This window comes from Accipiter gentilis, chromosome 15 (assembly GCF_929443795.1).
Source record: "Accipiter gentilis chromosome 15, bAccGen1.1, whole genome shotgun sequence".
Taxonomy (NCBI): domain Eukaryota; kingdom Metazoa; phylum Chordata; class Aves; order Accipitriformes; family Accipitridae; genus Astur; species Astur gentilis.
In genome coordinates, this window is record NC_064894.1 from 8,440,294 (window position 1) to 8,509,910 (window position 69,617).

The window sequence follows — 69,617 nt, forward strand, 5'->3', positions numbered from 1 at the left end:
TGAAGATGAGTGGGCCAATTATCTCCTAGGCAGATCTTCCAGGCCTCCTGGGTATGTAGCAAGACTTAAACCTATTTATGTCTAATACAGATTTTTAATGTCCTCACGTATAACTTAGCAGCTAAAAAATATGACTTCTCTCATTTTGCTTCAATATACCATCCTGCTTCTTTCTGAATGCATAACAGAAATATTTATCTGTCTTTACCTCTTCTCCCCCGTCTCCTTAGTAGGGAGTTGCTGCAGCTGCTGCCTGCTGTTTTTCAGGGACATCCATCAGGCACATCTCGTTTCTCTCCAAGAGCACAAGCTCAACGCTGGTCTTCTGGAAATTTCATAAAAAATACAGTACTTTTGCCAGCTTAAAAGGCTTCTGGACCTTTCCTGGTGGTATGTTGTAAGATCGCCTCCTTTTTTGACGTCGTCTTTTCTTGTGGAGCTTTTGGCCGTGGCTCCTGAAGCTGGACCTCATGCACCGTTCTTATGCCAAATGTTGGTCACTGTTGAACGTTCAATTTCTGAACCAGCCAGAAGGGTGGAGTTTTGCTTTTTGCTGGGAATTACCATTATTTCCAGCAAGTAGCTGGCTGTCCTTTTGTTGTGATTTAAGAGAAAACCAGACTCTCTCTGAGAGGTAAATGATGGGCCAGTTGAGCCTCGAACCCTCTCTCTAACCTCTTATTTCAGATCCTCCGTAGTCCCCCCTCTCCACTAACAGCTGAGACACCTCCAGCCTCCTTCTGCCCTGTCCCTGGCTTGCTCGAGGTTTCCAAAGGGTGAGTGTTCGTTGAGAACATATTTTCAGTAATGGGCTGGGGTTATCTGAGGAGCTTCTCACTCGTTGGAAGTTGGCCCTGACCTGAGCAGGTGTTTGGACCAGAAGGTCCTCAGAGAGACCTCCTGGGCTAAATTGTTCTATAATTTTATGTAAAAATATGGTATATCGCATAGTAAGATAGGTGAAAGTATTAAAAAGAGGCAAGAGTGGGGTACAGGAGGAGATACAAGATGTAACTCAACTACATTATTGAAAAAACCCTCCAGAATGATTTAAAAATTTTATTTCCTGAAGTAAAAATCTCCAGCAAGTGTGTAAGCATTTTTTAGTTTTATACTCCCTAGTCCAATGATTTTCTAATTGCTTTGAAGCTTTTCCACTGATGCCAGGCTGCAGTGCTACCGCCCAGGGACGTACCCAACAGCCCGATGATGTACATTTTCCTTGTTGGCTCCTCTGTTACGAAAACCCCACACTCTCCGCTGAATGAGGCAGTGATAACACCGCTGTTTTGAAAGCCGTGAGTCACCTCGGTTTACTAATAATACATTCAAAATCTGTATCATTCCTGGCTGTGTTTTAGCCAGGTCTCTGAGACACCTACAAGACAGCGTGGGACTGCAGGAAGAAGTTAACTAGCATCAGCAAACTCTAAAAGTGGTTTTCTAATGAACTGGCCCCCACAACGCACATAGTCTTGGCTTTGCAGACACGCTCTGTGAGTATGCACCCACCACACAGGAGGCTTCAGCAGCCTCTCCAGAGCTTTGGGGTTGGCTTTGAGAGTTTAGGGGTGGATAAGAGAGAATTTTTTTTTTTTTTTTTTTTACCCTTTCACTTAGCAGGCTTCAGAGACTTTGCTATGGCACTGGAAAACAGGGGGTATTGGGTTTGCGTGGCAAGATTTTGGTAGTGGGGGGATTACTGGGGTGGCTTCTGTGAGAAGGTGCTGGAAGCTTCCCCCGTGTCCGACAGAGCCAACGCCAGCCGGCTCCAAGACGGACCCGCCGCTGGCCAAGGCCGAGCCCATCAGTGGCGGTGGTAGTGCCTCTGGGAGAACGGATTTAAGAAGGGGGAAAAAAACCCGCACAATTGCAGCCGGAGAAGAGAGGAGTGAGAAGATGTGAGAGCACCAGCCCTGCAGACCCCCAGGGTCAACCCACCACAATCAGTTTAGCTGTTTGTATGCAAAGCCCTAAAGCCCTTATCAGCGGCACGAGAACAACTCTTCATTAGCTTTGATTATCTCTGAGCCACAAGAGGGAGATTTTTATAATGTCACAGAACTGCTGCATCTTGCCACTCCAGAGCACATAAAGTACAATGCTGGTGATCAGCTGGTTTTATGGAGGTTTTACACACGTATTTTATCACCCTCTAATGAAGACTAACGATGTGACTGTACCACAACCGGCAACAAAAAATGCTACACGTAGAAATGGTCCCAATGTTTGAAACGCCAGCAACAGCTTGCGGATGAGGCTGGCGGCTCCCCCCAAAAGACTCACCCCCTCGCTGGGGTCTGACCCCTTCCCCTGCTCCCAAGGGTGGGCATCCCAGCCGGGGCAGCGGTCCCTCTCGGCTCTACCCGCTCTTTTTGTTCCCCAGTTCCCAGCCTAACCCTCCCTTCATGCCCATCGCTTATGGAAGGGATTGACCAATCCGGCTCCCGCCGCAGAAGTGCTGGCTAAGGTGGGAAAAGATGCCAAAACCTCACAAAGCAACACGGAAAGATGAGCAGGTTCGGTCTTGGTGTCGCCCGGGCTGCCTCTGAAGAGCGTTGGCTGTGCCAGGCAGGCCTGCCCCTCGCCTGCTGACAGCCCTGCGTTATCTCCCCTGCCATCCTTCCCATCGGCTCATTTTGCTTGGCTCTACCGGTGACTCAGTCTATTAAATGGGCGTCATATTTTATTACAAACCTGAGCTGACTAATTACATGCTGTTAGGCAAAAAAATGCAGGGCAGCTGTTAAGGAGGGGGGGGGGTGGGGGTGATGCAATGGAGGTGCAAACAGAAAAGTTGTCACTTCTGGAAAGGAAAAGAAAGGGATTAAGGAGCTAAACGTAACCAGAAGAGCTGCTTTGCCAAGTGGATCAGTCACCGGAGGCATTGGGAAAGCGCGGCCGCACAGCCCTGCCGCCGTGGGAATCGCTGCCCACCCACCACGCCAGCACCCTACGGTTCCCCTGGCAGGGCTGGAGCGCTGCGGAGCTCCTTGTTCCTCTTAAAAAGTAGGCATTGCTATCTGTGCTAATTAAAAAAAAAAATAAAAATGTAATGCTTTTTAGGAAAGATTTTGAAGGCTCTTTGGAATGGTGAGCAGCTGGGCTGGTGTGGCGGGGTTGGAACCAGCAAAAAAAAAAGAAGAGGGAGGGTATGGAAGCGCTGTGATTCCTTCCTCTGCCCAGTAGTAAAGCAAGGGGAGGAGGTGCCCGCACCTCCCAGCTTTCTGTTTGGGTCAGCATCCTAAACTTTGCAGCCTAATCAGAAAAGGGCAAGGCACCCCTTTCCCGGGAGAGTTCCCGGCAGCTTGGTGTCTCTGCTGTCGCCCGTGGGGAAGGAGGACACGGCTCCATCCCTTTGCGGGGAAAAGCAAGAGCGAGGTGAGTAAGGCAGGGGAGGAGGGTGACTGCCCGCTGCCAGCCCCGTCTTTTGGGGCGCAGGCTGGGAACGCCTCTCTTTCAAAAGAAGGCTCTGTGAACGCACACACATATGCAAAAAAAGCCTTTTAAAAACCATGTGAAAATTTTGGGTCCAAGGCAAAGACTAAGCGGTGTGGTTTAAGAAGCCGGGAACCTCGGTAGCCAAGCGCATGAATCATTGGAGCGGCCTTTTGCAAAGGGGAAGGCGGCAGGTATCACACTGAAATTACCACCGGTGGCAGCTCACACCCTTCGAAGCGCTGGCAATGCCAATTTATTTTTTGCTATGCGTGTTTATTGCTTGCGCTCGAAATCACGTGGAAACAAACACTTCTGCTTGCTCTGTAAAACAGGCTGTCTCTTCGGTGCTTGAGCTGGCACATCCCTGTGTGGTGGGTTGACCCTGGCTGGACACCCGGTGCCCACCAAAGCTGCTCTGTCGCTCCCCTCCTCAGCTGGACAGGGGAGAGAAAATATAACGAAAGGTTCTCGTGGGTTGAGATAAGGACAGGGAGAGATCACTCACTAATTACCATCACAGGCAAAACAGACTTGACTTGGGGAAATTAATTTATTGCCCATTAATATGATAATGAGAAATAAAACCAAATCTTAAAAACACCTTCCCCACACCCCTCCCTTCTTCCCAGGCACAGCATCACTCCTGGGTTTCTCTACCTCCTCCCCCCCAGTGGCGCAGGGGGACGGGGAATGGGGGTTGAGGTCGGTTCATCACACGTTGTCTCTGCCGCCCCTTCCTCCTCAGGGGGAGCACCCCTCACTTTTCCCCTGCTCCAGCGTGGGGTCCCTGCCCCCATGGAGGGAGACAGTCCTCCGCAAACTGCTCCAGCGTGGGTCCCTTCCCCGGGCTGCAGTCCTTCAGGCACAGACTGCTCCAGCGTGGGTCCCCCACGGGGTGACAAGTCCTGCCAGAAAACCTGCTCCAGCGTGGGATCCTCTCTCCACGGGGCCACAGGTCCTGCCAGGAGCCTGCTCCAGCACGGGCTTCCCACGGGGTCACAGCCTCCTTCGGGCATCCCCCTGCTCCGGCGTGGGGTCCTCTCTGCCCGGGCTGCAGGTGGAGATCTGCTCCCCCGTGGAGCTCCCTGGGCTGCAGGGGGACAGCCTGCCTCACCAGGGTCTTCATCACCACGGGCTGCAGGGGAATCTCTGCCCCGGCTGGCATTGGCTCTGTCGGACACGGGGGAAGCTTCTAGCAGCTTCTCACAGAAGACACCCCTGTAGCCCCCCCCAGTACCAAAACCCCGCCACGCAAACCCAATACACTGATGTACCTGGGACTGCTCGTGAGTAACACCAGGAAGAGATTGGGGGTTTTACATTCTACTTTGCAAGAGCTGCAGAAAAATACAGCAGCAGCAGATTAGTTTCATTTTAACATTAGAAATAGAGAAAATAGCCTGTATAGACTCAAGATAAGGTAAAATACATGCACCTTCAAAACAAAAGTGAAAAGCGCAACATGATAATTTCAATAACATGGGTGTCTGGGTGTGTGTATCTAGACACACTTAGCAAAAGTAAACACTCTGATTTTATGGTTAACACAACTGCTGCTGCGTTAGAGGCTTTTTAAGCAATTTCAAGCAACTACAAATATTTCTATATGACTGTTTTTCAGCTGTTTGTTAGAAAATGCTTATCTAAAAAACCTTTATGATGTAAGCTAATTACATCCCAAATTAAAAAGATTTTATTATTCGTGAACAAGATACCGGGGATTTGGCATTCGCTTTCAGCATTCAGCGAAATTCCTATTTAATGCTGCGCAAACTCATTTGTTTTTTTATCGCAGCCCAGAAACTGCAAGAGTTGTGAGGGTACAAATCGCGCCTTGCAGGATATCCATTGCACGTGGAGATCCAGGCCGCTCTGGGGACGGGCAGGAGAGCAAAAGTTCTGCCAGTTCTCGGTGTTTCTCCGTACCACTGTGCCCCGGGAGGCAGCAGTGACCTGGGGACCTCATTTCCAGCCCCTCGGCACGGTAAATCCTGCGCAGAGCTTGCAGACGCAGCAGCAGCCGTGTGTTAGCCTGCCACGGCTGCGGAAGGAACAGGATCAAAGGAGAGAGTCATCCTTACCCAAGTTCTTGCAAGTCTTGCTTCTGGTTCTTTACCAAGTATTCCAACCACTTCATAAATGTCTTTTTTTATTAGAAAAAAAAATATTAAGAAAGAGCTAGCACTAACACAAATTACCTACCCCGCTTTTTATTGTTGAATAAATAATCTCCTGACTTTATAGCACTGCCAGGAGGGATAACGCTATTGTTAAGGCATGACAGCACACTGCAGAAAGGGTGTCTGCTCAAAGCTTGTCCAGCCCTCTCTCATCCTTGCCTGTAGCCACTGGAAAACATACAAACCCCCTGCAGTTAAACAGCACGGTAGCCGTTCCAGGTAAAGTCTAGGTCTTCCCTTTTGGTCTCCTTTCCCCGTTAAGGGAAAAAAATACCCCAAAGCTGAACACCCGAGAGTGGTCTTTTACTGATGTTGAGAAGCTCCTGAAAGAGCAGCTTTTGCTTTTGGCGGTAGGTGGACACCAGAAAAGCCACTTTAAGATTGCCCATCAGTTACAGTTTTAAAGCCAAGGAGGTGGAGCTGCAGAAACGCCCTACCTATTGATGCCAGGACATTATTTAGCTCTTCCTTAGAGAACATCAGCAGTTAGGAAAGGCTCCAAGTTTTCCTAAGGAAACACTGTAGTGAAACGCGTCACCCAGCTGGCTCGGCCTCCCCCACCACTCACCTGTACCCGTCCCTGTGTAGTGTAATCTGGTAACAGCTCGCACGTTGTGCGAAACCTGCTAAATCCAAGTGCCAGCTAGAAAATGTTTTGTAAGTGGATGCAGTTGCCAGCTACGGGAATTTTCACCTTCCCCACTAAACTACCTGCAGCAGAAATTCAACACCTGCTATTTTTATTTATTTACTTATTTCAATTGCTGTTTGGTCAGTCCAGTAAGTCCCAAAAGGTAAACCAGTCCCAAGAAATAGGAATTACCAGGGATGAGAAAATTTTAATTTTAAAAGGGGGCCAGGGCCAAATATTCCTATGATTTCTAATTCTTCCACTGTCTACAGGATGCCAGGGCCATCCCACTGGGCATGTATGGAGTCCTCCTCGCCAACATAAAATGCTTCTTCTGCTCCAGAAATTCCAGCTTCAGGAACTGAAATTCTGGCTCAAACATTCAGACTGCATTATAACAGCTGAAAAAAGAAACCAGGAAATACAAGTAGCCCACCCCCCATCTCTGACTGAGTGGATCGTTAATCTCTTTTCTAAAGCATTCTTCATGACTGTAAAGGCTATTTTATCTAAGCAACAAAGAGAAACAGGTTCCAGCTGGGACTTTAAAACCTGATACTGATTTTCTTAAAATAAGTAGCATTAGTAAGCAATAATGAGGGCATTTCTTAATTTGGTTCCTTCTGCTACTAAAATAGGAGAGGGCACAAAAAGAACAGTAAGTAATAACCTCAGTGAGCACAGGGATTTTTTTCTTTACCTTGTCCCTCGATGCTGAAGAAAGAGATGACAAAGTTGTGTTAAACGTAGTGACTTTTAAAAATTATTCCTGGTTCCTAAACATAGCTTTTGCAGCTAACAATGGCACGTATCTCTATGTCCTGGCCTAGCCACAGTGCTAGAAAAAACGCTGTTGACTATATCTACTTTCCGACAGATTATGGAATTTTGTTGAAATTCATAATTCAGATCCAGAATACGCTGCTCACCAGGTCATAACAACGTTGATGGCTAATCTTGGCGTCCAGCATTATGCTTACAAAGGGAGTGTTGCTCAGTGTAGGAGCTACTGTACAGCGTTCTGTGCCTGGTCTAACAAACAAAAAACCCCCCCCGCATTACCTCAAGATGTTATGCTGCCAAAATTGCTACACCAAAATTTAAATTGAGAATAGAACCCAAACCCACTTGTCCGGCTAAAACAACATGTTATCTTCAGCATCCTTGCAATTTAACAGCAAGCAAACCACTAACGCTTCGTGCACGTTTGTAACCCAGCGCATGCTCCTACCCTCCCTGAAAAACATGCACCAGGGCATGATGTGAAGAAAATACCAAGAATATTTGGGTCAGATGAAAATACCCACATAGGCCCTATTCAAGCTGTTAAAACTCCAAACAAAACACACTGCAGACATAGTAAATTAATTCCTTCTACTTAACGCATCCCTTGCTAGACGCTGAGCAGCCATCTTCTAACACTTGCAAGGAACCGCTGAGAGCCCAGCGCTGCTCCCTGGTAGCCAGCAGCAGGACCAGAGGCTCATAAGGTCAAAGACTCAAGGTGCTGAAAGAACGAGAAATTGCCTCAAACTGGTGCTGAATTGAGCCGAACCCTATTTTTGCGAGGCAACATGTGAGTCTTAAGTATGAAAAAAAAATACAGGCTTGCTTAATTTAGAATTCAAGCTGTCGTCCTAAGGGTTCAGTTCAAGGATTTTAGTAAATCAGTACCTCTATAGCTTTCAACAGGCTTTAGACAACACCTTCCAGGTCCAAGAGATTTATAGACCTGTGAGACAACTTATGCCAACTGCTTACCATTACGGTACTGCAGGCGTACTCCGTAGTGCTGGTGCAACCAGAGGCGTTCAGGAGAGTTTGAGCTACAAGCGTTGCACGTACACTCTCATATCTGATCCTTATCAAAAGCAGATTTAATAAAGTGTCAGAAAGCAAGAAAAAAACCTTGCCCATGCACCGGTCTGCAGCACAAAGCAGGTTTTTCTCATAAGGAATCTGCCACAGCCAACACTGTGTATGTTCAAAACACATTGCCACTTCTCCTAGTGTTTTACTGAAGTAGTTATACCTTCACTGTAAAGTCTTTTTAAAAAAAAACTAAATGGAAAATAAAGGTTTTGGTACTCATTTTTCTATTAGTCTCTGAATATCTTAGTGTGCAATGCGAGGTCTACACAGTAAGTGAGCTCTTCTTATAAATTCTGTTAGCACCACAGAGTGTCCTTAGCTAGTGAAGTCCGGATGAGAATTTTTACCCATACAAGAAAATATTTGTACTAGTGACCTGATTTTGAAATAAAAAACAAAAGTCAGATTTATATAAAAATCCATTTTTTTATTAAACTCTGATCACAGAAGAGAATAGCTCAGTATAAAATCTCTAACAAAGTGATTTTATAGCGCAGTAAACTCTCCATCTCTTGCAGCCACAAGCTCTGGTTATGAGTGTACAATACACCTTCGTATCAGAGAATACAAAACTGGACTTTGTCCTTGTAGGCCCGTATTTGTTAAGCAGGAAGACAAAAATTAATAAAAGCTGTTCCTTTTTCTAGCTTATCGTATCCAGAACACCCAGTTTTGTAGCGATGCCTTGAGACCATTATGTGCGAAATACTGTTACTCCTCAACCTGCTCAGGCTGTGCGGCTGCCGTTCGGGATTTCAGACCATAGGAGAAGTCATGTCAAAAGCCCCAGCGACAAATCACAGCAGTAAATTATTTCCTGAACACACATGGCAATCTTCATCCAAGGAGCCACCCCAGCAGAGCAGAAAGGCATGCACAGCAGTTAGAGAGAGCAAAGGGGAAAAAAGGGGAAGTTTTCAGTAAAAAGCTAGCTACTACATAAAGCCTCATTTTCTGAACAAATCCTAAAAGGTGGTAGCGGCTTTTAATTTTTTTTCCTATTTAACTGGAGTATTTCCAGCACATTTGGTTTATGTCACGCAACTAAGAACCAAAAAGCATGCTAGGCTCTCTACAAGTACTGAATCCAGAGCCATATTTTCTTCAAACTCCGTACCTCAAGCTGTCAGCAAACATTCAAGCACCCCCTGCCAAGTTCGTTATTTTGAGAGTAGGCAAAACTGCAAAAGAAATTCCTTTTTGGCCCAAGGACTTCTCCTGCCCCTTCTGCCAAACGTGTGGAAACCAGGTCAGACACCGAATCCCAGGTGAGAATCTGCTGTCCAGTAAGGAAAATTCATAGTGGGCTGGATGGATCCAGATTGCTGTTCCCTGTGCCCACAAGCAGCATTTGAGGCGAAGCCAGCGTACCAAGCGATGCCATGGGCTTGAAACCCTTGACTGCACAACACCCCAGCGTCCATTTTAGCATTTTCCTCACTTGCAACAACTGCAAGATCTTTCTATGAAGTACATCCCACTCTGGAATAATTTAGTAAGCAAGTACCTGACCTGAAGACACATTTACAAAAAAGAAACAAAGCAGCAAGAGGAGCTCTGCAAAGTAAATTTTTAGCAGTTATTAAAATTTTAGCAGTTATATAGTAATGCTCATCTTCACAGAGCTTTGTGTTGTTGCAAGGAGCTCCTCAGAAGGTCTGAAGATCATTAATCAGAAAATACAGAGTAAATATTAATTACTTGTGAGTCCTGCCAATACAGGACTACAATGTTTGTCATTACTTCCGCTACAAGCATTTGTGCTTAGATAAATAGCTCGCTCTACTGTAATTTAAGACAAAGCAATTTTTATGTACTCCAGAATGTACTTATGCACAAGTACGCTACCTGTATACTGTTACAGCATCTATAAATAATAAATACACAGAAGTAACAGTTATAGAGTAGTCATCTAACTCCTACAACATCTAGAGGCAAGGGCAAAACTAGAGAAGCGACTACTCCATGTTCTCCAGCTTTTGGCCCAAGTTATTTCTCATATTTCTCTGGTTTTCTCCCATAAACACATTCCAGAAGATACCAGCATAAAGGTGGTTTTCTCGTGAAATACATTTAAGATGATACCGCTGCAAGATGAACAGTTCTCAATCTAAAGATAAGGACAGACATTTATCTTTGAATCATTTCAAGAATCAAAGATTTCTTCCCATTTAGCAGACTAAAACCTACCCGATATTGATTTGACAGATAGCAGTGAGGCCTTACGAGCTCGTATATATTCCCACACATTGAATCAAAAAGCAAAGAGCTTTTTCTCCTCAAAGCTGTACTGACTGTATGGTGCTCTGGCAGGAACTGCCAGCACCGTTTAATGCTATCAGACCAGCGTGCACTAATCAGGCCCTGGACAACCGGCGCCGCGATGATCAAAAGAGCCATAATCTTGCCCATCAATAAACATCTTTGTAATTAAGTCAAATGTGATGTCACTGCCACATCAGGCAATCAATAGAAAAGTGTGTGTGCATTTGTTAGGCTATCTAGAAGTCCCAAGCATATATAAAGACACTGAAAGGCACTAGTCCATAGAAAGTATTGCCTTCAGAACTGACTTTTGAGTACACGCTTCATTTATTTGCGTCCAAGACTACAGCCTGCGTTCACCCACTCTCTTGTGGGAACTCCAGTGCTTTGAGCCAAGCAAGCAAACAGGTCATAAAACCTCTCCCCCAACCCCAGTTTCCTGGACATTAAGCAGCAAGTGATATAATAAAGAAAACCCAACATGCAAAACGGAGGATCCAGCCTATTCTAGCCAATCATCTGATGAATCTAACTTGATCACGTGTGCTTATTTTTAATTACTGGTGGGGATTAAGTATTATGGAAAAGATGTCCGGACAGAGCGCCTACCACCAGCATAGGTTAATCATCTAAGGGACAAACCCTGCTCTGAACACTTGGTGTATTTTCTGATTCCAGGGAGGGTGTAAGCAATGGATTGAAGCAACAGCTGCAAATTATGCAAGAGATAATTGACCACACCATATTTTGCTATGATGGCAGACTTGATTCTCTACTAGCTGACATCCGCAGTAGCTTTTCGCACTTAGGTGCTAGGAGTGCAACATGGGTGCAACTCGGTATTGTAAGGTTGATTACAGTGACCATACCTGGTGCACTGGCTAGGAAGGAACTTATTGTACACAGCAAGATGTAACCGTGAATTACACCTACTGCCAGAAGTGCTCCAGATTCTCTGGGATGAGACATCACATTAACACAATGCGGTACCCAGCAAAAACTAAACCACGTGGCCAGTTGTATTCCTAACTGTTAATACTTCCAAGTCCAAACAATCTGGAGCCTTGCGTACAGCGTCTCTTACCACCACCTTCTCAAAACAGAAGATTGATTGAGACAGTTTCTTAGCTAGAACCATTATTGGACCAAATCTGATGCTGTTACATGTGCTGTACAGCCAGGAGACTTGTTTTTTAAGTGGACATCCTATTTTCAGTCAACTCCCTAAGGGTGACTTCAAAGCCACTAGACGACCATTTTGAGGCAATATCCAAAATTAGAAAGTCCTCATAACCTTAAAATGGGAGGATGTGCCACAAAAATGTTTTTCTCAAACTTTTGGGCACTATAACAGATTACATCAACACAACCTGTGCAACACAGTAAAATCAGCAAGCATCCTGAAGCAAGACGGGACACAGAAGAATATTCTACGGAACGTATAAAACCAAACTCAAACAGCATGAAAAAAGTAATGTTTATTTTTATTGTTTACAAAAGCATGAACACCTTATGCAAAAGCAGCATTCTGAACCATACATTTCCCTCATCCTCCCGGGGTATTGGCAGAAAGCAAGTATTTTCTCTGTTCTTTAGGGTTAAACGTACTCTTCTCAGGTAAATGGGAGCCACCCTACTGATCTCCACGGAGCTCCGACTGCTTACGTTAGTAAAGAGGCCAACTCATAAAACCATGACACAATGAGATGTCATATGGGTGACTTGCTTTAGGTGCCGAACTGGATTAGTCTGTGCTTCTAACCAAGATAAATACACTATCCAGATACTTAATAAGCTCCCCATTCTCTTCAATTTTAACTGAAACAGATCTAATTTTAAATACCTGTTTAAACATTATGACTCTCGTCCCACACTAACTTCATGCAAGGTTTAACTTTATGCACCATGAACAATTTTACTCAAGTTTTTATGAAATAGCAAGTGTGCTCATAAGCTATTTAAGGAGTGAGACCTTTCAGCACAATAGCTATTTACTCCTTTCTTACCTGCCTCTCCAGCACATGAAGGTCAAGTGCTTACTCTGAAGAAATGTGCCCTAAGGTTAACCTAAAAAAAAAATAAACGTGCAGCATTTTTATTTTGCCTTCATCTTTTTCTCCTGATCTGGAGCTGGAAGTAGTTAATGGTCATATAATCAAATAGGCCACGCTTTTGAACCTACAGAGAAACATTTACTTATTTATTTATTAAAAAAGCATTTTGTTAAACAGAGAATTTGATCATAATGACTTCAAAGACTTACCTGGAGCAAGTTACTCCTATTGTTTCTTAAAATAATCCCTACTATAAAACAGCATAATTCCTCAGCTCCTCTGAGTTGAGGTCCCTCCCCTTAGAATCTACAATTGACGCCTCAAAATATGTATTACACTGGGAGAAATGGCTCTGGCTTGTCTGCCATCCTATGTCTAAAATGACTGACAAATACTATTTATGACTGCAAGACCGATATTGGAGCTATGGATCAATGAAAACTGCTTCATTGTACTGCTCGAGTTGTAAGAACTGTTCTATTAGCTCCAGCCAACTTCACATTAAAGAAATGTCATTTACTTCAGCTATGGAAAGAACCTGCTAAGAACCCATATATATATACACACACATACACTATGCATGTGTACACATACACACACACACATATAGATAATTTGTGTTTATTTTACACTGACAAAGTACTAAAAGAATCCAACAACTGTCACTGCTAGAGATGAGGCTAAACGAAATGGTATTACTTATATGGCATCAAATAATTATGAGACTCTGGTCCAAGAGCTTCAGAACTGTTAGCAAAAAAGTATCTTTCATTGGCAAAAAAGAAAAGTTCCAAATGGTTTCAATTTCACTTTTAAATAAATTGGAAGCATTTAGAAAAAAAACAAAAAACCAAACCAAACCATGCAAAGTAGATATAATTTAAATTTCAGTTCCGCGTACAGCAAACACAAACATTTGTACCTATATTCTATTACTTTTATGGCAAAATTCTAGAGGTGCCTTGGACTCGATGACTTTAATAAATCTGACAGTATCTCACATGTGCATCATTGCCTCAAATTTTGAAAAAGAAAAGCCGTACAAGTTCAGCCCTGTATTCTGTGAGTCTGGCTGCATAGTCAGAACCAGAAGTATTGCACTCAAGACCACGCCTACAAAAATGCACATTTAATAAGGCCATTATACTCAAGATCATAATGGGACTCAAGTCACATGAACAATCAAATATATCATAAATAGACCTAGTAAAGCCATATTGCAGAAGATGGACTCAAAACAGCAGTGTTCCAGCAATTTCATAACTGATTTTTTTTTTTCGCCAGGAAATGCCAATCTCTCAAACTGGTTTTACCCACAGGGCCAGACAACGTGATGCGTATGTATGCATGCATTCTCACAATGCATTGTTTCATTTTTTCTTAAAAGTTACCAAGCGCCCCAGAGTTTGAGGGTAGGATTCTACTCAAGTTCTGCCAATAAGGTTCAAGTGGTTATCAACTTTAAGCAGCTTTCATGCATGACAAGGGGAGAGAAGATTTGACTTTCAGTTATTTAAATATCTGCCAACATGCAAGACATAATTCTTACTTTACAAAGTGTAGCAAAGGCATAATTGAACCTGTACTGGAATACTTCTCAGTATGCCCTTTCAGAGCTAGATCACATTAAGAGTATCAGTTTATCTGATCTGGCTTACTTAAAGAAAGACAGAGCAAACAACCAATATAACACAATACAAGGAATGATACAGATTTGCAAGTTAGCTGCCCGCATCCCATGGCAAATAGAGAGAAGCTACCCTTTAATCAAAGTGGGATAAGCTACCTTGAATTTACAGTAGGGTAAGTGTATTCACACAAGCCATCACCTTGGAGTAGCAGGCGTGCTGTAAATCTGCTAGCTTGCTTTGTAGTTATTTGCTCCTTTAGCCATTCCAAGTTACCCAGTCAGCCAGCATTTTGGCTTGGTTAACAGCAGTGGCATCTCTCCAAGAAAGAAGGGTAGACCACTATCGCTCCTCCCCATGCCACACTACATAAATACAGATTGATGCAAATGCAAAAAGCATCAGTACAAAGGCTGGAAGAATCACAAGACACAGCATATAGGAAACTTAATGGTCACATGCATTACAGTTCAGCAGAGACATTCTTTCACAATCCTATATTCTGCTGTAAAATCCACAGTGGTGGAGATTATGGATGAACTATCTATCTTCCAGCTGAATCAACGCCAGCATTAGGAATTATTTCTTAATATAACAGACTAAATCAACCTTTTCTTCCCTAGGACCTGTTTTTTGGGTTTAGAAAGTTTTTAGTATAGACAAGAGACAAACCTGAGACACAGATGATGTGACCTGTTTGCATATTATAAACAGACAAAGGGATAATCAAGATGCAAAAACTATTAAACGTGTCACATACTTTACACCTACAGCTCCACATACTTTTTTCCTGCAACAATGGTGTCACTTGCCAGATGCAAGTTTGTCACTAACTATGAATATGTTTTTGACAAGAGCTCGGAGGAATGCATTTAGACAGCAACAACGCAGCTCTTGCACTGATGAGCAAGGAACACGGGAGTTTGGGATATGGTTTCTAATTCCACTCCTGTCTTACACTCATTGCATGCCGAGGAGCTCAAAACATCTCTCTTAGCAATCACATTATTTGGAAGGAGAATAACTCTTTCCATATTTTCTTCACAAAAGGAGCAATAAGAAGTCCATTAATCTATCACATAAGATGAAAAGCCATCTAAAAGGCTTCTACTTATTTTAGCAGTTTTGAATAAAAAAAGATTAGCAGAATCACTTTGTCAATTAGGTTGAAAAGTGCTGAGAATATTTCGGGAATAGAGTTCCAGAAGCCCATCTCTGACTTTCACATTAAAATGGTGGCCTGACTACTAGCAATACTTTGGCTGCTAGCGTCTAAATATGAAACCAAAAAAAGCCAAATGTAGTTTTGATGGGTATCAAGCAGTAGCAGCATTTTCAACATTTTGTTTGCTGTATTTAGTACTTTTTAACCAAATTCTCTCTCCCAATAAAGTGACTGTCTTGTGGTTAGCATGACTACCCATACACACAGCATTTCTCAATGGAATTACATATTGTTGTTTTCTCTCCACCATATTACCTTCCCATTTTCAGTTATCAGTCAGTACCACAGGTTTAATGCAGGTCACAGATAACAAGCAGCAGGCCTACTTTTACTGCTTGCTTCAAACAATGCATTGTTTCATATTTATACATTCTTAAAAATGTTTTCTTCACTTAGTTATATTAAAAGTACCACTCCAAAATTTTAAGTTTACAATGAAAAAGGTTATTGATGACTTGACCAAAAAGTACCGCCCCAAAACCCTTTTACTCCCCCAGGAAATCATATTTTCTCCTGAATTAGTGTTAACGGATATTTATATTAGAGGACTCCATGTTTCAGAAACCAGTTATTTAATGCTCAATATTCTTTTCAGCAGATGAAGAGGTAGGTATATTTCCACACAAGAAAAAAACCAAACAAACTGTAACAGACACTCAATTAAATCAAGTAATGTCTGAAAAGTCAAACACTGTTCTGACAGCACATAAGTGTAAAGTGTCTGAAGATACTCTCCAAGGAGGACAAGAAAAGTTGCACATTCTGATTAGATAATACGTCATAATTTGAAATTTAATAATTTTCTGGAAAGAAAACACAAGTATCCAAATGCTACTTCCTTCCCCTCCCTCCCCCAAAGAAATGTGGGTGCCAACAAAACTGCCTGTATCAATGGTAGTATTAACTTTTGGACTGCTAAACATGGAATCACCTGCAATTCTTCCATACATTCACCAACACCAGCAGTCTACAAGTTTACACAGAGACCGTATGCATGATAATTACATAATTACAATAGAAATTCAACTTTAGTGTTGTTCTTAAAACAATCCTCATAAATAACGAAAATATCTGTGTTCTAGCTCTTCAGTAACCTAAGGTTAATTGGTACAGATAGTGGTTTTTTCTTCCTTTTATAAACCAAACTGGAGGTTCCTCACTGCCAACAATGGTTAAGGCCTGGATCAAGTTACTCTCCTTTTGCTTTTCCCTTTTTCTGCTTTTTTCCATTTTCCACCACTGCATTATTTTCTGGTTTGCTTACTCCATTTGCAACAGCACCATTTGCTATTTTGCCATTCTTTATGGATTCCTTGGGCAGCTTATATGTCCGATAGTAGAAGTTACCAAACAGGAAAATGAAGGTGACAGCATAGAAAATGACACCCCAGTGCATCCATTTAGGGAAAGGACAATCAATATAAATAGACAAGGCTGTGTGGCCAATAGTCACATGGAACTGCACCTGAAAGATAGAAAATACAGAATCAAAAAGGTCTGGATATATTCTGTAGGTCTGACTGCACCAATGTATACCGATGCATTAAGTTACGAAAACTGCTAAATTGGGAGGTGGTAGGGAAGCTGTATTTGGCTGTCACATCATGCATGAATACATAGGCTTGACCAGGAACATCAAATCTATTGCAGTACCTGGCACCAGTTTTCAGAAATAGGAAAATGAGAAGACATTAAGAGATCTGGACTTTCTCTATCTTTTGAACAGGTTTTTGCAATTCAGTTGAAACAACCAGTAAAGTAGTATTAGACCTTACTCGCATATCTCTTATCTATGCTGCTTTTATTTTGAGAAATGAAATAAATACTTCCACCTCCAGGAAGCATTCTAACTTGAGCTGTGAGTATCAGACAGTGAAGAACTTTTGTAAGGAGCAGCATCTGTTCCAAAGCTCTGCAAATGCAAATCCACTCAGAGGGAAGACCTTCTGAGATAAAGGGAGAAATTTTACTTACCAATTGCAGTATGGTCAAGTATCGTTTCCACCACAGGTACTTCTGAAATTTAGGGCCACAGGCAGCTAATCCATAATACATGTACATAATGACATGAATAAATGCATTCATCTGAGCTCCGAAAAAAGCTGTGCAGGAACAGAAGGGAAGATTGTAATGTAATTTTGAAAAAGAGAGATAAGTCTTTTCTAGTATTATTCATATGGTAGTAAAAATTATAAAGCACAGGACATGCCAGGATTCCATCTCTGAAATATTCAATAGTACAGTATAGACCTGACCGCCAACATGTGCTGACACAGATAGCTGTTCATGCAAGTAGTATGTCACATCTTTCATGGAACTACTTATGCAAAAACTTTTCCTAAGATTTTTGTTGAACAGACATAAATCACATGGATTCCCCATTAGTTATTGTAGCATAACTGCAATTCTTTTGCTAAAGGATTATTAAAAGCTGTATTTGACAATGTAAAATATAAACTATCAGGTTCTGAACTTAAATCTTCTAAACTGTATTTAAATGTAGAAGGTTCACTTCCCAGCAGAAGTCAAGAAACTCATGTGGAAGTCTGAATAAATAGGCCGAAAAGTCATACAAAACAATTGGGCATTGCCAAGTGAGTTTGTCTAAATTGCTCCACTTTAGTTTCTTTGTTTATGACTTAAAATATCCAGCATTCTTAAATATATAAACACACTGTATAACTTTTTCCAGAATGATCCATGCTGGAAATGAAGATGACAGTTCTCATTTGCATTAAGATCTCTTAGCTCTGTCAAGATTACCAGCCATTTAACAGAAACAAATTATACCCTGTTAAGGTATTCTTACACTGCCAGAGAGGCTCAAAAAGGCTCTAATGTATAAAATTAGGACAATACAGACAATAGCTGCTGACATCAAACAGCTCAGATGCCCATGTGGTCTAGACCCAGTTAGTTATAATAGGGTCTAGTTTATAATAGATCTGTCTATGTAAGCAATGTGCTATCAACTAGAAAACAGAAGAACATAGATCTATCCACATTTATGCAGTAGCACTACATAAATGCAGAAGAGCAACTGTTGCTTTTCCTTTTGCAGGGGCTAGAAACTAAGAGGCAGTGCAAGAACACCAAAACTTGAAATAAATTTGGAAATAGTTGCAACTGTTGTATTGAAAACTGCTGATATTCAGCATGAAAAGTCTGAAAATGCAGAGGGCATTTTGAGATATCCAGGGTATTTCTAAGTAAGACTACAAGTAAGCATCCAGTCTCCAATAAACTCATTTTATGGGTGCAGTAGCCAACAAAGATCATGAAATGTCTGGTTGAGTACCTGCATCCTGCAGATTACTTGGGCAAAATTCAAGGATAGTCACAGATACTAATTTTAAATATTTCTTCTTTTGAATATAGAGTAATCCCTCAGTACAAAATATCTATAGTAAATGAGACCATAAAACGCCCAGGCATTACACTGAAAAAAAACCAACCCCAAAATATTAGTTTGGTGTGGTGTTTACTACATGTTATTTTCAGTGTCTTAAGCCTACAAAGCACATTACAAACAAAACAGGGTGCTCTCCCTGAAGCCCCAGCTCTGTAGAGCTTATAATTTGAGCGGGACAAGGCAAAACAACAGCAACAAGGGTACAATGCAGGCAAAGGAGGATGTGGCAAGTACAATGGAATGACATTCTTTGTTTGGGGCTCTAGAAAGGAAGCCGGGGAAAAAAAAGCCTGATAATGAATTATGGACTTGTGTCATTATGAATAGGTTTATTGGCTCACCTTCAAGGGAAGGTTTCAGAATTTTATACATGCCTCTTAATAAAAAAGAAAGCAAACGCCAAACTCAGATACAATGCCAAAATAATACCTCCATTAACTTCATTACATTTGCACACAGATTATGGCCCATAATTAGATTTTGCAGTTCTCTGTATCTGCAAAAATTAAGTTAGGCAAGACACATTCATCTTTCTATTTCATACAGAACCAGGATAATTTTGAAGACAGAATTTTGGGCTTGCAATTGGTGCCCATGAGGAAAAAAAAAAAAAAAAAAGCTTTGCAATTCATTAGATTATTGCCCTATTATCTTTTCCTCCCCCATGTTTCCCACAGAGGAAGACTGCATGCATTAAAGCTAAGGCACTGCTTCAGTGCCATTTAAACAGTCTTGTATATTATAACTTTAAGTCTACGAAAACTTTTTTCCATTGCTCCCAAACAATAATAATTCCCCCTTGTGTCCAGTCAAAAGGGTATGGGAGGAAAGGAACTCACCTTGTCCACCTGCAACCCATTTAATACCAATCCACCACAAGGTGAACATGGTGAAGTGGTGATAGACATGAAGGAAACTAATTTGGTTAAATTTCTTCCTCAGGATGAAGAATACTGTATCCAAATATTCAATTCCTTTAGAGACATAATACCACCATAAAGCAGCAGCTATCTGCAATAAGAAAAAGACAACACAGAAGTTTTAGTGATTCCAAGGTGAATGGAATAAAGTTCTCTCCACTGATCTGCTGCAAGAGAAAGATACCTCTTCCTTCCCCCAATCCCAGTAAATGTTGAGGTGGAGTCATCAAACAACTGATGGTATATGAACAACAAAAACAATATTCCATTCATCTATTCTGGACATGGAAGTATTATTCTGAGTCTACTGCTCACAAATCACAATTGTAAAAAAAGAGCTAACATAACTAAAAGCTTTGCCATCTCTGAATAGCTTACCAGTTAAACATAGGGAGTCTGTGTTCTCATTCTCCATCCTAAGCTTTGCGGGAGAAGACTACCACAGGGCTTCCCATACTAATGAGGCAACACTTTGATGCGGTCAGAACAATGAGGCAGAAACATTATGATAAAATGAAGTTGCAAAGGTTGAAACCTTATATAAAATTCTTTCAGTACCACAGCCATATCAGTGGGAAGATACCAAATCACTCTTGCAAGCTAGGTGCAGTACAGATTTCACATCCCTTAGAGCAGTATTCCCCTCAGCTTCTTCTGGCCTGCTCAGTAACCCTCTCCGGAAAGCAGCATTCCCCCAGTAGCTCTGTGCCATTCAGGGAACAGAAGAAATGAGACCACAGGAGCTAACCAAGCTGCAGAGATATAACCCATCTACCCAACAGGGCAGTGCTACACACCCAAAATTCTTTTTCTAATCCACCCATCAGAGCGAATCTTGCCCAAGATGCAACATAAACATGGCTTCCTGCTGAAATCAGGATATTGTTGTACCGGGTAAAGCCCAGAAGCTCTGTGTAGCAATTTGCTAATACTATGATATGGGGCTATGGTGATGGTAGGGACTCCCTTCCAGATTCCATAGCATAGCAACAAGTCTAGTTCCTGGCACTGTTAAGTCATCTAGCTTGTTATGCAAGGGTGGGACCAGAACATATCCCAGATGGTGACTCACATAGAGAAGAAAAAAAAAAAAAAAAAGTTGGAAATGGCACCATCAGAAAGGAGAGCAGGCAATGTCACAACACACCTATTTGTAAGAAGTTCACCTGGTCTTTCAGGACTCATCTGATGGCAAATAAGACTTTCTTACCTTAACGTGGTGTGAAATAACACAGCCACCCCCTCAGTCCCCAGAGGAGACAGAAGAGAAAAAATTAAGACAGCAGTAGGTTCCCTTCCCAAATACGTACGTAGTGTTAAGCAAATGAGAGAAAGGGAAATCAGAAGAGCGAGCAATACAGAGCAATGCTACAGCCCTGCAGGGTGTTTTCCTCCACGTCTCCAAACTAGCAGGAAAGGAACACATCTCTCCTCAAAGTAAGTTTGTCACAGCCGTAATTGGACTGGTGACCATTTTAGGAGAGATTACAGCAGAAGCAAAAAAGCAGCACAGGAGCAGAAGAGTGCTGCAGATCTGCATTGCAGACTCTGCCGTTTCCCAAAGGGACTGCACAACTTCCTGTTGCCAAACTGCAGGCTGCTATGTATCCATTAATGAAAACCCTTCTCACTCTCTGGATGTGATTTAGCCTACTTCAGGTCTCAGGAAGAGAAGGCAGATTTTGTCAGTTTTATACGAAAAGATACTAGTATCTGCCAAAGCTGGAGAGAGGCTTAGTGAGAGAAAAGTGACTCCCACTGATCTTGGAGTTCCCAGATACATAGGCAAGCTGCAAGAACCATCAATATATACATGTTGCTCAACATCCAGTACAGTTCTGCCTCTGGGACAGGTAGTCAGGTGTTTATTAAACACCCACGTCAAGGCTTTGTCTCACACCCATGGATTAGCATAACAGTCCAGCATCTTTTACACATCTTTGCTAAAGCTGCATCTCTTAAATAACTTAAGATAAGCATCTTTTCATCTCATGAGTTAACAATAAACACTTCGGACTGTATCCATAAAATGACAAGCCAGCACTACAATACTCAAGCTCTTTGGAGGTCTCTCCTTCCCAGAAACTTTTAAGGAATCAACAGGTCAGTTACGAGCAAACTGCCATAAAATCTGTTACAAAGCCGATGTGCATTTTGTTAAAGAAACGGTGGAACAATAAGCCAAATAGCCAATAAACAAACAGCCAATTTATATTTTGCTCCATGTCATAAGGTAAGTGGAGAAAAATCCAACAAAAAAATCTTATGTTTTACACCCAAGATGCCACAGGTTCACTATATGCTCCTGGACAAGTCATTTAACACACCTCATTCCTCTTTTGAATTCCACCTGCCTTGCACAGAAAGGAATTACAACTTTTGATCAAAATGCTTCCCATCACTTAAGAACAAAAATAGCCTCCACTTCTTTGCAGGGTTATAGCTGCTGATTTTTGTGTTCCTGTAGATTTTTTGCCTGACAGTTCTTTTGCTCTCTTCCTATCATCAAATTTTAGTACCATTTATTCTCAAACCTGATAGGTTTCTTGTACTGATGATCTATTTCAGTGCTCCTAATGACTTATGCAGATGTTTTGATCATTAGCTTATAGATGTAGAAAAAATGAAACAGACGTTAAGTCATTTACCCAAAGACATGCATGCAATCAGTGACAGAGGGCAGAAATAAAGTAGAACAATACACCGATATGCAAGCTATGTCAGGAGCAGACGACTACTATTAAAATTCTTCTGCAAATCATCAGAAGTTAGGACCTATACTGTAGCCTTTCTTTGGACACAGAATGAAATGAAGATTTAGCTTAAAAGAAAATATGCATTAAAAAGGTGTATTCCTGAAATTAATACTACTAGTCACAACCATACCTTTTCTGGCAATTTTCATAGGTGGTAATCTAAGTCTGTTAAAACACCAGATGGCACAGAAAGATTACATTACAGCCTGGGATTAAGGGGGTCAACAAGAGGTTCAATCCCATGACCTCTGCCTGCTGCAGGGTTTTTGAGCAGAGGGCTGTTTCAATATGGGACTCTGTTCCTGCACCTTCCTTCCTTGTTTCAGGTTGGAGAGAGTTATCCACTAAGGGGTTTGAAGGGACAGGTACTTCTTAGAAGGTAACAGTAACATGAAAAATTAAAGTGGCTTTTAAAGAGAACTCTTCTCCCTGCTTCAGTTATAGAATTTTGTTTACAGGACCATGAAGTCTATTTTGTTAAGTCAAGTTCCCTTTTCACAGAAGTTTAAAGATAATTATCATATTTATTTTATAAGAGAAAAGTACTCAAGCTCTAGACCTTATTACAAACACCACAGATTACAATTACAATACAGAAGACAACAATAGCTCAGCTTTATGATTACAATCAGCACACTTAAAACTACAAACTAACCAATCTGCACAGTCCCAGATTCCTAATTCTCAGCTCTTCAGAAATGCTAATAGAATAGATGAACCTTGACCTGGGAAACAAGGACACACAAATTTAAGCAGAAAAAAGTTAGACAGTGTTAGGAAATTGTTCACTCCAAATACTGGAGCTTCCAAAGGAGTACTACTAAGCATGGATTTAACAGCTCAGCCCTTTGCATTTATTATTTTGACTCCTAAGCTATAACCAAAAAAGTTCTTCCAAGATGCAGCTGCAGCTCCTTCAAAATCCCTTCTTGGGGATTTCTTCCCTCTTTTCCTTCTTGTCTACTATGAATATTTTGGTTTTTTATATAACCAGATACAAAACACCCTCCTCAACTTCCTGCCAGCAGCCCGTAAGGTGGCTACCTACTACACCCTGAAGATAAATACTTTAGAAAGGAGTTTATTTCTGCAAATATTTCTCTAACTGTGGAATCTAATTCCCATCCCTGCTTGCTCCAGTCATCCATTCCTTTTGTAAACAACAGCCACAAGAGCCTGGATGAGATTAACAGGTGCGGCTAGGTTCAAAACAGTAAGTAGGAGGATCAACTTCTTCATATTATGTGCCAACTACCTACAGAATTAATTGTCAGTTGAGACCCAGAAGCTTGATAAAGTTGAAGAAAAACGTACAAATTCATGGAAGAATAACCCCTTTAAAACTGGCAAAACAAAGAGGCTGTGTCTAAGAGGCCTATAAGCTACAGATTGCTGGTGTTGCTAGACTATACAGGGGAAGTGCCACCACATGGCCTTACACTGTTGCCTTGAAATCACCATTGGCTTACTGTCTTGACACACAATGGGAGTTAGAAAGGAGAGCAAAGACATTCTCTGGCACCCAGGATAGCCAAACTTTTTTTTTGTGGAACTGTTTACCAGCCCTCTGTGCTCCCTTGAAGAATAAAGGATGGTTTCTTGACCCCTCATTTTGAGCAAGAGCTTTGGACAAAAGGGGCCACTACATGGCAACGTCATAGTGGCACATTCCCAAAAAGATAGGAAGAGGTCATACCAGGGCTTCTATGTTGCCATTTAGACCACCATATGCAATTAGCTTCACATTTCTCAGTATTTGTTCCAGCTTTCTAAGCCCCACAATAAAATCCTATATGAAGCTATTGCTTTCCAGAGCATATTCCACAATGCTTTCTGGGCTCAGTGCTGTTTCCATTTGAGTTACTCCTAGTCTGCCTTATATGACTAATACAGGACTTATTTACTTGTTCTCTTACAAATAAAGGTATTGCATTTGTAATTAATTCTACTGTTGCAGTACAGCATTCCTCTTCAGAGATAACCTGGTGCCAACAGATACTAGACATTTAGTATCTAGATCTATTAAAAGGGTGTGAGAGGTGTGCTACAAGGTTTATCGATTCTAAACTCAAAACTGCAAAGAAGCCCACATTTACTTACATTTAAAAATTGTTTTTATGGGTTTATGTTATGAAAAATGATAGTGAAAGGAATCTTGAGGGCTTTGAGGGTATTTTTTGTCCTACAGTGTCAAAAACCAACAACGTACCTTCTAAATGCAGAGCATGATACACTGTAAAGCAGGCCAGAAATGTATCCCAGACTCTTCAGTTAGTGCACTTGTGGATAGTATAGTTTTCTACTTGCGACTTATTTACCTAAATTGAGAATTCATTCTTCCTCAACTTTCTCAGTTGCAAACTGAACATGTTACAAGTTAAAACTTTAGAAATAAAGTTTGTGCAAATTCACAAGTTTGTCATAATGAATAAAACAGAAGATAATTCTTTTGAGCAGGTCTGACCCCTCCACAGCCTCCCACAAACAAATGCACCTAAAAGTGAGGTTATGAAACACAATTTTTGCATACTAGAAGTTATTATCTCTTGTACTTAGCTAATGTAAAAATTCCTTCAATACATGCCATACCAGTCCTCAATGTCATCCAGCTAAGTACAAGGGCATTCTATTTTGCTTATCTATTGAAAAAAAACCCCTGTCAAGTAATTGTTATATTTGGCTAGATTTTGTTTTTAAACAAAATTATTAACAGAAGTATTCTAGTGACTGAAATACCGAGTGCACAGTATTGGCAAAGGTGAAAGATAGTAGACTACCATAAGGCCAATAAAAATCTACGCACAGGGTTGTTCTGCAATATCAGCTATTGTACATAAGGTGTAAGACTCCAGTCTATCCTTCTCACTACCACCCCTGCCATGGGCACAAACTTTTGAGTAATACTACCCATGAACACCCACCTTGTAGACAGACATTTTTCGAATTGTGTTATAAATATTAAATGTATTTAGATTATAACACACTTTCATTACATTTTCAGGAACATGTTCTAATCTGTAGGTGAAACTTGCAAGAACAGCTGGGAGATTCTCAAGTGTCAGCTCTGCTGGAAGATAAGGTTTAGTACATGAGCTAATCAACAGTGGTACGGAAATTAACAAGCATCTGCACTTTGATTTTAATTTGAATGCTTTCCAAAAACCACACATTTGAAATCTAAGCTTCTACAATGAAATGTACTGATAACACATTTGCCAGAAGCCAGCAAGACCTCATGAAGCCAAACATGTATAAAGGAGACAAAAAGTTGCCTTATCAGTATGAGTGAAATGCAACCACAGTATATGCTGACAAATCTTACTTGCTAGCCAGAACGCTACACCTTTACTGTGGTTACCCTGGTATCATAAACTTCAGCAAGGCCTAGGAACCAAAGTATGCATACAAAGTTTATCCTGGATTGTACAACCGCAGATGAAGCCAAGGATGTTATCTTTAAGACTACCCCTACTTGTAGCAGTCAGATGAAAGTTAATGCAAATACACTCATGCACTTTGGTTAAACCTGCTATGTGCAATGTAGTCAAACCTGAAGTGGTCTGTGAGAATATAACGGGATACAGACATGGCTGACAGCAGAACTTTGGAAACACTATTTTCAGGCAAGACTTAAACCGTCATGTAGTGCTATATATTACACGCATTCATATACAAATACAAAAAAGAAATACTCACCCTAACTTCATAAACATTATCTGAATAATCCACAGTCTGGCAGACATAGCTGTACCCTCGAGCTCTTGATGACAAAAACAGCTGAAAATATTAAAGTCATATATGAGGGGAAAGATGCTACATAAAACACATTCATAACAATTATCAGCAAATTTCTTGCTACTTCAGACTTACCTGAACAGAAATATTTAAAGTATCCATATCAGTCCTGAGAATACCATTGAAGAAAGCCACTATTTAGTTCTAACAACCTGTTGTTACGCAGTACCTAATTTTTTTCTTGTAAACTAAAAAGAAAGCACTCATTTTTCCCTGCATGTATCTGTCCAGATAATTAGAGCCCAGTACAAATTAGTAATAATTCCAGTATGACCTTAAGCTATTCAAACATGAGTATTCTCTCTGATGGCTCTAACTTCAGAGACAGAAAATACCTAACTGCTTTCACTATGAATGACAAAACCGCTGCTCCCATGATGGATTAGAGAGAACTCTCTCCAAGAGACAGGGATTAGATAATTTGGATCTACTATTCTTAAAAACAGTATGCCAATCAAAATCCAGAAAAAAACCAACCCTGAACAGCCAATGCTGAGCACCCATAAAACATATTGAGAGAAACTGGATGAAGAAAAGTTCCCCATTTCATGCCAACAGAAATGGCCTAAAGCACATGAAGTGCTCCTGTAGGGCCACTCCAAATAAAGCATGTTGCAATAACCTGAACAGGAGAAGATAAACTTGACGTTTGAGCAAGTTCCCATTGGAAAGAAGAACACTTGCCTAGAGCTGAATAAGGTTCAAGTAATACTTCTAATCTTGACATTCATAAATGTTATGATCCAAGATTGTTTAAAGCCAGGTAATCCCACCCTGTTAAGGATCAAAAAAAAGACAGCAGTGGATCAAACATAACCTGTAAATTGTGAGCTGTAAAAATAAAGGGTGATACAAAAAGATCTCAAAAATAAGCATGGGTAGGCACTGACTATTCTTACTGCTAACCTGACTTCCATCTTATTTAGACTGAACTCAAGTTTACTTCAGTATCTCATCTTGCACACAGCACTAGGAGCGCAGTCAGATGCAGAGACAGGTGTTATCCAGATAAAACCAACACACAAAACCTTCTGAAGCTCCGGACTTATTTGCTGCATGTTTGGTAAAGTAGGGAAGTGAAAGAACTGTCCACAGAAATGATCCTAACACAGACATTTAACTACTTCTGCATCATCCAAGTCCATTTACAAACTGCTGGAACACCACTACTCTCCAGCGTGGTCCCACACAGGCACAAGCACATCTAATAATATCAGAGAAAAGCAGGTAACAGTTTAGTCCACACTGTTACAGAAACTAACCAATCTCTACTGCAATCTACTGGGTAATTTGACCAAGGTTCACTTGGCAAAAGGCAGTAAACTGTATTCACCAGACTGCCTCACAGTAGAATAAGAAATGCAAGATTTTGTGGTAAAATAGGGGCTATGCATCTGGGACTTCTGCATGTTCTAAGCCAAATTTGCTCCCAATTTGAATCTGAATTTGAGTCCGATGTATGGGAGTCTTGGACTAGACAACCTAGCAGTGCTTTATGGACTTACCATTTTAACATAAGTTATCACAGATGAACAATACAGCTTGCCATCAGGATGATTATTTAAACAATATTTAAAGGCACTTCCCATTCAAGTTCTGTTCTCAGCAACACTTAGAAACTTCACAGTCATTCGCAACATACAAACTGTGTATCATTTTACTTGTAACAATTACATTACTCATGTGAATTACAGCAGTGGCACGCTGGTATTGTAAACTTCACATAGATTGAAGCAGAAGTTGCCTGGTTAAAGTGAACAACTGAAACTTGAACACCTTCCTCCTATCAGTCTCTAAGACCAAGAAAAGACACTTCCTGTTAATGTTGTATCTATAGCCTTAACATCCATTGAATAACAACCTAACATTTGAAAAAGCAGGAAACTAGAATCTCTGTTTGTGTCTAAAATGACGAGCTTTCAGCCTATCAGCAGCAAATGCGTATTTGGAGTCCCATTCATTTTTATTTTAATTCAGTGATTTGGAAATGCCATACAAACACATGCATTATCCTATGAGCAACATAGGTTTGAAAATTAATTGACCATGAATCTCGTGTAATTCAGCTTATGGATAAAACAAACCATTTTAAGAGAGTAAGTGAAAAAGACAGACATGGAGAAAACACTGCAGAATTCATTTCAGAGCAGTTTTGGTTTTAACTTGCCAAGATGACTGGATTTCATCCATTCCCACAACTATCCTTGGGTGTCAGCATTAAATTCTGTTGTATGTAATATTTTACTACTTAGTTGAATAGTGCAAGGAAACAATTTAGACAAAATGACGACTGAGGTGCAATGGCTAAAATTTTACTGAACCATGTCTTAAAAAAAGGCTGAAATCAGTTAAGGGTTTTGTTATAGAAGCTCTGGGGAAGAGTCAATATGCAGATCATCTTCAGATATGCCATGCTTTCCTGGCAAAAGTACAGAACAAACTAGCCAGAAAAAGAATTCTGCAATGCTGTAATTTTAACTGCTCTGTTCATTTGCTTACTTCTGGAAATGGATTTTGCAAATTTATGATCCAAGGTCTTCCAGGAAGAAGACTCTCAATCCATATGAGCCAAGTCACAGCAGCATAAACTGTTCCTTAGCATCAGCTGTATTCTGGACAGCTATCCTTGAATAATGATTACTAAACTGTTAAGTAATCCCACTTAGCCACTGGTAAAGAGCTGATCCACTGCATTGTTACTAGTCATTTCTTCTGTACAGAAAACCTAACAAAAGAGAAATGCAGCAACACTAACATTTCTTAAAATTAACACACTCGGAACGTTGCAAACCAAATATTAGAAGACTGTATCCTTTTATTTTTTTCTAAAGACACAGTTCATTTTTATTCTTATTCTAAGAGATAACTTACAGACAACATACTTTTCCTCACTACAGACAATGGACATGTGAATTTCTAAAAATGATAAACACATTGAAGGCACCAGCAAACAGCTCAATTTCTAACAAGATACATTCTGACACCCTTTAGGATTACTAAAAAGAAAAAAAAAAAATCACTTACAAGTCTTAAATCTCTACAGATTTTAGTTAATCTGTCCAGTATTTACACTAACGTAAATCTAAGAACTTGGAATAGCTAGTACACAAATTCTCTCTGTAGACTCATTTAGTTCATTTATTCTCAAACAGAACATACCTAGCTAAAGAAATACTCACATCAAAGGCAAACTCAGCTTTAAAACTCTGTGCAAAACATTCACCCTCAATAGACACCATGGATATGTAAGATCATTTTAATTTTGCAATCTGTAGACACCCTCAGACTTAAATAGGAATTCCCTCCTGCGAGAGGACATACACACCTCTTTGAAAATGAAGAAGTTGAGTAGAACCATTCCAAAGTTGTAAACAACCAACAGGAAACGTAACTGGAAGGGCTCTCTTGTCTTCATCCATTTGGGGCCCAGCCAGACAGTGAGGAGATAAATAGTGCTTATAGTCAGTGTTGGAAATGGAGACTGCATCAAGGGCCAATCATCAACACGTTTGTCTGGGGGGGTGAAGCAAACAGAAGGAGTCAACAAGGTCTGAACAAAACGTAGCTCATCATCATTTTAAGCATTGCATTTATTAAGTATTTTTTTCTCCTGGAATAGCTGCATCAGATAGTAGAAACATAAAATACTCATTCTTTCTAGGAAGGTTAAAGAAAATCGTTTTTAAAAAAACCCACTATATCACATTACCTCACACAGAGATTCATTATGTCATGCAAGTTCTACTGTCCAGTTCTACAATCCAAAACAATAAAGCAAACAATCATGTGAGCCCAAACCCAACCCACTAATCCCACAAAAAACGATTTTGCTTATGATGATTAAGTGGCAACGTAACCAAATATTCAACACCGCTGCAAATGAAAGATACACAAATTTGGCAAAATACTGATAAAATTAATAGCTTTTATTAGTCTAACATTAGGCACTAAAAAGCCTCCTATTAATTTTATACAGGTTGTATGATGCTAACCAAGTACCCTTGCTATTTGATGTAGGTCAGTCTCGTATGTTTCAGACAGAATACTAACAAAGTTACTGGAAAACAACTAAATGAAAGAGTTTAAAGGGATGGTTCTAGGTAGATTAATCTGTGCTGCCATATGGGAGACAAAGGTTTTATTTATAGTCTCCTTCAGTCACTCACGGGATCCAGAGTTACACATATTCTAGGGCCCAGAATACGCTATATTAAGTTCTGGATCTGTATCAAAAAAGCACCCTTAGTCTGATGAATCAGTGACATGAGGATTAGAAGATGGCCCTGCTACAGAGGAGGGAAGGGAGAGACTACAGTGATACCGCCTTACTCAGTGTTCCTCCCCCTGCCTTCCCCTCCCCCCCCCCCCCCCCCATATGAAGGCTAATCTCTAGTTATAGCAAGAGATAATAGGTAACTATTCGGTAACTACCAATACTTCAGATAACTGCACAAATCTACAATACTAACTGGATTGTCTTCCAGATGCTTAGGCCAGTTGGGAGTTCAGATGGAAAACACACCACAGGGCCACAGGGCTCCTTGGGAAGCTCAGACATCTAAACCACCTGCCTTCAGTCATTTGTGGGCAAACGCAAATAGCAATGTGGCTGCCCACAAACTTACCTAGAGGACAAGTTTCTTTTAGAGAACTTTTTCTTCATGGTCACCCAAAGACAGTGAAAAAACCCCTATACCATATACTAATTCCTGATCCCAGGCATACTAACAGGTAAGTTAGAAAACCCTTTTTATCTACAAAATGAGGAACTCTGATGCAATGAGGAAAGTACAGAACAGCACTGCCATTACTCCTCCTCCACTTCTTTCCTGTTTCCTTGGATGCCCTTAAGATCACAAATTAGAACCTCATTTTAGGAGCAGATTTCATGAGACCCTCTATTTCTAATAAATAACACATATTGTGATCTACCAAAAGACAGTGTGCATGGCGCTGACTCTTCTTGCTTCCAGTTCATTTAGAAATACTTGATCTGCACATTGCAAGTAAGATGTTAGGAGGCCTAAAAAGAAGTGGAAAAGAAGAAAGAGAAACCAGCCTAGCTGCTTCCATTATGGCTGTTAATACCAGAAGAGAGAACTCATCCTAATGCATGGAAACCTCCAACAATGCTGACGCTGCCAGAATGACAGGAGTCAGCCTTGCGACCGCAGCCACCAACAGAAGCCAACAGTGAGATAAGGCAAGGAGTACAGGGAGGAGTAGCAAAAAGTTCAGACAGATTGGCTGTAGAAACACAGGGAGTGAAACAGAACTGAAGAAAGTGAGAGAAGACAGTTAGTTATCTCTTACTTTTCAGCAAGTCCCCGGAACAGACACTTCTATTACAATATAATGTACTCTCTGTAAAACACGAGAATGATTGCTTTATAGTACAGTATAGTGTCTTGGGATGTAAAGGAACTGCCCCATTTTCTAGACCTCACCGAGTGCTACCTATTGAAGCTGAAATCACACTGCCACCTCCCTTACACTTTAGTTCCTGCTTGCTTTTAGCAACTGCTCTACCAATCTGAATTTAAAAATAAAACACTGTTTAAAAGACAAGAGAAATGGAGAACCTCACCATCCACCTGATAAGAAGTAATGGGCAAAGACTTCCCTCCACTAAGCAAGAAGAAAGATGTCACTTCTTAATTAAGAGACAGCTCCGGGAATAGCCAATGTGTGACATGCTTTAATCAAACCTGCATGTCACTTCAGACACTATAGTGTGCAAAGAGTTAAGAGCAGGTGAGACAAGAGACCAAGTTGCTTTTCCAGCCTTCTTTCACTAAGCAATATAAAGAGGCAAGGACATATTAGAAAATAGAAGACAGATTCTCTAATCCAGTGTTTCATGGTATCCTGAACACTGGAGTGACAACACGAAAAACGTGAAAAAGGAAGATGATTTGAATTTTACTCAGGAGTTGAACATTACCACCCCTTGCTGAAAATTGGAAACCATGATGTATTCCAGATTTCTTTTTGTGGCAGGAGACAAAGATTTCTGGAGGGAAGAATGAGGATTCACTAGAGGGTGAAAGGAAAGACAAACGGACAACTTTTACGAAAGCCCAGCTGCAAGTGGGCTTTGCCTCATGCTTCATTAGCACTGTAAAAAATTGTTTCACCTACTTTCCACAAATACTACAAATTGAAGAACTTAACTGGAAAAAAACAAGAGATATATTTACTTAACTCAGATAACAACATAAGAGCTGCCATTACGCTTCCATACCTGCATCATGGTTTCAGCGTGTTACTTTCCTTCTGCACAGGGTTTTCGGACAGTGAGCCACCCCATCTCAGAGACAAGTCTTAAAAGTATTTGCAAGAACAGCATAGCTTACTGATACAGACTGCATAGCACAGTGCCCAGGGAATCTATCTGATTGCGATTTTGGGGGCCTGACCTCTCCTAGGACAATTAATTACAGTTTGAACAAAAAATGCCTGTATGAGAGGGAATACAGTAGGCAATTCAATTCTGGAGTACATCCTGGGCAAAACAGAAGCACATCAATAGCCAAGAAGTTTATTCTAATTCCTACTGTGCTAAGAACACCACCTTGCATTATTTTAAGGGCATTTAGGAGACACTGCATATGATTATTTTTTACTAATACTGTGGCATCAGAAAACATGCTACTATTCATTCCAGAACTTGCTAGATTTAGAAACCTGCTCATCACAAGATCTCGCCTGGATAATGCAGAGTAACTTGTTTCATTTTAAATCAGCTCCACTCCACGCACCATTCTTGTTGCACAGAAGGTATTACAAAACCAATTTCATTTCAGTTTACCAAGCAAGCCTGCTTGTCCATGTTCTACACGGAAAACAAAGTTACATGCAGACCCTTGTTCCAAGCTTCTTTTCAGATACCCTCTTTCAAGCCAAGATAAGCAGATGACTTGAGAGTGAATTTAAACCTCCCAAGCTACTCCAACACCCTCCTCCCTCCCACCCTGTTTTAGCAAAACCAGCATAATTTTGTGTCCTACTTACTAGCTGGTACTGATGACCACAAATGATTTCTGCAAATTAGAGAACTGTGATAGCTTAAGGGGACAGACATATAAGTGTACTAAATCCTGCAGTACCTCACACGCAATAGGTACGTTATTACCTGAAAGATGAAATAAGCTTGAAATAAAAAGGCCAGCTCCCTGAATTAAAACTCCCTCCAACTGCTTTGCAGCAAAATGACCAATGCCTTTACCTGATTAGAATTGACAGAGACTGACTGAATCTTTCAGGGGATTAATGCGTTTGTCTTTCAAATCCTAAGACCCAGATTCTAATTCTATCACAAATAAAATGTCTGTTTTGATGGCACAGCCTGTAGTACAGTGCTTTTTTGTAAGGTGGGAGAAGTTTTAGAAAAAAACATTTGAAGTTGCACTTAGTTGTAAAGGTGAATCCAGAGCAGAATAAGGCATCTGCTAATATGTTCCTGATAGAAAATTACTGTTATGTAAGGGAAGAATAAGAATATTTATATACACAAGGTTCTCCTGTCATTTTGTGTACATACATGCTAAAGTTTCACATTGCAAAGACGAGACAAGAAATAGAAGAACACACATATATTTATTTTTTTTATATATATATATATAAAAAATAATTGAAATTGCCCTGAGGCACCTACCCTTGCAGGATTTAATTCTTTACATGGGGCAATTAACAGGAAATACACACATAACCCCCTCTGATTTCTTCCTCCAAAGCAAGAACAACAGCAGGACCAGTGAAAAGGACTGAATATCCTACCTGGTAATGTCCAAAGAGGATGTAATTAACCTATATTGAAATATGGAATGCAAATGAAGATGAATTTCAGTAAGTAAGGCTGCACTGGTGGTGATCTAGAGTTAAAAATCACAAGAAACTTCTGTGAAACATACTGTAAGTGTTTTAATATGCAAATGCTTCTGTTAAACGTGGTTCAGCATTTCCTTTTCAACAGGGAGGATTTTAGATGGTTAAATTTCCTGCTTATTACTACTGAGCCTATGATCAATATTTTTTTCCTTCCTCAAGGAGTATAAACTATAAAATAAGCAAATGCATAGTACTGTTGCTCCTACATTCATCAGGAGAAATCCTGAAATAGTACAATGGTGACCATCTCTGCATTTAATATTAGTTTTAGAGAAAACATTACATAACTAAAATACATTACTTTTGAAATTCCCTGCATTCATATCAGATTGAAAAATCAACACTTAGTAAGTCTTTATTTTTACTTTAACAACATATGTATTCCTCAGCTATAAGGTCGCTACTCAGTAATTTATCTGGAGAGCCTTTCAAAGTTATTAATAGCTATTGATACTATTCTCAGCGCAAAGACACTTACAGTGCCAATCCAGCACATCCATCTGTCCAATTACATTTCTAAAGACACTGCAGAAATGATGGTGACTGTTTAAAAGTGGTTCTTAACAGTGAGAGCTCTCTGCAGATCATGCTGTTTATTTTAAGAAGTCCTCTCAAGGCCCAATCTCAAGTTTAAGAAAGATTTCCTTAAACGAGTGAAATATTAATTCCACAATATAAGGAAGGCAAACCAGTATTACCTAATTGGAGTATTGTTCTATGAACTACACTGTTTTAATTATCTAAGAATTTCACATGTCTTGTTAGCTCCCCTAGCACTATAACTGAAGGATATTACAAAATAAAAACACACATCATATAAGAAAATGTGAGAAACATAACTTTATACCCCTGAAAATGTTCACAAAGCTTTCACATTGAATTCCTTTGCAGTATTTTAGTGCCCCCCTCTCCCCCTTTTCTTTCTGGTTACAGATTAATATTCTATACAACATACTTCTCCTTCTGCATTTACTGTATTAGAAATACTGGCTCAGTCCTGTAAATATTTACAAGCAAATACAAAGTTCATTGTGGCTATACAACCACTGCAGACTGGCTCAGTTGAGAGTAAACTTGAATAAGCATCTACACGATTAGACCCTAGGCTTTTAAACTAAATGGAGTAATGCATCAGAATCACTTAAAAGTACATTTACTGTTACCATTTTGTAGAGATTCCAAGAAAAAAACTCAGTCTTTGACTAACTAAAACCTCAGAACGTACAAATAGAACAACAGCTGAAGCTATAAACTTAGCCTTTAAAACAGTACATGACTAACTAAATAAGCTGCACAACTTGGGACTGAAGACTGTTAGAGAAGTGCCACTGCAGAGTCAAAATTGAGAGGCCATATATCTTTGGGGTGAACACCTACTGAAGCTAAATTTTTCTATTCACTTATTCATTACAATTTTAATAGAGCTGTTTATAAGGCCCAAACCAAATGATTCTTTTAAAGGTTTCCGGTGCTTGAATTAACTTGTCTGCTTTGATATTGATTACTCATTGCACATATTGCACTCTAATCCTCAATTATCTCAGTTCATCACATTTCTTTATGAGAAATTCTGTGACAGGGGATTAAAGCTAGTGCATGAACTAAAATAACATGCCTATAGCCTCACTCCCATTTCAGTCAGAAAAAGGTGTATGCCCTCCTAGGAGGGACTTGTGCAGACAGATTGCTGCAGGAAAGCAAAAGGATTGGGACACAAGGAATGTCCAGTTTATGCTTCTTTCTCACCTTTATCTCACCTATCATACTTGGCAATGTCTGCAGTCTTCTGGCACTATAAGTATTGCGAAGGAGTCTGACAGGGTCAAAGATACCTCACTTGGGTATTTATAAGCAGCTATAGGGTCACTCACTGGCTGCTTTTAAAATTTTATTTAAAGAAACACCTTATTTCATTCACCTGAAGGTGTATTTTCCAATCCTTTAATCATTTTCATGGCTCTTCTCTGGATACTCTACAAACATTTAAATCAGCCTTGCATCTGTTTCACAGGGAAAATTAATTATACCAATCAAGTCCCTGCTGCTTCCCTCACAGAAGAATTATGTATTATCACAATAACATCATAGCATCAGTGGTAATTATGATTGGCAGGAAAACAAAAAGGTGAGTATGTTACCAGTAAAGCCAAGGATGACATGCACACCATGCTTTATGGACAAAAGTTCACAAAACCTGGCACAAAAAAGCACAACAGCTAGCCTAATTTAAGTAATTTTTTTAAAATACAGAACAGTACAGAGAAAAGATGTTTACTTTGATCTTCAAGAATGAATGAAAATATCTAAGTATTTTGTCTATTCTAAAGCTTTAACTAGCCAAGAACAAACTAATTTGTTTGGGCCGAGAACAAGAGACATCAAAATTTTACAGCAAAGCACTGTCATTTTAACAAGCTATGAAACATCAAGCTAAGATGCAAGAATAAAAATATTCGGTCTCAAGCACAACAAATAATGAAAGCATATACTCTGAAAAACAAAACAACAAACCCCACAGATTTTAAAAGTTTGCAGATGATGACATACAAATCCTGCTGCACTCAGAAATGAGAGCAGCTTTCCCTGAATCCAAAAGGACTACAGATGAGACTAACAGCTACTGCTTATAACCAGCTGTGGCTTTGTCTTAAATTTCAGGGCTTTGTAATTGACTGTTTAGTCTTCTTTAAAGCTATATACAGCAACATAAAATCAAAATACCACACAGCTAAGAACATCTCCTGCAGCTAATGAACATCTGTGTAATATGCATGTTTCATAAACTCCCATTAAAGTAACAGGAATGCTTAATCCCAATTTGTTGTTAAAAGGTCACATGTATTTTAACTAGTATTCCCGTTATTCTAGCTAGCATTCTAGTCTTCTTAGGATTCCCATCATTCAATCACTAATACCATATTGTTTTTGTGTCTGTACACAGCAATTCCAGGATACGCTTGTTTCAAGACAAGGATAATAATGCAATTATTATGAAGTTCATGAGCCATATCAATTCACTATCAAATCTTAGGATTTTCAAGTCTAAGCAATTGCCTTGTTCAGATTATTTTTTATTTACCTCCTCTATTGATTGTGATTGTGAGGACAGCGCAAATACTCTGCTTCAAGGAATAATAAAAATATAATCCTCACTGAAGCTTACACAAGATTTGCAAGATAGTAAGCCCTTGAGGCATGTAGCATTCTTCTGTTTGTCAAATCTTACTTTTCCAAACATCACAAAAACAAGACGCATTCCCAGTGCAGTGATACCTGCATGCCTTTTCTTACAGGTTACAACTTACAGAGTAAACAGATGAAGAAAACAGATTAATAAACCCCCAAACAAACAAAAACCCCAACTGATCCAAGGGATGCAATTTTATGAACTAGTTGCAGAACTCTATGATCCAGCCCATGCCTCTGTATTTTTAAAGAAATAGAAGTGCTGCATAAAACACACTTCAACAAGCTTTCCTTCTACAGTGTTTTCTTTATTGAAACTTTTATTCACACTTCTCTGGTCTTAGCCAAAATTGTATTTCTGAGAGCTCAGACTGGAGATGTCATTACTTCACACACAAGTGGTGGACTTCAGTACTATGAAAACACTTGTAGGGGTATCAGCATGCAGTAATGCAAACACAGGATTTATGCACATTCAATGTTGCAATAACAGATTAGACTATTGGCCCATCTAGTATGATTCAGGGTTTTATAATGCCAAAGGGGATGATCACAGAATAAATCTTCTCCGTAGACAGATTTTTTTTTTATTAGATTGCATCAGTTAGAAACTAACCTCCTTGAAAAATGTGAAGGATTATTAATAACAGTTTAATAACAACTCTGCAAGGCCTTCTCCACTGTAGAGACAGGTGTTACATACTCAGCATACATGGGACAGTAAGTTCAGCACTGATAAATGTCTTGCTAACATGCTAACACAGTGGAAGGATATTGATACTTAACGACACAGCAAATGTAAACAACTTAAATCATTGCTCTCATAACACAGAATGATTTGTGGTTGCAGATGAACATTTAGACTCCTAGATGCAGTGACTGAACATGTATGAAAACCAGCAATGGCAAGTGAAATAGACCTAAAAATAACACCAGAAAGCTACCAAATATTTTTGTGAGAAGCTGCACAGAAATCTCTCTGATAAACTACCAATTTTTTGTTTGCATCAGCACGAGGATGCTGCTCATCAATTTGGTTTTACAGAAGGATGAATGAGGTAGGAATTCTGTTTTGAGTAAAAACTACAGAAGGAGTTACTGAAATATATTAGTTCTTATCTTCAAAGTTCAGGGGCAGAAGTAAAATTTACAGTTGTGAGGTACATTGGGTCATCTGTTAGCCTAACACAAGTACATCAGTCAAAGGCTCCAAAGAAGAGTAACATGCAAAACATTTAGAACTTAATTCCTCAACATGCCTTCAACATCAGCAAAAATGACAAATCCGGGGGGGGGGGGGGGGGGGGTGGGGGCAACACCAAAAAAAGAGACTGATTTTTTAAGTGTTGATTTTCAAAACATGAACTGAATGAGAAAACGTTCTTATACCCAAAGATGACCATAAGAACGATCAGTGCCTGAATCTTTCACTCACAAAGTATAAAGTAGCAAAATCATCAGTTTGGCAGCTAGATAATGCCATGCCCAAATGACTGCCACAGCTAAGTCTCTTCGCATCTACAGTCATGTTACCTTTCATGCTAACATATGGCCCCCAAATCCAAGCTTCTATAATGGTTTCTGCAATACAGTTTCTTACACTTGATCAAAAATTCATGGATCACTGAAACTGAGATTAGAAAGAGTAGAAGAAAATCTGACCTAAATATGAAAGCATTTGGGGGTACTCTATGTGTAAGTATTTCTATTGGGCACATCTGTTTCTGGTAAACCACTAAATATTAAATGCAAACCCAGAAAATATGGTTATGAAGTCTCCTATTTAAAGCCCAGCTATTCAATTTAGTACCCGTATTTCCTATTTTTTTTCCCTTTAGAGTATCTTAAACCATTTAAAAACAAGGTGTTACAATGATGCTCTACAAATAGAAGGACATAAAATCTTGTCCAGAGAGATAAGATTTACTGGCTCAACAGAAAAAGTGAAAGGCATGGGTTATAAACTCCCTTCTTCCAGCAACATTCTGTGACCATTTAGAAAGCAATAAACCACTCTCTCGTATTTGCTATAACTGGGAGAGGGAAACAAGGAGATGGTATCTATAAGCAGATTAAAAAAGAAAAAAAGAAATAGAAAAACACCATGGTCAAGCATGCAAACTGAAGCATAACATATACAAGAATTGGAAGAAGACGCTTTTGAGATACTGCAAAAAGAGAAAACAGGAATAGGAAAACATGATGGAAACAAACCAAATAGCCAAGAGTCCACGACTATGCTGAAACAGAGTAGTACATGTGGCAGGTGAATGGACAGAGTGAAACTAGGCAAGAGTCTCAAGGTACAAGCAGACACAATACCCTGGAGAGAGAGAACACTCCAGGGCAGAAGTGAAGGATCAAACCACTGAAATTATTCAAGTACATAAAGAAAGGAGTTGAGTTGCAGGCACATAAATGAGTTAACCTGACACAACCAGGAGCAGTTAATGCCCACAGGCACATGATTGTCTTGCATCAAATGCAAGCCAAATTGAGGTAGCTTATTCCCCCCTCACCTTCCACGAAAGAAAGGTAAACTAGCTCATGTTTATCTTGAGATCCAAGCACATACAGTGGGAGTTAATACAAAACACATTGCACTCAATTCACCCCTAGGCTTGCCTTGGAGCTACTTATTGCTTTTACCTACAGTCTAAGGTGCAGTCCTGAAAATCCCCACAGAGCTGACACCTTAGTCTCAGCAGGCCTGAATTTCAGAGCTGCCTTCATTTACATCCTTAAAATGTCACAAGACCTTGAAGTCCATATGCTTAGAAGCACTTAAGTGTTGACAAAACTGAGCACCGTTGTACCCACCTGCCACCTAAACAAGATCCAGAATTCTGCATCTACACCTTCCTAAAGGAGATGGCAGTCAGATAGTCCCACACACAGGAGTTCCTTACGAAATACAATGGTAGTTTCAACTTTGTTTTCAAACACAGCCTGAGAAAGCAAAGCCCAGCCATATAACAGTTTACTAGTCAGAGAAGTCTTACATCATGGATCAGATCTGCCCTTAAAAGCACACTGTCCCAGCTTCTGGGCTCCAGGCACACTCCACTCACACCAACACTCTTTAAAAAACAAAGCTCTCATTCTTTTTATGGCCAATTCTTTTCAGCTAAATGAACTCTTTTAGCTCCCGTTTTTCAGGCCATTGATGTTTAGCCCCATTTTCCTTACCTCAGAAAACTCTTCAGTACACACCACAGCCTCTTCCCCGCCCAGTCCTGCATCCTAGCAAATTCTTCCTTCCAAAGTTCTCTCCATGTCCACTTGAAGCCTTTCATTCACTCACCTTTCATCTAAGCAATCCCTTAATCCTTTCCATGTGAATCAAGTAACTCCAAAAACCTGTCTGAACTGGCAGAGGATAAAGTGGAATCTTGCCTCACACACTCCTCATGGCTCCTGATCCACAAGACCTTAAAAGGAACTACATCCTACGCTTCCTACACCTTCTTCTACTAATTGTCCTTATGCAGCCTTTGACAATCTTTCCTGGTTGCACAGGACAGTATAGCACAGCTGCCTTGAATACAACCTCTTCTGGTCTTTCATAGCTATAATGATAGCCCTGCTACATCCCTCTTCACTCCGAGCACAGCATATAAATACAGAATGACTACCATGATCAACTTCTAGTCAAGCTTCTCCAACTAGAGACAGCTACCTATGAACAACAGTCCAACCACTATGCTCAAACAATTTACGGAACCAGCGCAGTCCCCAGGATGACTGCATCTGCTTCATGCCACAGGTATTTCAACTGTTCAAGTATTCTTCACCTCTTGTTGCAGTATGTGGCTCCAGGACCATGTGCCAATTTGCACCTCACTAATGGCATACAGCCTTAGCCGAGACACAAGATCTGCCGAGAACTCCACAACAGTAATTTATGGTGTGCTGCAAATCTAGTCATTTGGCCTTCTGCAGTAGGTACTAAGGTCATGCAACCAGCTTGGTTAAGTTCTATATAAAGCAGTTTCCCAGCCTTTTTCCATTGAATCTGCTTTAAGAGTATTCACAATATCTTATTTCCTCCAAAGATTTCAAGACGTGCTATCTATGCAGCCTTAAAAGGAATTTTCAGAAGTTCAGTTATGTTCTTGCCATTTTCTCCAAATGTTTGCTTTTCCTTCTGGAATATGCCGATGAGTATTCACACAGAAGTTCATATCACATTCTTGCTGGTGCTCTTTGAAGGTTTTTTTCTGTTTCGTCTCTTTGCTGGACATGAGAGTTGCAGGTCATCACGTACAACTCCTCCTTCATTTTAGGAAAGAGGAGTCTTCCACTCACAACTCAGCTCCTCGTCCATAAGTGTTAGCTTTGCTTCAGGCTACTCCCTCAAGCTCGAATTCTTGAAGCTTGGTGATCCAAAGTCTCTAAGCAGATATTTCCACTTCAGTAATGTACTTTTCTGAATGATGTTTCCATTTCCAAAGGTGCTTGGTATCTCTTTTGTTCTTATTATCCATCTTTTGAGTTCCATAATCTGATAAAAATCTCCTGGTGATGAAACGTGGGTGGAATTTCCTTCAAACACCCAGCAAATTGTCTTCAATACCGACAGCTGTTTTTTCTTCATTAATAAAGTCCCTCCCTCCACTGACAGGCAGTGAAATGTGATGCTTAATGAAACGAATCATGTAAACTGGGATACTCCTATTACTCAGTTTGGTTGACAGTAGACTCACATAACCTAGCCTTTAACATTCTTTACTTCTGTAATCAATTTCTCCAAGTGCTGCTTCTGCCACAAGACAGCCAAACCCAATTACACTAGCTTCTCCAGTTTCTGGTGTGTTTCTTCCTGTCTAATCCTCGTGTTTTACCCAGTCACGGTCACAGATCGAAAAAACCTGTTCCCTTGAGAAGAAAATTGTATCTGCAAGACAAGTATCATGCCAAATCACCAAGTCTGATGCTCAGCCAGCCCTCTGAGAGCTTAGGAACGCATTCTGCTTTGTTTCTGTGAAACAGGCTTCATGAACCTTCATCTCACCCTTCGCTCTCCCTCCCCATCATCACCCTCTAAAGACCTTTCATTGGGATTGTACTTGCCTCCAGCTTTGGCACAACTCCTCAAATGCAACAAGGTACTACTTGCACTCAGACTGTTCTGCTAACCCCAATGAACCTTCCTCAAGCATAAACATTCAGGATCCTTTGGCCACACTTGGTTTCGGCATGGGGAAAAGAACAAGGGAAGAGGAAGAAGAAATGCATTATCTTCCAGTTCTGTTCCCTGGACTGAAAAAGAAACAGAACGTGAACTTCCTGAGCATTCTTAACTTAGTCCCAAGATCTTCCTGGTGAAAGTTTTTATGGCCATTTGAGCTCCCATGGAAGCTACTCCACTGGTTCACTTTTAAGGCAAGCAGCTGTAAGTTTCCCGTGTTTCCCATCCTCATTGCCTTATACTTCTGACCCAACTGATAAAAGCTACAATTCATATTGCTCCTGAACAAGATTCTACTTAGAAGACTATCCTACCACTGAAGTGAAAGTTTGCATCTTTCTCCTCTCTCCTTTCCTCCTGATGGAAAAAGTCTGTAATCTTATTAACTGCAACAGCTGTAAATAGTTGCTGTTCCAAAGCAGTCCCACGTGGCCTGGGATGGCCCTGCCTCCTTTTAACTTTGAGCTCCAAGAACAATCATTCTCACCCAAAGTCAATAAAGCCTTCTGTTCTTTAGCTCAATACATTCAAACTAACTAGTCCCTCTAAAAGAAATCTTTCTGATACAGGGTTTCACAAATCTTGTTTTCGAGCTGCAGTCTCCTATTCCCCCTCCCCAACTGCCAATGGTCTCTTCACCCATGTTTTCAGATTTCCACATTCTTCTTTTCCTGGATTGTGTCCCAAGTTATTCATCTTCATAGCTCCCCTGGACTCAGCCTGGAACCTCCCTTTAAGTCACTTGCTCAGTCATCTAATCATACCCTTAATCCTCCCTGGCAGATCTAACCTCAACCAGCTACCTGAGCCGAGAGAAAGAAGGAAGCCCTGCCCTACCTATTACACGTAACCAGTCCCATGTCCTTACAGAAATAATGGCATGGAATTCCTAGATCATCTTTCCTGATAGTAACTGTTCCACTGACCACCTTTTTTTTTTCTCCTAATGACCGTTAAGATCATTTTTTGTCCTTTCTACCTCTCCTTGAAGTTTATGGTTTCCTAAATGATCTCCTTCAGCCTTTTCAGGTGAATATACGATTACAATGGATTTTAGGCTTTCATGAAAGGGGTCTGAAAAGATAGTCAAGGAAGGAGAGAAAAAAAAAGTAGTTTTTTCAACAAATTAACAAGCAAAAACATTAAGCTAAGGCTGAAAATGTATTTGATAATATATATGAGGAAAAAGTCACAGAATACTGTTATTATTCCTAAAGGCAAGATTTAAAAAACAAAACCACAAACAAACCAGCTTTAGATAGTGCACTTAATGCTAAAAAAATTGTGACACCATTAAAAAAAAAATCCAGTTGATGAGCCAGTTAGGCTCATCATATACTCAGTCTTCTGGGGTTCTTTTTGGTCTTAGAAAAGGATGGTTGCTTTTTAAATAGCACAAAGTAGGGGAAGAAAAAGACCAAATCTTTACAGCACAAAAATAAAGCAGCACGAGACTCAGTGGGATGTTCTGGCACAGTTCTACACAAGTCTCATCACAGGAGTCCAGGTCAGCATTAGAAAACACCTGCTAGAAGGACAATCCTGCTGAATACTGAGAACAGGGCTAAAGACAGACTTGGGTGTCCAATAAAAAATAGAAGCGAGAACTGAAGAGAATAAGTAAATTTGGTTTTATATGAATGAGAAGTTTTTGCATAGGAGTAGTAGTGGGAATAAAATTTCTTCACATTTTATTGTGTAATTTTGCTGTGTAGTAGTGTTTCAGTATGATTTATTGTGTAATGCTATTGCATGGCATCATTTGTTGAGCAACTTTGCTGCGTGGTATAGTTTTTTATTTAATGATATTGAACGTTAGGCAATGGTCTTGCATGCCATAATTTGTGTTTTCTGTTGAGCAATGTCACCACCATAGTTCTTGACACAAAGGTGAATTGCATGAATTCACATAACAGTGCTGAATTCATGATTTTAACATATATTCACTCAGAGATGGCAAATGGAGACAATTTTTTTTTTTTCTGAATGAAGACACATGCAGAAAAGCAGCAAATTGAACAGGTAACAGGTTTTTAAGCAGAACTTAGGGCATTAAGATATGATTTCATTAAATAGCAACGCAGCATTGCCTCATAAATGACACTTTCTTATCCGGAGCTACCTTGTGACTACATTGTGTGATATTACATAGTTCACGTATCCATACCTGACTGTAAAGACTACATGAGGACCTTGCTTTACATACTACTGGGTATAAACAAGAACAGTAACATGCTTTCTATGCGACTGAGGCTCTATCCAAAACTATTCTTGCAAGGACACGCTGAAATCCACAACCTGAACAAGAAACTCTCCACTTCTTACACAAAGTGCAACTGATTACTTGATTACAGTGGAATCCTGTGTTAACAGCAACATTACCAAACTTAGAGCAAAAATTTAAAATTTTGCATTAGTAAATTAGTAAAAGACTTAAGCATATTTTAGATGCCATCGCAATGTCATCCTACTACTGCTTAACATTCTCCAAAGAAGCAGGAGGAAGAGATAAAAGTTTGCTCTGTATGTAGTATTAATGTAAGTTACTTATCTTTACACTCCTTACATAAACTTGCCTTTTCAACCCTCTTTTGTTTTTTCCTCCAATCGTTTTTGCTTACAACAAACACGGTCAATATACAGACTTAAATAACATGTTTGAAGTTCTGGAAATATATCAGAACTTGAGGTCTTTTTCAAAACAAATCAAGTAATCCATAAGGACATCAACTTTGTACCCACATCTATTTTTATATCCATCTGAAAATGCTATTGATTGGCTAGAATAGCATCTCTTTCATGCATTACCTGGCAGTCTACGAACAATTGTATGTTGCAAGAGGCAGAGAAATAGAGCAAACACTGATAGATTACAATGCAGTGCTGCTGCAAGCATTTTTATTTGATCTCATATTCTGGCAGGTTTTAAATACAGAAGAAAAAAATGCACGCAGGCTTAACTTTTAAAATAAGGCAAAAACCAGAAGACAGGCTGGGAAGGCAAATTATAAGGAAAAAAGTGAGCTCCCTCCATCTATATCGTAAGATTAATTTATTATCTGACAGATGGCAGATAGGAGGGGGGCGGAAAAGAAAAGACTGCTGATGCAGTGAGCTTCCTGTCTGTAATGAAGGCCCCACATTCTCACTTATCACACCACCACAAAATACATCCATAGTTGCATTCAGTCCAGAGTTTTGCTCCACGTATTTCTAGGTTTAGATCAAAATAGCCTAGACCTCATCACTGTGTGGACAACTGAAAACCGAAGGAAACATCCAGAGAAGTGATTCTTCTGTCAACTGCCCAAGGCTACTGACAAGAGCAACTATGAAAGCTGCCACTCTACCAGACTCATTTCATTTGACCAGTGAGAAAGAGCCATTCATGCTGACCAATACTTCCAGAGCTACCGGTCGCTGTCACAAGTTACCATCGCATTTGCCGTCCCAGCACCGAGAGCTGCTTTTTTCCACATTTCTCCATATTCCGAGGCATTTTCTCTTCCTTCAGCATCTTCCACGTTGCAGCCATGGGGCGCCGATACAAAAATGGAGCGCACTGGAAACGGCAAACAGCAGGACCAACCCAAACGCGCTCAACGTAAAACAAAAAGCTTCTGCACTGCCGGTCGCAACCATTTCCTCAGTCAGTTTGTTGAACTCCAACGCGACGCTGTCACAGGACTCCCACCTGCCGCAGAAGCCGAAGGCCGCCCGAGCTCCGCTCCGCCACAAATTACCGGAGGGCCTGGCTGACCTCCGACGCCAGGTTCCCGCACGACCACCCCACGGCACGCTGCGGTCGGAGGGAACCAGAGGCCTCTGCGAGGCGGAGTTCGCTCCCTCCGGCCCGCGGGCGCCCGCGGGGGGACACCCTCACCTTGCCACGCAGAGATGCCCCGCGCACCCCGGGGCCGTTAGACGGGATTGAGACAGCTAAACAAGCGGAGCACCCGAGCACACGCCGAAGGGCGAGGAGGAGGAGGAGGATGAGGAGGAAGGGGGGGGGGTTGCGGACCCCGCCGGGGCCCCGGGCCCGCCCGCCGCCTCAGCCCGCCGGCCGCCTCAGCCCGCCGGCCGCCTCAGCCCGCCGGCCGCCTCAGCCCGCCGGGCGCGCGCGCCGCGTCTCCCGGGAGACGGAGCCATTTTGAAGCGCTGCGCCTCAGTGACAGCGGGGCGGGGGGCGCCGGGGACGGCGATGGCGGCGCCGGGTTTGCCGGCGAGGCCGCCCTGGGCGCGTTACCTCGGATGCTCCAGGTCCAGCGGTAGAACTCGAGGGTGTCGTTCACCACGCTGGACACCAGGCCCATGGCGCGGGGGGGCTCGGCGGCGGCGGCGGCGGCACCCATGGTGAGCAGCAGCAGCAGCAGCGACGGCGGAGCCGGCAGACCTGTCTCGGCGCGTGCGTCCGTGCCTCTGCGCCCGGGCTGCTGCTGCTGCTGCCCTTCTACAGCCGGGGATGTGATTTAAATCTCTATCTCTCGGTATCTTCCCTCCAGACTCCGCCTCGCTCCCGTCACCGGCTCCCGTGCCCCGCGGGCAGGGAGGAGGGCGAGGAGGCGGAGGCGGGCGAAATGTGTGTGTGTGTGTGTGTGTGGTGTGTGTGTGAGGGGGGAGCGGCGAGGCGGCCGCGGCTCCGCAGCACCCTCCGCGATACGCTGCGGTGCGCTCGCGTCACGTGACCACCGGCTCGCTGCCCGCCGGCGGCTGGCCGCGGGGTGCGCGGCGGCCCGGGCCGGCCGCGCAGGCGCAGTGCGGCCGGCCGGCCGGCGGCTGAGGGGAGCGAGGCGGGAGCAGGTGCAAGGGCGGCTCGGCGGCCCCTGGCGCCGCCTCGGGGACCCCGATTCTCCCTCAGTGGGCGTCCGGGGGGGGAAGAGGTGCTTATTAGCTTAATTTGCCTTTTATTTTCAAATAGGTAGGGTTTTATCAGACGGGGGAATAAATGTTTCAGTCAGCTTTTATTGCCTTTCTTCCTTTTCTCTTCTTCACAGTCTGCGTTTTGATTCCTCTCTCCTTCCCCTCTCACTCCCCTTTGACAGGCAGGCCAAGGCATTGGCGTGAGCAGCGCTCACTTTACCTCAGGCTGTTGGTACGAAAGTGTCAGCTTTTCAACTGACTGCCCCGAGAAGCCTCTGTTAAAATCCCTTCTCTTCCCAGCACTGGTAAAACCAGCGATCGCAACGGGATCTCGCCATCTCCCTGCCCCACTGGCGGTGGTTGGTGGCCTTTCTCTGACCAGGAGCTTGCCCAGCCTCCTCCAGGCACCACGGAGGGGCCTTTCGCACGCTCTCCCCTCCATCTCTGGACCAAAAGCCTTTACAGTCACTTCATGGCGCAGAGAGGTTCGCCCAGACCCAGACCCAGACTATTGCTGGGGGCTGCAGGAGAAGGATCCTCCGTGGCAAAGGCCATCGGGGCTGCGGGTGCAGTCGCGGTTCATCCATTCTGCACCCTGCGTTTCAGCCCCAACAAACCCTGTGGATGCACCAGCTGCTCCTCACACCCTTTGCCTCTTACCTCCTCCTGCCAGCTTGTCTCTTGCCCTCCCTCTCCCACGATCCACGTAGTGTGGATGGCTGCATGACACCCTCGGGGTCAGTTTCCCCACCGAGGGACAAGAGGGGAGCTACTCCACCCGAATTGCGAGCTTTCCTCCTGGCAGACAGCAGATCAGATGGTATCTACCTGTCCCTCCCACAGTGCACCAGCACCTGTGTCACTTGTTGTCACTTGGTCTTGGTGAGCACAGCTCGCATTCCTCCTCCGGGGTGAGTCACCCTCCGCTCAGCTCCTGGACCACCCTGGCTGCTGCGATCCCAGCCCCATGGACAGGAGAGGCCCGCTGGCCGTCGCTAGTTAACTCCGCTGTAGAGCCGCTGCGCCTGGAGCTTGGAAACTAGCAGGTGTTTGGGAGTAGGGATCACCTGCACTGGGACAAGGAAGAGGAGCTATGTCAACCCCTGGAGGCCTGGATGGACAGGGAAGTCCAGCTTATCCCAACACTGCCTGAAAGTTGGACCCGAAGCAAGGTTACCGCACGCAGATGTACGGACAGCTGCTACTTCTCTCACAGGAGAAGAGTCAATCAAAACTCTGCATGAATTACACTGACTTGAATTACATTTCATTTTGATGGCACTGATCATGGCAGGAGGTCCGGGGAGAGCTCTGAAATGGATCTGTCAGCGGGTAGGGCGAGGGGAACACCAACCTTCTTCCCAAGTTGCAGACAGACAGCTGTAGTGTTAGCTGTGGTTCCTGTGCCTCCTTCAGGTGAAACCACTGCAGCGTATTGTTGGGCAGTTAGAAACCTGACGCGTGGTTGGTATTGTCTAAAGCATGGCTTCAGAGCTTTTTTTAACATTATCATTTAAATCAAAAGGAAACCAAAAGAATGAGTCATAATCCTCAGATTGGTATATGGCCATTTGCCTTGGCCACATGTTTAGAACAGAATGGACTACTGAATGAATCAACATGACAAAGGATTGCACTCCCTGGCTGTCCCTGATGTCAGGCAAGATGTGGACTAAGCAGAGTGCCACCAACACTGCATAAAGATCTGCAGCCTACCAAAGAGCAAAAAGGAACAAGACATATTAGGAATATTAATACATAGTAATAATAATAATCATCATCATTATTTATATTATAGCCTAGATATGCTTACTTCTTTATTAAAATGTTTATTTATTTATTCTATGGAAGTCTTTTTTTGCACAATTGACACTAATAATTATTGTTTATAAAATATTTCTATGATCCAGTTTACTGTTTCATCTGTTTCAGATTAGATAACTTCTCTGGATTGCAATTAATTCCTTTATATTGGCAATATGATTGTACATAGATAATTTTACAGAGCAATTAAGCCTTGAGAAGAGCCACAACAGAGCTGCAGAGCTTGGAGAACAGGGAGAAGATGAACAATCTAACCAGAGTAACTTCTTTTGTGCTTTGATATTGGCTTTAAAAAGTGTGATGAAGTTATGACAAACTATTCTCATTAGTTTAACTTTCAGCCTGCAAGCACGCGGACATGCTTTTAAAATCAGGTCAGTGTCTCAGGGCTTCCAAACACATCCCAACTAGTTTCCTACGTTTGTGCACCCAGCAGGATGTGCTGGTTCTAAGAAAGCCGAGACCCATGTCTTTAGTTAAAGAGAGCAGAAGGAGGAAGGCATCCAAAGGCATAGCATCAAAGCAGCCTCCAAGGAAATCTGCAGCATGGTAGTCAGAAAAAGATTATTTTTTTAGATATCATTAATTAGCCACTGTTGTCATCTTCTACTTGGTAATCTACATGTTCCGAAAACCTGGACATCTCAGGTGGGCAAATTTCCATTCAAAAAAGGCAGGCCTGGGGCAGCTGATCCCAGAGGAACACATGGATTCCCAGCTGCGCTCCAGCCATTTGTCCAGCGCTCCAGGGTGCTTGTGCTGGCAGCAGGCAAGTCTGCGTTCTTCAGGAAAGGTGCAGAAGGTAACAGGAAGGTGTGGGACAGCCTGCCTCAAGGAAGGTCTCCTCCCAGTTCCCATTCGAGATACAAACTTTTTGTATTCCTTCCAGAACTTTTTGGTAAAAAACCCAAGATACCTCATTTCAGAACTATTTCAAGCCATTTCCTGCTTGTTCATGACACAAATTAATGGCAATAGAAATGTTACAAAGTCCAGATGATCAGTGCATATCATAATGCACGTGAAAAAGCATTTAGTCATGAATTTCAGTGAAGCATATTCTACTGTAATGTTTGATGAATGAGCAGTTGCTTCTTCACTAATTGAACTCACTCAGGTTTTGCTTCAGGTTAGCAATGAGATTGTTGTAAGGGGAAGGTGAAATACCGGTATACGGGATAATATTTATGAAGTGTAGTAGGAAGAAAGCCGTCAGAGCTTTGTATGTTGCCACCAGTGATCCCTCCAGGCAGCTCACCAAAAGACAAAAACAGCAGTAAAAGAACTTTGCCTTGCTACAAAGAGAATCACCACAGCCAGGAACTTTCCTGGTGGGAAACCATAAAAGTGCTTGAATCAACGCATTTGTCAGAAGTTCTAAATGTTACAGCGTGCAGTAAGGGACAATCAATTCACTTACCAGTAAAGAAGGCACACAAAGTATTATATGCATTAACCATGACCAAATTTAAATTGTTCAGAATACATGAAATTTAGAAATGTGTTTTGATTAACTATTGAACTATCAGATTTTTTCATTTGACTCCATCAATGTTGTAAGAGGGAAAATGATGAAATAAATTAGTGCATCAATTTGAGGTGCACGGGATTTTCTTGCACAGCCTGTCGAATTTATATGCTCCTTGCATTGAAGCTTTATAGCTGATATGCCTTGTAAAGACTGCTAGCAGTGCCAACAAAGCTTGTCTGTTCTTTGAATCAACAAGTGCAGGCTTAAGTGTATGCATGTGCAACAGTACAACTGCTATCTGCTTCAATACAGAGGCTGGTTTATGGCAGCTTTATAGTATACATTCTTAAAAGAAGCTATTTTCAAGCAACCATAATTTTTTAGAAATAATAACATTAAAACCAACAATGTGTCTTTCAGCACTAATTAATTTTTTTTGTTTATTACGTAACATGTTGTTCACTCCATAATTTGAGGTGGGGTAACTCAGGCACACAGGGATTACACAGCTTTTGCACAGGGAGTCTTCCACAGGATCTGAAACAGATCCAGCTCTTTTGTCTTCCAAACTGCCTGCTAGATGCCATCTGTCCTTTCATACATTCAACTGCATCAAAACAGGTTTTTTCCAAACCAAATATGTTAGCATGATGCATCAGAAAGTATCCAGAGATGTTAATGCTCAGTGCAGGCTTGGGCCAAAACTTCCCTTTGATTTAAGTTCCCACTAGGTTCCACCTCACTTGCATCTCCCAGCATCAGCATTGAATTTGATTTCTGGTCTGTGCCAACTTCATGTTTTGAACATCAGCCATTTTTGCTGTGGCGCTCTCTGAAATATCAGAATTAAAATATGTTTAATATCCTGGCTTAAGTGCTCAAGGGCCAGATCCAGCAGAGAGAATTCCTAGTGAAGCAAATACAACTTTCATTTCCACAGGACTCTATATACATATGGTCATTTCTTCTCCATCTTTCTACTCAAAAATCTGGTCCCAAGAAGAAGACCAGGGAAGTAGTGGACAGCTTTCGCCCAAGCTGCATCAGGTTTTATTCCCAAGTAAATATAACTAAGGTTTGACTCCAGATTGTTATGTTTACAGATTTTAAACTGTAGAACTAACCCCGTTTACTGCAAATCTGGACAGTGACTGGAAGTGTTGGCCTGCAGTGCTGGGCTGCATCCAACTTAAAGTGCTGCTGGTCCGGAAGAGGAATCATTAATCTAGTGCTTCCCAGCCCCAATCTGAGAGATTCATTTATAATTAATTCCTCTGTGGGAGATTTCACCCTAACCAAGAAGCGAATGTGTATACACAGTATATGAGGTGTGTTGTATACCCAGCAGGTACACATTCATAGCTTAACCTGTGTTTCGGCTTCCTTTTAAAAACGAGTGCTTCACAGACACAAGGATGATAAAAACCTGTACGCATACTATCTCATTCTGCCTTACTGATACTTTTCTTACATGGTTTCTCATACTTTTACACAGCTAAGATTTTTATCTGCAGTGATATCTGTCACAACATCTATCATTTGTGAGGTGTGGCAAGCACTCTTTTGCAATGAGGGCTTCATATGTGTACATGCTGGAGAACGGCTATGCCAAACTATCAGCTGATGTTTTGAGGGCGCTGTGTTGAAACGACAGCAACATGTATAGTCAGATCTGCAGCACGTCGCTAACTACCAAATCCAGCCTTTTCCATAGGTGTGTGTCACTGCTACTGCACCCACTTCGCTGGGTGTGTCGGCCTCCCGAAGGCGTGTAGCTGTTTGTAGGGATGATTTTGCACCTTTGCTTCTGTGCTAGTAATGGCCTGAAATGTAGGGCATCGTCCCCTGCACAAGCCGCTTATAGCAATATAGTTAGGTGGAAGGGTGATGATGATGCAAGCTGTGTGCTATTAGGCTGTCCCCGGCTGTAACTGTGTGAGCACGGGTGGTCACGATAGCGCTGGGCACATCCTTTATCTGTGTGATGCGTGGAGGACAAAATCGTGGTAAAGGAGTTACACAAAGGCTGTGCCAGCCTCTGAACCGGTGTGGCCTGGTGCACGCTCCGCCTTTCACTCTGCCAGGGGGATATTCTGTAGATCCGTACGCTCTTGATGGACAGCCTGAATGCCAGTCCTCGTTAGAGGCTCACCTTGTCTTATCCTCAGAAGATCACGTGGAAGTATTTGCCACAGGGTTATACATTTTATAAACAGGAGGTTAGCCATATAACACCCTACTAAGATAAGCAGGTATTATTAAGTTCATTTTCTGTATGGTGAAATCAAGCCTAGAGAAAAGCAATGCCAGTTCCAGCTCTTTGGAATGGAATAGAACAAAAATGTTGGGATCTCCCTTAAGTTAGCTAAGTCTTGTCCACTCACTGGTATAAACCCGTGGTTCACTGGTCTTTCCAGCGCCATATCCAGGCATGATCGGTTAGGGCATGAGCCTCAGGACCCTACTTGTAAAGAACCTGAAGATCCACTAGGTAGCTGTAGGCAAGACAGACGCATATAAAACATAACACTTCCTATGCTAAATAGTGAAATTCCAAATTTCTCACAAAACATACCAGTTTTCTTCTATGTTTTCATGCAGTGGCTGCTCTAAAGTTTTTTAGTTGGTAGCGTTCTCTGACAATTTTGTAGTAGTTGTGTGTGTGTGTATAACATGATGCTGTTTTAAGACAACAAAACAAGAGCAGAAAAAGATAATACAACGTAAGAACATTAAGTTGTTGAAGTCAGAAGAACAGCCGTTACTTGGTAAAGGACCTTGGAACTGTCTTCTACAAGCTCCTGTCTCCACTCAGCCCAAGTTGCCGTACGTCCATCTCTCCAGCCTGGGGATAGGCACAGAAGTCTGCTGGGGTTTGCACTGCCTGTTGCAGGGTGTTGGTGTTAGCCTGGGCACCATCCATGCTTAGCACAACAGCCAGTTAATACTCAGGGAGATTTTAGCAGGATTACAAAGCTCTGGTGGGAATGAAGTCACCTGTCCCCAAGGTAAGAGTCACAACTCTACATGGCAGCTAAATGGACACCCAGAAGGGAAGGTGACACCCTAAACTGTTGTGCTTTTTAAAAGACAGCTACTGCATATGAGTAGGTGTACAAAATATGCATGTTTTATCTGCCATGCATATTTTATCAACCCTGCATCTAGCACAAAATCTTTATTTTGCCTCAGGTCTTGTCTCAAAATTTTAGGTCTTATCTATGTAATGGAGCAGGATGCTTAAAACCAAAACCTGACCCTGGAAGAGGATCTTGAGATCCCTTCCAACCTAAATTCTTCTGTGATTCGCCTTCAACTCCAGAAGTTAAATCTTTCCTCCCTTAACTTCAGATGTTAATTTTTGTCACTTTTAGTAAACTTCAACATTCCACTCTGAGCAGAGACATGGTGAGCTGAGGTTGGTACTACTTCTCACATCATCCCTTGCATAACTTGTACAATTTTCTGTACATATTATTAACACTTTTAAGCTTGTTCTTAAGAACATAGCCTAAGGAAGTGCTAGGTAATGCATGCTGATATTACTCTGAAGTAAATGCAAGTACACCCTTGCCAACATGTAGCAGTTTCATGCTATTCTTTTTGTCCGTGCCTCATTGATTTCACTTTAAATTTCTGAGTTTCCACACTCCACGTGACAGCAGCTGAAACGATCACAACCACAGGGCTGTTCATGCTGGACAGCAATTTGGTAGCTAGACTAGATGATCATTGTAGGTCCCTTCCAACTAAGATATTCTATTCTATTCTATTCTATTCTACTCTATTCTATTCAGAATAAGCTGTCTGAACGTCCCATTTAAGTTGACAACTAATGAAAGGGACTGGAATCTGTGGCTTCTGGAACAAGACTAAATGTTGTACTTATTGTAAGAATGCAAAAATATCTAACAGGAGAAGTCAATGAACGGCAATTCTCCAATAGACTTCCCCAGCTGCTAGCAATCTGTGACTATTTGATTTATCCTTGAAATAAGTTTTATGGGCATCCTTAAATGATGGAACAATCAGCCTTATTTCAGCACCAAAGAACCCCGTCTGAAACATTGAAAAGGGAAAATAAAAAGCATGGAATATGTTAAGACTGTATTCTTACTACTTAGAGCTGATGGTTCCATTTGCAGTTACCCAACTACTTGTTAAACCATATAATTTAAATTAAGTAATTTTTGCATCTCTATTTTTTTTCATAAACTCATGCAATTCAGGTGCCTACAGAAGCTTTATCTTATATATTAGTACCATTAGCATTGTCAGACTTTAGATCTTCATATAGCAAGCCTATCTGACAAAATCTGTATTTCTTAATACCAGGTTGATGGACATCAACTGCTCACACATTTTATTTTCTTTCTCATGGCATCCTATTTCTGCATTTTTAATTGAGTCCTGAATCCATGTCATGTGTCATGTTTTAACCCCAGCCGGCAACTCAGCCCCAGGCAGCTGCTCACTCACCTCCCTCACAGTGGGATGGGGGAGAGAATCAGGAAAGTAAAAGTGAGAAAACTTGTGGGCTGAGACAAAGACAGTTTAATAAGTAAAGCAAAAGCTGCGCACACAAGCAAAGCGAAACGAGGACTCCATTCCCCTCTTCCCACGGGCAGGCAGGTGTTCAGCCATCTCCAGGACAGCAGGGCTCCAGCACGCCTGACGGGGACTTGGGAAGACAAACGCCATCACTCCCAACGTCCCCCCTTCCTCCTTCTTCCCCAGCTTTATGTGCCGAGCATGACGTCCGATGGTCTGGGATATCCCTGGGTCAGTTGGGGTCGGCTGCCCCGGCTGCGTCCCCTCCAACTCCTTGTGCCCCCCCAGCTCCTCGCTGGTGGGGTGGGGTGAGGAGCAGAACAGCCCTTGGCTCTGGGTAAGCCCTGCTCAGCAGGGACCAAAACAGCCCTGGCTTATCAGCACTGTTTCCAGCACAAATCCAAACCACAGCCCCATACCAGCTACTGTGAAGAAAATTAACTGTGTCCCAGCCAAAACCAGCACACGCATGTTAATGAGTTACAAGTTTGTGAAATCAACAAATTTAACATTTGGACATGTTTTCTCTAATGCACTTGAAATTCACGTGTGTTTCAAGATTAGAGAAAAAACAACTTTAATATTTAAGAGATTTATTTGACTAACTAATTTAATATTTTAATACTCCTGGACAGTGAGTTCTCCATTCAATATTGCCAATATAATTAAAGATGTGTGTCCAGTTAATTATAATATTACTTCCAGCGTTTCAAGTGTGATAGCTTTACATAGTGACTTGTGAAATGGCTAGGTGGGACGCACATTGTATTCTGTTCCATGTGTATTGCATTTAATGTGTAGAAATGACAGAAAAGTTTTTGTATGGCAACCAAAATTGAAATCTATTCCTAGCTGTATTTTGTCTTTTTTTCTGATATGTGCAAAAGTATCCTTGAACACAGGTTACAATGTGATGTGTCCTGAGCTATACTTCCAGTATGTACTACATCACAGTACGTCATACAGGATTTATGGTCTACTTATGTTAATAATCCCAGATTTGTTCACATTCATGAATGATAAAGATAAGACATACTGTAAAGCAATATTTGTGAATGTACAGGTCTGATAATCACAAATATGCTACTGTATAGGAATTGCAATACTGTGGTATAATAATAACAGTAGTAACAGTATAGCCAGAATATCCCTCATGGTCATCACAGGAGTGTTTGTATCTTAGTTTCGGCTGGGATAGAGTTAATTTTCTTCCTAGTAGCTGGTATAGTGTTAAGTTTTGGGTTCAGTATGAGAAGAATGGTGATAACACACTGATGTTTTCAGTTGTTGCCAACTAGTGTTTATACCAAGTCAAGGATTTTTCAGCTTCTGATGCCCAGCCAGCAAGAAGGCTGGAGGGGCACAAGGAGTTGGGAGGGGACACAGCCAGGGCAGCTGACCCCAACTGGCCAAAGGGGTATTCTATACCATGGGACGTCATGCCCAGTATATAAACTGGGGGTAGCTGGGCTGGGAGGGGGTGGATCGCTGCTCAGGAACTAACTGGGCATCGGTTGGCGAGTGGTGAGCAATTGGATTGTGCATCACTTGTTTCATATATCCCGATTATTTTAATATTATTGTCATGTTATTGTTATTATTATCATTATTATTTTCTTCCTTTCTATCCTATTAAACTGTCTTTATCTCAACCCACAGGTTTTACCTTTTTTTTCCTGATTCTCTCCCCCATCTCACTGGGTGGGGAGAAAGTGAGTGAGCGGCTGCGTGGTGCTTAGTTGCTGCCTGGGGTTAAACCACGACAGTTTGTAAGACTGCTTTACTTAGAGAAGCAAATGCTAAACCATATATCGCATATACAGCAACTTTTACTGCCACTTGGGTTCTGATTCCCTATGAATGTATAGGGTTTTTTCTTGCATGATAATATTAAACATGTCAGAATAGCTTACAGTATATCCTGAAATGTGAATATTTTGTATGTTTAGTACATGTATGAATGGAATTTCAGCCATGAGTGGAATACATCCACTCTATGACAACTATGGATTATAGGAGGTTTAAGAAATATTCTATTAATTTCAAATAATAATAGTTATCTGTAATGCCATAGCAATGAGAAACTCTGGAACCTGTATGCTAGAAATCACATCTACAGCAAGGACACAGCCCTTACCATAAAGTCTTTGCAACATAGGCTTGGATAAAAATATCTTATAGGCAGGTCAGATATTGGCAGTTTAAAAACACTCTGAAATGCTTGCCTGAAAAATGCTTTGGCCATGGGGAAGGAGGCTAGGGAAAATGGCATCTTGTCCATGTTATGGGTAGAGACTGCCAAGAAAATATTCTTATATAGGTATAGTGACCTTTAATAATGATTCACTGATCGTACCACTGTTTAAATAGGTACCTGAGGTGATTCCACCTCCTTCACCTCTTCCTACTCCTCCTTGCCTTTTTCCAAACATGAGCTCAGCTTTGATGTTAAGTTTAAATAGATTCTTGCCGCATATTCAGTTTCAGTGGTTAGGGCTTGCCATGCGTTCAATGAAGAAACCTAAGCTCATGCCTGCAGGTCTTGGAGTTTCCAGGTAATGCTCCTGTGTCGTGTCTGTACACTAACAGCACAGCATAATAACAACCCACATGTGCAATAATAGAGCTGGGTACTCGCTTGTATAATTTTTGTTATGTGGCTATTTTGGGTTTGCGTGGCAGGGTTTTGGTAGCGGGGGGGGACTGCAGGGGTGGCTCCTGTGAGAAGCTGCTAGAAGCTTCCCCGGCTCCAAGATGGACCTGCCTCTGGCCAAGCCCAAGCATTCAGTGACGGTAGTAGTGCCTCTGGGAGAACAGATTTAAGAAAGGGAACCTGCAGTGGGGCAGGAGATTGGAATGTGAGAGGAACCCCTCTGCAGATACCGATATCAGTGAAGAAGGATGGGGAGGAGGTGTGCTGGAGGAGGGGATGCCCCTGCAGCCCGTGATGAAGACCACGGTGAGGCAGGCTGTCCCCCTGAAGCCCAGGGAGGTCCTCGGGGGAGCAGATCTCCACCTGCAGCCCGGGGAGAGAGGACCCCACGCCGGAGCAGGGGGATGCCCCCGAAGATGGCCGTGGCTCCATGGGAAAGCCCGTGCTGGAGCAGCCTGTGCCTGAAGGACTGCAGCTCATGGCAAGGACCCACGTTGGAGAAGTTCATGGAGGACTGTCTCCCGTGGGAACGACCGCACGCTGGAGCAGGGGAAGAGTGTGAGGAGTCCTCCCCCTGAGGAGGAAGGAGCAGCAGAGGTGTGATGAACTGACCCCAACCCCCATTCCCCGTCCCCCTGCGCTGCTCGAGGGGAGAAGGTGGAGAAAACTGGGAGTGGAGTTGAGCCCAGGAAGGAGGGAGGGGTGGGGGGAAGGTGTTCTAACATTTGGGTTTACTTCCTAATATCCTTGTTTTGATTTCGTTTGTAGTAAATTTTTTTTTTTTTTTTTTTTCCCCAAGCTGAGCCTGTTTTTTGCCCGTGACCATAACTGGTGATCCCTCCCTGTCCTTGTCTTGACCCACGAGCTTTTCTTTATATTTTCTCCTCATCCCACCAGGGTCGGGGTGGGGGAGGAGAGAGCGAGTGGCTTCGTGGTGCTTTGTTACTGGCTGGGCTTAAACCACAACACTGTCCAACTTGAATTAAAGGATATGGTGGGTACAATGCATATTATCATCTTATATAGATGATATTTTAGCCATATCATTCTTATGAATAAATAATACATAGCAGCAGTTGATTGAGCAAAATGGTAAGTCTGTGATTAATCTTACTTTACTTTGGGCACCTGCATATCTTCTATGAACTACTCTAGGTTTCATAGCCAGTGAGAAACAGACACTTGCAGAGGAAGATGCATTCTACCACCCTTAGATAAAACAAGCCATTGCCTGAGGTTTTCTGTCTATCAATAATATAAACAGCCTAGAACAGTGACTAGGTGAAATACCTAACTTTAGATGACTAAAGAAAATGAATCCCACCCTTACATATAGTTTAGGTAAACTTCACCCTTTCTGAGACAGTGTGTGTATTCTCTGTGTACATACAAGAAGAATGTTCTGTCCTATTATTAATAATAAGAATACATTTCACATATCTATCTCATTCACCCCAAGATATCCTCTGTTTATAAACATTAATTAATGTGGCTTCATAACAATCTCATAAAGAAAGAATTGCCCCCAGCTTAGAGGTGAAGAAATGCAGCTGTAGTGTGCTTAAAGAAGTTGTCCCAGGTTGCACAGAAAACCAGTGGCATAAAGGTAAATACCAGAGGATGCCTCACAATCATAGCCCAAAGATAAGGTAATTATAAGGTGTGGCTCCCAAATCTGTAATACAAAAAGTGTAATATGGTGCTTGCTTCCACCCTATTCAAAGTAAATAGGTTGAGGTGTGGTGTGCACAGGGTAATTCCTGATGTGTTCACATCAGTCAAACATTAAACTTGGTACAGATGTAGCCAAACTGACTAAGGACAGAACGACAGGGCAAGGGTCAAATACCTGTTCCACATACTTGAGACATTTGTGTGTCTGTACAATTCACATATTTTGATTCTGCAGAATCCAACCTTTCAGGAAAGAAACACAATTTGAGAGCAGCCCTGCTGAGAAGGACTTGGGGGTCCTGGTGGGTGAAAAATTAGACATGAGCCAGCAATGTGCTCTTGCAGCCCAGAAGGCCAACCGTATCCTGGGCTTCATAAAAAGAAGCGTGGCCAGCAGGTCGAGGGAGGTGATTCTCCCCCTCTACTCCACTCCAGTGAGACCCCACCTGCAGTACTGCATCCAGCTCTGCCATCCTCAGCACAGGGAAGACATGGACCTGTTGGAGCAGGTCCAGAGGAGGGCCACAAAAATGGTCAGAGGGCTGGAACAGCTCTCCTAAGAAGACAGGCTGAGAGAGTTGGGGTCCTAACCCCTGGACAAGGCTTAGCAATAGCTAGGGAGAAGGCTAGTTGGTTCAGGCTGAAAGCAGGTCAGGAAGTGTTTTAGGAGCTTGCTAGTGTAGATGATTTCAGGTCAGGATCGTGGAACATTCCCTGACACCATTTTATTAGCAGGGACGTAGGCATCTACTGATGCCAGGTTTTGTTCACACCTTCAATAGGCTTCATGTCACTACTTCCGAGGTTATCTTCAATACAGATTTGCTGCATGTTTTACCCCACACCACTCCTCTCCCCTCCTGGCTTCATCCCCCTACTGCCGTTCTTGCCCAACGCCTCTTATGTGCATGTCTAAACCTACCATCATCAGCGTGGGCATCGCCGGAGCTGCAGGACAAATTGCGTGGTGAGGTTACCTCCCTGCTTTGCCATATGGAAGCAGCAAACACACGGGTACTTCAAATTGCTAAAGTAGTCTCAAAGCATTATTCACACAATTCCCTTCATGTTTTTATTCTCCCTACTTTTTTCCTTGTCACTCTTCCATGTACTGGATAACCTCCTGACGTGTTGACATTTGTACAACGGTTCACTCTCCATTTCCATATGGCCCTCTCCATTTGCTACACGTTCATCTCAGTTACGCCAGCCAACAAAATGCCAAGTCACCTTTCCTGCTGCTGTCTGGGTTATGGTATGGTTTGGGTTAACTGCTTCTGCGAGCAACCAACAGCTAATTCCTTCAGCCACCATCACCTCCGATGACATAACTTTGAACAGAGACCCTCTCATCGTTTTCCTGGAGAATACAGGTAAAAGTAACTGGGAGGTTGCATGTTAATGGCAAAGAGGAAGGAGAAGAGACCACAATGACCACGGGCCTCAGGGCCAGCCTCTGGAAGTGGATGCACTGGAAGGTGTTCTGCTGAATGCTACAAGCACCGGACTAAGTAAAAGCTGTGGACATGTCTTAGAGAATGGTCTATGGCAAGAAAAAGGTTCAACAATCCTTCTTACTGTTGTCATGGGTGAGTTGTAACAGAATAGGACGAGACTCCTGAATTTCACTGCAGTATCCAGCTTTACACACTGGATTTATTGCTGGTTTACAACTATGGGTGGTATTTGGCTTTGTGTAAAGATGCTAGTGAATGCATATTTTCAATGGCAACCACCATAACTATCATGTTACAGTCCATAATACACTGTTGAGTTACCAGGTAATGAAGAAATCTCCTTTGCATTAACAGGTGGAACTACACTTATCTTTCCATAGTTTGCCTTTTCCAGTCTCCGATACTAATGTATTCCAGGACCTACTGAGTACGAAGCAATAGTGAAACCGTTTCTGGTAACAAGATCATGATGCCATACTATGTTATATTATTATTTTCCCTAGCAAATCCTCCTTTCATTTTCCCAGTTATTAAAAGTTCTTACTAGTTAATAAATAAAAATAAATCCTTAACATAGTTTCTGTTTGTTTATTTTGGCCCAGACTGCTTCAGCTTTAAAGATTTCCAAATGCACACAATTTCAAATGGGAATAAATGCATGCCACGTTGATAACAAATCCTAACTGGGCTTTAGTTTTTGCCTACATAAGAGGAGGACATTTCTTCCCTCTTCTATTAAAAATATTTTCAGTTGTTCTGCATATACTTTTGGTTTTGCATGTACATTTGATTTTGTTGATATATTGGCTGAGTACCCTAAAAATGGGGTTATGTGCTTGGAAAATGGAGAAACATGTTGCACCCAAAACTTTTATTGTAGGTAGAGTCTTTTAAAATTCTGTAAATCCAAAAGTCTCTGATGCACATCAAATCAGTCCATAACAGGAGAGTGGATATGCATACCACAGCAGTGCACAACACACAATATGACCCCACGGTCGCCTGGAATTCCTTCATTCCTAAGCCACGTCACCCTGCAATAAGGGATGTGGGAGCAGGAGGCATCCCTTATTTTCCCTGGTTGCCTCCCCTTAGCCCCAGAGGGAGGAGGTAGGATTTCTGTCTGTGTGTGCCAGATTTACAAGCTGAGTGTGCATTGGGATAGCCTACGCAACCAGAGCCTGCCATTACCTTCTCAGATAATGAGAAGATAACATAAAAAGTATGGAAGTGTTCGCTATGTAAGCTGCAGCATACTGCAAAGACATGGCCAGGACCGCATCCAGGTGTTTCCCTACACAGTGACATTTTCACTGCAGCCTGCACATTCTTCCATCGTCCTGCAATCACTAGGCACCGTGGTAGGAGCAGGTCACTGGGATTCCTTGCAGCAACAGTGAAATCACACGCTTTATTAATTACTTTGTCAGGAAGAGAGTAAAGGAGTAAAATCTCTGTTGTCCCAAAAGGCAAACATCGGATCTCTTCAACAATGTGACAATATATACCTTTGACTATATTTCTTATATATACACATACATGTGTTGGGTGCCACTTGACAATGATGGAATAGCAGCCTTGGCAATTCACTTGCCCGGTGTTCATTTGATGGGCAAATAATGTGTATTTGAGTACCACTGATCACCTTACTGACACTTGGTAAGTCCAATTACAGACAGCTGCTATTTCAGGGATATTTGAAGAATTGTCCTGTAACCCAGAGGTGTCAGTTCAATGCCTGACTTTGGATGGTGCTACTCTAACAAATTCATTAGAAAAGGGAAGAGGAGTGAAGCAGGTGGCAATAGAGCTGCATCTTGATGCAAATAAGAAGACAGATGCAGATGAGGAAATGGATGGACCTTTCTGTTTGGGAAAAATGATGTGAAGACAGAGAGAATAAGAGCATAAATTTATGATGTGGAGTTGGGAAGGAATTCTCCCAAAGAGGATGGGATTGTTGAGAAGACGTATGAGTATAGTATTGCAAAAATAGTGCCAAGTGATAGAGGCATCAGATAGGATTGTGCATGGAAAGCTGATGTGAATTCAGTGTGGAGAAAAGAGAAAAGGTGCAATAGGGGTGAAGTTATTGGACCAGGCTCCAGGATTACAAGAGTTATTATAGACATGTACATTTTGTTTTCCTGAAGGAAAGAAAAAGGTATGCTATTACACTTCCATTACAATGACTTTGAGAATCTCATTAAACAACCAAACACATTTGCATATGAGGGTCTCACTGACGTTGAGTCTCTTCAGCATTATTCACCTGTCACCAGTGCTGTGGCCTTTTGAGCTGTTCTGTCATCAAAGAGGTAAGGCACAGGTAAATCTAACTGTAGCTTCTCTTATGAGTGCAATACAACCACCTTTCTTAGAAGTATGTTAAAAAGGGACTGTAACTGAATATTCAGTTTATTCCTTTGGAACTATTCTGGAGTTTTTCAAGCTGTTTGAGTAATTCTGCAACGTAGCTTACTTTCTTCTTTCTTTTCACTCCTTATGATACAAAATTTTGATAAATACATTATTCCACAAAAAGCTGTGTAAGTTTTGCAACAATTATGTATTCACTGTTCAACAGAATGGACACTTCTGAGAAAACTACCTCTCAGAAGTCTCATTTTAAAGTTATCTTTAGCAAATTCACCATTTTAACAGATGGACTAGAGAAGAGATGGGACTAAGGTGCGTAGTGGTAGAAACAGGACTGTGATGCAAAAAAGAGTTCCCCCAAATATTTTTGTCATATGAGTTACACCTCCTATACAGCTATGCAACCCAGCCACTCAGCATATGCCAAATCATTTAGGAAGCAAAAAGTAACTAATAAAATAAACAGGACAATGCATTTCATAGTTCTAGAAAATTTATTTAGAACAAAATCGACCCCATAGCCAATGCTGCATTGTTAAGAATGCAGAGTAATGTACATACACAAATAACTAGCCAATGATGACAAAAAATGGACATAATTCCATGGTAACTTCATTAGTACAAAAATTAGATTGAAATGCTGTTGAGTAGGAGTTTCAAAATGTTCAGTGTTTAGTGAGATCTCTTCTCCGTCTGATAAAATGAACTCATGTTTTACTAGATTGTTTTTTCTGATCTATCATTCATGCACTACACATTTCTAATTCCCACCTAATTTTGGTGTCCATGCCTTGACAGTGACCAGAGATACCTCAGCCTGACTGGTATTCTTCAGGGGTACAGTATCAACCGTACCGACCAGCACAGGCAGTACTTTTTGAAGTCCCACATTGGTTTTGGCCTTCAAAGTCACGGTCAGGACCTTGGAAATTGATTACTTCATAGCGTTTTAAGTCAGACAAGACCATGAAATGAACATCTGTGCTGATACATCATGACTCGCTGCATTTCATTGTATTAGCTTTGTACTGAGCCAAATACATTTTTGACAAAAACATTCTTTCAGAAAGAGTAAATTATATTCAAAGATGATTATTCACAAATCCCCTTGAAGCTTTATTTCAGTGGTTATGCTCAGTGCTGTGCTTTGTCTCCATTTCAGACGTGTCCGGTTTCGTCTTCCAGACATTAGTTCCTTTGAACTTTTTCTCCGCTAAATTAGAGACCACTTTAATATCTACTTTTTTCTCCCAGCAAAGATAAACAGAATCAAGTTCTCTCTCAACCCCCCCCCCCCTTTTTTTTTTTCTCTCTTTAAATAACTAAGAAGGCATTTTGTTCAGGTCTGAGGTATTTTTGTGACTCTTGGGCATTTTAATGACTCATTTTTTGAAATGAGGATTTTTTGCTGTTGACTAATATGAGACTCGCCAGCACCATATATGAAAATAAAATCGCCTCTCAGCTCCTACTCACTAATCACCTGATATGTACACAAGGATTGAATAATATGCTTTTGCAATACCATCATAGTTTGAAGTTTGCTGTCCTTAAAACTCATATATATCTCAGAGTTTTCCAAGATACATCAAGGTTCTGGAGCAAGGAAGACTTTCCCTTGGAGGAGGACAATCATGTTAGGGACTATTTAAACAAACTGGACATACACACTGGACCTGATGGGATGCACCCACAAGTGCTGAGGGTACTGGCCAATGTCATTGCAAGGACACTCAATTATCTTTGGAAGGTCATGGCAACCGGGGCAGGTAACTGAGGACTGGAAGGAAGCAAATGTCAGTCCAATCTTCAAAAAGGACAAGAAGGAGGATTCAGGGAAAAACAGGGTGGTCAGCCTCATCTTGATTCCTGGGAATGTGGTGGGGAAAATCCTCCTTGATACTATTTTGAAGCATAGGAAGGAGAAGAAGGTGTTGGGAGCAGTTAGCATGTCTTTACAAAGGTGAAATCAGGCCTGATCAACCTGATAGCCTTCTACAATAAGATGAGTGGCTTGGTGGATGAAGGGGGAGCAGTGGATGTTGTTTACTTTGACTTTAGTAAGGCTTTCAACACCATCTTGCATAATATCCTCATTGACCAGCCGATGAAGTGAGGTGGATTGAAAGTGATCTGAACTACTGGGCTCATAGGGTTGGGATCAGTCACACGAAATCCAGCTGAGGCCAGTTCCCGATGGTACCCCAGGGGTTGATACTGTTTAACGTCTTCATTAATGATCTGGATGATGGGACAGGGTGTACTCTCAGCAAGTCTGCAGACAGTGCAAAACTGGGAGGAGTGATTGATACACCAGATGGTTTTGCTGCCATTCAGAGGGACCTTGACAGGCTAGAGAAATGGGCCAACAGGAGTCTCCTGAAAGTCAACAAAGGGAATTGCAGAGTCCTGCCCTGGGAAGGAATAAACCCATGTACCAGTACATGCTGAGGACCAACCAGCTGGAAAGCACCTTTGCAGAAAAGGACCTGGGGGGCCTGGTGGACAAGCTGACCATGAGCCAGCACTATGCCCTTGCAACAAAGGCCAACAGCATCCTGGCCTGCATGAGGAGAAGCGTTGCCTGCAGGTGAAGGAAGCTGATTCTTCTCCTCTACTCAGTCCTACGGTGACACATCTGGAGTGCTGGGTCCAGTTCTGGGGTCCCAGTACAACAGAGGTATGGACATACTGGAGCAAGTCCAGAGAAGGGCCACAAAGATGATTAATGGATTGGAGCATCCCTGATACAAGGAGAGGCTGAGAGAGCTGGAATTGCTTAGCCTTGAGACGAGAAGGCTCAGGGGGACCTGATCAACAGGTGTAAACACCTGATGGCAGGGAATGAAGATAAAGGAGCAAGACTCTTCTCAGTGATGCCCAGTGACAGGACAGGAGGCAATGGATGCACTTTGAAATACAGGCCATTCCACTGAAACATAAGAAAAGACCTTTTTAAACTGTAAGGGTGGTTGAAAACTAGATGATGTTGCCAGAGAGGTTGTAGTGTCTCCGTCTTTGGAGATACTCAAAACCTGACTGGACACGGCGCTGAGCAACCTGCTCTAGATGACCTTGCTTTTAGGAGGGAGGTTGGACTAGGTGATCTCCAGAGGTCCCTTCCAACCTCAGCAATGCTGTGGTTCTGTGAAAGGTATTTAAAACTGCCCTCAAATGACAGATTGGTTACCATTAGTATTTCAGAAAAGGCTGATGGGAAAGAGAATGTTGACTTAAAAGACACTTTTAAGCACTTGTAGCACTTAAAAGACAAGAGGATAGTTCAATGTATGAAATACAAGCAGAAGTTGGAGAAGTTCTCCATATCTTCTGACCTTGAATATGACTCAATTATCTAAATTGCAGAGGATGTCAAAGGGGCAAAACATCCAATAAGTAATGCAGATTGCCTCTGGAGTCCAAGAAGGAATCTGTTCTGGTTCACTTCTGGAATAAAGACAGAGAAATATATAGTGGATAGCAAAGAACTGACCACACTCCTTTAAGCAGGAGGATGGACTACAGACCTCCTGAGATCCCTTCCAACCTGAATTATCCTGTGATCCTATGATCCAGGCAAAATGGCAGGTAATGTAGATGTATTAAAAAGCCAAGACAATAAAAAATGCATAAAAGGAAAACACTTGTAATAGATACTTCTACTCAGGAAAGAAGAATTCTATATTCATATATTAAGCTGGATCATATTCATATTTATATTAGTAAATAAGGAGAATGTTAAAACACCACTTAGTTGAGATAATTATTTCTGAATTAATAAATTAAAATATTTTGTATCTGGAAGTTGTGGGAGATCTCGGTTCTATTGATGATTTCCAGGAAATTCAGAAGAAATTAAGCAACTCTAATGTTGTCAGTGCTCAAAAAGCAATCAGAATGAAGTAATTAAAGGACAGACAACCAGTCCTGAGAAAAACAAAGTCAAAAGCTTGGAACCTTGATGTATCTTGGAAAACTCTGAGACTTATATGGATGTTAAGGACAGCAAACTCAAAGCTATGATGCTATTGCAAAAGGAAATTATTCAATCCTCATGTATAAAAACCAGCAATGCTGGTGGCACCTCTGTGATAATATATTTAAGAAAGGGTAAAAACCACTGTGCTGTGTCACAGCAGCTGTGAGAGGAGTGAGATTGTGTGAAAGCCCCAGCCCTGCAGCCCCCCAGGTCAGTGCAGCAGGAGGGCAGGAGATGCTCCAGGCGCCGGAGCAGAGATTCCCCTGCAGCCCGTGGGGATGAAGACCACGGTGAGGCAGGCTGTCCCCCTGCAGCCCAGGGAGGACCTCGTGATGGAGCAAGTAGATATGCCTTCCCATGCAGAATCAGGCTCCTGGCAGGAGCTGTGGCCCGTGGAGAGGAGACAACACAGGAGCAGGTTTTCTGGCAGGACCTGTGGTCTGTAGGGGACCCACGCTGGGTCACTCTGTTCCTGAAGGACAGTACCCCATGGCAAGGCCCCATGTTGGAGAAGTTGACGGAAGAGTGCAGATTCAGCTCCTGACTGGCTTTGGCTTTCCTAATTCAGTACCTGCATGCTCAAGTCATGTCTGTATGCTCCTCCTGAGTCACCTGCCTTTGTCTCCACCTCTCGTACTCTTCCTTTTCATTTTGAGTTTTGTCAGGAGCTACCTGTTCATCCGTGGAGGCCTCCTGCCTCCTTTGTTTGACTGCCTGCCTGTCAGGATTGACAATTCTTGAGCTTGTAGGAAGTGATCTTTGAATTTCAAATAGGTCTCCTGGACCCCTATTCTTTCCAGGACCGTCCCCCATGAGATTCCCCCAAGAAGGTCCCTGAACAAGTGAAAGTCTGCTTCCAGGGTTGTGATCCTGCTTTTTGCCTTGTTCCCTCCTCACAGGGTCTTGAACTCCACCATCTCATGGTCGCTGCAGCCACGCCTGCCCTCGACCTTCACGCGCCCAGACAGTTCTTCCTTGTTTGTAACTATCAGATCCAGGAGAGCATCTCCCTTTGTTGGCTCTTCAATCACCCGTGCCGGCACGTTGACATCAGTCCACTCCAAAAAACCTCCTGGATTGCTTGTGCCCTGCCACGTTGCTCCTCCAGGAGGTTCTGTGGTGGTTCAACCCCCTGGGAGGATCAGGGCTTGTGAAGTGGAGCTTCTTCCAGTCGCCTGAAGAAGACCTCATCTGCTTCTTTCTGATCAGGCAGCCTGTATCAGGCACTCACCCCAATGTCACCCACGGTGGTCTGCCCTTTAACCCACCCACGAGCTCTCAGCTGTCCCCAGACAGAGCTCCACGCATTCCTGCTGCTCTCACATAAAGGAGAAGTCCCACTCTTGCCGTCCTGCCCTGTCCCTCCTCAAGAGCCTGTCTCCATCCACAGCAGCACCCCAGTCCTGTGAGCTACCCACCATGTCTCTGTGATCCCAGCGACATCCCAGCCCTGCAACTGCGCTTTTCACGCATGATGCAGAGAAGATTCTGATGTTACTGTGTAAATTTATTTTTCTTGTTGCCATTTCTTTGTTTAATATTAATAGGCCTTCCATTCAGATTTTATGGCTTTATGGTGATGCGATTGTGGGAAACTCATTTAAAAATGGATGACAATCCTGTAGCTCCATTTACAGGTGGAGTCTTTGAAACTGTACTTTAATCTTATTTTTAATTGAAGAAACTGAAGAAATTTGAATCATGTAGGAAACAAAACATATCCAGTATAGATGTTTCAGCCATTCTTCTTCTCCATTTCCTTATTCAGGACAGTAGATTATTGCTGACATTTCAGTAAGACACTGCAGCTTCACAATAATGCTGTGAGGCATCAGATACATTATTTATAAACTGCATACCTCGGTTATATTTAAAATTCACAGACAACCAGATTTTAAAATAAAAATGTGAAAGATCCTACCTATTTCAGACTTGCCTGACTTGCCAGTGGGAAGCTATGGGCAAATGAATAAAGTGATGCACTCTGACTGGGTTGTAAGGGGGAATACGAATGGTGTCAGGGCCAAGGGCTTCTGCTGCTACCGTGTTCGTTAGTGCAGCTCCAGATTAGCGTGGCTGCCTCTCTACAGTGCAGCAAAGCAGTGCTCCCCGGGGTCTAGTGAAGCAAGTACCTCATGAATATAATTATTTTCTCTGTTCTTAAGTACAGCACTACCTTCAGTAGCTTTAAATACTTCCTTTTGGATTTTCTCCATATACTGTCATTAAATTTCTTGGCTTGGTTTTCCAATTTTATCCAGATCAAACCAATAGCTTGGCCATGTCAGGGCAAAAATCTTAAGGAAGACTCCTGTATTCTCTT

The 69,617-nt window shown here is 41.8% G+C and overlaps 1 protein-coding gene across 1 annotated transcript; it reads right to left on the reverse strand.

Moving 5' to 3' along the window:
• Positions 1-13,048: 13,048 nt before the first annotated feature.
• ELOVL4 (ELOVL fatty acid elongase 4) lies at positions 13,049-47,068 on the reverse strand. Its single transcript, XM_049818117.1, has 6 exons — positions 46,693-47,068; positions 29,505-29,692; positions 26,081-26,161; positions 19,548-19,719; positions 17,271-17,398; positions 13,049-16,761 (listed from the first exon to the last, which is right to left on the reverse strand). Exons 1-6 carry the CDS (start codon positions 46,796-46,798, stop codon positions 16,486-16,488), a joined length of 951 nt encoding a protein of 316 aa, XP_049674074.1. The 5' UTR covers positions 46,799-47,068; the 3' UTR covers positions 13,049-16,485.
• Positions 47,069-69,617: the final 22,549 nt, after the last annotated feature.

What these genes read in the sequence shown, in the direction of transcription:
- ELOVL4 (XM_049818117.1), bottom strand. Translation starts at nt 46,798, where the DNA reads ATGGGTGCCGCCGCCGCCGCCGCCGAGCCCCCCCGCGCCATGGGCCTG. An exon ending in ATAATGTTTATGAAGTTAGG is followed by an intron (nt 19,720 to 26,080) that starts GTGAGTATTTCT and finishes TTCTTATTGCAG; the next exon opens with ATAGCTGCTGCTTTATGGTG. An exon ending in ATGGGTTGCAGGTGGACAAG is followed by an intron (nt 17,399 to 19,547) that starts GTGAGTTCCTTT and finishes GTTCCTGCACAG; the next exon opens with CTTTTTTCGGAGCTCAGATG.